Source organism: Colobus angolensis, unplaced genomic scaffold (genome assembly GCF_000951035.1).
Source record: "Colobus angolensis palliatus isolate OR3802 unplaced genomic scaffold, Cang.pa_1.0 Scaffold18, whole genome shotgun sequence".
Taxonomy (NCBI): Eukaryota; Metazoa; Chordata; class Mammalia; order Primates; family Cercopithecidae; genus Colobus; species Colobus angolensis.
Window position 1 is genome coordinate 8,202,625 of NW_012114932.1, and position 69,092 is coordinate 8,271,716.

The window sequence follows — 69,092 nt, forward strand, 5'->3', positions numbered from 1 at the left end:
ATTTTGTATTTTTAGTAGAGACGGGGTTTCTCTATATTGGTCAGGCTAGTCTTGAACTCCTGACCTCAGGTGATCCACCCACCTGGGCCTCCCAAAGTGCTGGGATTACAGGTGTGAGCCACCACGCATGGCCTCCCACTTGTGTTTCTATTGCCATGTCGAGTTGGATCTGGTTAGAGCAAATGAATTATTGGGACTATTTCAAAAATATGTTTTGGATTTTTTGAATTAATTATGAATCATTCCCTTTTCATTAAAGGAAGAATCCCAGACATTTAATGCATTTTTTTAAAGTAGAAAAAAAAGAAAAGCATTTTCTAACTCCCCACAAGTCTTAATTAGAATGGCAAAGAACAGGGAAACAAAACAAGAGGAATGAGAATGAGAAGGAGGAGAAGAGGAAGGAAGAGAAAGAACCTCCATACAAAGTTTAAATAGTAGGAAGATACATTTTAAGTAGGTTAATGTTACCTGTTATGGACCGAATTGTGTCCCTCAATTCATATGATGAAGCCCTAACCCCCAAAGTGATTCCACCTGGAGATAGGGCCTTTAAGGAGGTAATTAGGTTAAATCAGGTTATAAAGGTGGGGCCCTAATCCGATAGGACTGGTGTCCTGATAGAGGAAGAGGAAGAAACCATGGAGCTCTCCCCGTCTTTCTCTCTGTACGAGTGCACAGAGGACAAGACTGTGTGAATACACAGTAAGAAGGCAGCTATCTGCAAGGAAGAGAGGCTGCACTAGAAACCAACCTTGTCCACACCTTAATCTTGGACTTGTAGCCTGCAGAATGTGAAAAAATAAATGTTGGAGCTTCCTAGTCTATGGTTTTTGTCATGGCAGCCGAAGATGACTAATACATGGCCTATTCAAGATCGTTGTCCTAAGGACAGGATAGATTGATGTTTTAGCCTGAGGTCTCATTATTTTGGCTGTCACAAAGCTAGAACTAAAGTAATATGATTCCTCGTGCAGCTGTTGGTCAGTCCATCTCAGCAATTGCTTCCTACTTGATGACACTTGTGAGATGAACAGAGTAAAATTGTTTATTCTTATAACTAGATTCTAACCAAAAGCTGCAGTCTCCAAATATTTCCCAATGCATCTAGGATTTTCAAATGAATTACCTAAGTTGTGAAAAAAGGTGAGACTGAAACTGAAGTTAGTTTGCTATGGTAATGTCACTGCAGAAATCTGGTGGGAATTTTAAATAGTGGTAGTGTTACTTCTTTAGCTAATAAAACATTCTTCCAGTAGATCAGAGCAGTAAAGGTGGGAATGTCTTTTTCTCTAATATAGGCTTCTCAATGTGGTGTTAAGTGCAAAACTTACATTCTCTCTTTTTCCTTTAATGGAGAAAAAAGACGGTAGGAGGTGGAATTCAGAGTGCTAAAATTGAGGCATGAGAGAAGTGGAAGATGTAGATATTACGGTGCTTCTTCTCTAATGAGGAATCACACCCAACATTCAGGATTCATGAAGTGAACTAGTTGAGGAACTTGACATGAGCTTATGTTTGGTGCGTGTGCCTCCTAATGCTTTGTATTTCATCATATTCTGTATCTAATATCCATGGCTCTGAAATGTCTTGACAAATATTTCATTAATGTTATTTTATGGTAGGATTGGGATGCTCGGGGAGTACATAGAACTGGGGGTCTTGAATTTGGTCTCTCTAAATTATGTTTTCTTCTTCCTTGGTTTGCAGTGTGTTTACATAGACATATTGCTGGGGAAAATCACTTAAAGCATGTAAATACATTTGTTAAGTATAACATTTCACTACCCCTAGCTTCTTCCTTGGAAATTTTAAGACTCCAGCATTTATTGTTTCAATGGCATGAGTCTTACTGGGGTCACATGACCAAGTGGAAGGAGCTTTGTGAAAGTCAGGAAGTTTGGGTTTCAATTCCATTTTCACTTCTAATCTTATGTGTCACCTTGGCTGAGCCATGGTGCCCAGATGTGTGATCAGACATTATTTTGGATATTTGTGTGAGGGTGTTTTGAGATGAGATTAACATTTAGATTGGTAGACTTTGAGTAAAAAGCCTACCCTTCCTGATGGGGTTGACCTCATGCTATGAGTTGAAGGCTTGAATAGAACAGAAGACTGACCCTCCTCCCAGTAAGAAGGAATTTTGTCAGCAGACAGCATTTGGGCTTGAGTTATAGCACTGGCTCTTTTCTGGGTCTTCAGCCTGATGTCCTTTGAACTTGAACTACAGCATTGACTCTTCCCTAGGTCTTCAGCCTGCCAGCCCACCCTGAAGATTTTGGACTTGCCAGACTTCATAATCACATGAGCCAATTCCTTAAAATGAATCTCTTTATATGTAAATAGAGAGACAGAGAAACAGCACATTGTCTTGGTGCTGCTTCTCTGCAGAACCAGACTCTATGAAATCCTGGCTCTGGCCCTTCTCCTCTCTGAGGCCCACGTTTGCAATCTGTAAAGGGAGGAAGTAGAACTGCATTGCTTCTAAGGCCCCTTAGAAATTAAAAATTGCAGGATGCAAACACCTGCTAGTTTTGACATGTACGATATTTACAAAGAGTAATGAAAGCAAATTCCAGAGAAGTACTAGATAAAAATGTGGAAACACTTCCTTATTCCCTGACTTTTGCTTAACATTTAGAACAGTTTGGTCAGTCTCTGCTACGGTAAAATACACGTGTCTCGGCATTGTCCCCAAACACAAAATGTGGCTGGGTTCTGCTGCCAAGTCTGTCCTCCCCTGTCACAGTCCTGTCCTCCTTCCCAAACACCACCACCCTGCCAGCATCATCATCCCTGTTATGGGCACCGGCATCTTTCAGGTGAGGCTTGGACCTCCCAATTCCTGGGCCAGGCACCAAGACAAGTGGAATGTCAGCTGACTCAGACCCCAGCTGGCATCCAGAGATGAGCGGCTGGGCACCAGCTATGCCATAACTACTGCTGTTTGCCTAGGGTGTGATAATTTCTTTGACTCTTAATCATTCTTCCTGACATCAAAACTAACACAGATGAGTGCACATTAGCACTAAAAAGAAAATAAAAGTCACCTATTATAGCACCTACAGATAATTACTATTCACATTTTATTGCATCATATTCCTTTTAAATCCAGGTAATAATACAATTTAGTCTTCCTTGTCCTCCCTCTTGAGGGTCATCTTATGCTAATGTACTTTGAGGAAGGAAGGTTTCTTCATTTCTAGTCCAGTTAGGGTCACCAAGTATAAGTGTGCAAGTTTTGCACTGCACAATCTGGAAGGCAATTCTTGCTTTCACTGTTGAGCCGTGAGGTCTGTAGTGACTCTGCCACAAGCTTTTACCTTCAGTGGATTTCCCTGAGGGCTTGCAGTTAATGGAGGGGGCCTTAGATAATAGCCCTGCCCAGAACAGAGAACAAGTTACAGTGGAAGATTAGACATACCTGATCTTAAATATTCCTGGGCCATCTTGAACAAGGGAATATTCACAGGCTGCTTCTTCCTTTGGCCTAAAGTTCTCATCACATTCCTGAAACTTGCTCCTATCCACAAATCACTCCTCCTCAGCCAGAACTCTCAAATCTCTCCTGGGGAGGAAGTTCTAAAATCCTGCTTATTTTGTTGTATGGAACATTTAAATTCTTCTCTTAATCCTATCTTTTCAGACCATGTGCAGGGTGCCTTTCTTTCCATATCCAAAGGAAGTCTCTGAAACATGTTATCTTAAAAGATCAGTTATATCCCTAGGAAGCTTCCCTACCCACTGACAGATGTGTAGATGGATGCTTAAATGAAGAGATGGTGATGCTCTTCATTTTCTTTGTTGGTTTTCGTGTTTCTCTGGTGTTTGCATTTTCACTGATGGCAGAAAGATAACAAACTTGGCCTGAAACACTGTTTGGGACCTATGTTATGCCAAGTGTCAGGTTCCAGCCCAAGCTGAAGACCAAGGAGAGTGGATGGACGAATGGCAGGTAGCTGGAAAAAACCTCGAGGAATTGTAGTTTCCACGTGGCTTTTACTATCTCTTTGGGTGCGAGCAAGCCTGGGCCTGAGTGGTGGGCACAAGCAAGCCATGGGTGCAAGTCTAGGCGTGAGCTGTATGTACAGCATCAGCAAGGTAATTATATCTTTTACAGACAACAGTGGCTTCAAGCCAAGCACAAACTCATGTGGGTGATCACCTAATGAGCCTCATGTGGCATGCTTACATAACGTGCAGAGTTGTGTGCCTGCGCTCCAAACCTGCTGAGTCAAGCTGTGCTGAAAGGCCACCTCTGCCTATTCCTGATTACAGAGCAGGAATATGTACCTTACAGGGTACATAAATATTGAGGTTTAAAGTTCTTACTGCAACTTTCTCTCTTCTTAAAGATTTGCCCCTCTTCTTCTCCACAATATGGCATCTAAATCTTCCTAGGGATTGGGGAAGATCCACAGACTCTGTTCAAAGACGCTTGTTGTCTTTCCTGGCTTGCTGCTGGGGTTAGCTCTGGGGTCCAAGCTGACATCACGCAGGGCTACTTCTCTGGGCTTGATTGGGGGTCCATCTCCTGTGTCAAGGGGTCTATCTCCTGCAGGCTCTGCCCCACAACAGATCCTCTGAGTCCTAGCTGTGGATTGCCCAGAAGCTGGCCTGGGTTTCCCACTCCTCAGCCTCTACTCTGGGGACACTTTTCAGCCACCATCTGCCTCCTCTGCTGGAAGCACACAGGAACAGCTGGAACATTCCTTCCACATCAGCCTGAAGCCAGAACAACCCAAGGTCCTGTCTTCTGCTCTCACTCTGTATGTCACACTGCTATTTCAGCACTGCTGACACTCCCTGGGTGGGCACCAGGGAGACTAGGGCTGCCAGAGTTAGCAAAAACAAACACAGGATTCCCAGTTAAATTAGAATTTCAGAGAAATGATAAATACAATTTTAGTATTATTTAGTACATAGTATTTGGGACATACTTACACTAAAAAAGTATTTGTAGTTTATCCAAAAATAAAAATTAACTATGAATCCTGCATTTTATCTGACAACCCTACATGGCACACGGGCACAACATCTCTTTATTTTATTTTTTTGCTTTCCCTCCTCATTACCTTTGGATAGAATGAGGGTCAGTAGTAGCCCTATAGTCTGATGAGTCCCTGTGGATTTTATCCCCCAATTTGAGACATTGCATTTTAAAGCTAAGCTTATTTATAAATTAGGATTATATTAGGAATACAGATTTTTTATCTACTTCTTTCTCCTTTATCATAGTCATTTTTTTCAAGAACATAATTTTTAATGGCTAATGGACACATGTGGCTTGATTTTGACTGGATTTCTGACATATTGAGTTAGAAGTATTTCTTGAGTAGCTCCTAAGTACCAAAGTATTGTTTTTTTCTTGTCTTTTTTTTTTTTCTCTTTTGAGGCAGAGTCTCCTTCTCTCACCCAGCCTGGAGTGCAGCAGTGTAATCATGGCTCACTGCCATGATTTCCCAGGCTCAAGAGATCCTCCTGCCTCAGCCTCCCAAGCAGCCTGGACTACGGGCACATGCTACCATGTCCAGCTAATATTTTTAAAAACGTCTTTTATAGGGATGGGGTCTCACTGTTTTGACCAGGCTGGGTTTGAACTCCTTGCCCTCAAGCAATCCTCCTAGCTTGGCCTCTCAAAGTGTTGGGATTATAGGTGTGAGCCACCATGTCCAGGTAAAGTACTGTATTGGTGCTGGGGATATAGTGGTGAACAAGTCAGAAATGTGTCTACTTTCATAAATTTACATGCCAGTCAGGAAGACATATACTAGACATACTAAGTTTTAAGTGTTCTCACCACAAAAATGTATGTAAGTAATACATATGTGAATTCACTTGATTTAGTCATTCCATAATGTATACATATATCAAAGCATCATGTTGTACACCATAAATATAAACAATATTTTGTCAGTTAATAAGACAAAGTAGACACACTAAGTAAATACAATTAATTCAACTCATGATGCCTGCTATGGGGATCACGAAAAAGTGAGTGACTGTATGGGGTTGAGTGATCCTGACTGGGCCAATAAGAATCCTTCCCTGGGCTAAGAAAAAGACCCTGGCCATCTCTTTGACAGCAGTGGTTGTAAGATGTAAAATTTAAGACCTGACAGTGACCATGTTCACTGCTACATAGTGAGAGAGAGAGTGTTATCATGCAGGTAGAAGTGGTAACGAGAGACAAGGAGCCTTGGAGGCATTCGAGTCCTTGGGTTCAGATGCTCCTGATTTCTACCTTCATCCTTGCCTTTCCGGTTTGTTTTTTTGGCCCTTCCTGGAATCCTATGAGCCAATAAATTCTAGTTTTGCTTTAAGCTAGTATGGTTTGAGTTCTATCATGAGCAGCCTAGAGTTCTAATACTAAAAGGGAGCTCACTAGAGATAATAATTTACAACAAATAGTCACATATAGGCCCACCGTTGGGTTCTCTGCTACAGGGGTCTCCAACCCCTGAGCTGCGGACGACATCAGTCTGCAGCCTGTTAAGAACCAGATGGCACAGCAGGCGGTGAGCAGCAGGCGAGTGAGCATGACTGCCTGAGCTCCGCCTCCTGTCAGATCAGTGGCCGCATTAGATTCTCATAGGAGCACAAACCCTGTTGTGAACTGCACATGCAAGGGACTAGGTTGTGTGCTCCTTATGAGAATCTAAAGCTTGACGATCTGGGTAGAACAGTTTCATCCTGAAACCACACCCCACCCCATCCATGGAAAAATTGTCTTCCATGAAACTGGTGTCAAAAAGGTTGGGGATCACTGCTCTACTAGATCAGCTCTCTGCCTATCTCCTACTTGGCTAAAGACAGCTTATCTTCATCTCCCTGAATGTTTCTCCCTCTCTGCACATCATTCTTAATCCAAAGGGATTCCCAGATTCGGAGAAATGAGTGTTTCCTTCCCTCCTGTATAAGGTTTACCTCCCTGGTTTCTCTATATTTTGGGCCTCAGACTGACCTCTTCCTAAAGTGCTTGCCCCCATGGATGTTCATTCCATTCAGAGAGGGTCACATGCCCAACCACAGGGATATCCTCTGGTCCCATGGCATTAACAGAACAAGTGCACAACAATCTGACATCAGTTTCCCCAAAGTTGGATTATTCAGTGCAAAATGATGCCATATGGGAGACATTCATGTCAAGCCAACCCAAGCTCAATATCATTTCAGTTTTCTCCTCCTCATGAGTTAAAAAACCATGGTGTGCACAATAATGTGAGCATGGGAGAGAGGGACAGTTGCAATGGGAGGCACAGTTTTCCCACAGAAACATCTTTCCAAAGGATGTTTACCACCTCAGGCTGGACACAGAAGCCTGTATGGGTACAAACACAGCTGCGTAGTGCTAATTGCTCTAAGCTCACAAAGCTTCTGAACACCATTGAACTCCTCAGAAGCCTGAGCCCATTGAGCTTTGAACCTGAGTCCAGAGCCCCAGACAAGTCATTGAGCTTTTGTGAATCCTGAGTCCTAGAGCCTTTCTGAACACCAGGGTTTTTCTCAGTTCTGAAAACACCTGAGACTGGTGGTAGAGGGTGGAAGGATCCATTATAAGCCCCAACGACTGGGCTCTGCAGTCCTGGATGGATTCTTTTCTTCCTGCTCTTCCATCTCCTATGAGTTGAATCCGTTGTTCCTCCACCGGTAGGCTGAGAACCACTCCAGTTTCTGAGGCATTCCCAACTAAGACGACACACAGGGCAATAACCATTGTCACCTAACTATCTCTACTCTTGTCTAACTATCTCTACTCTTGTCCAGTAGGGTTTGAATGAAGGTCACCTTCCTGGTACCTAGTAGCTCAGACAGAACTACTGGGTCCCTTGTGTAAATTACTGCCAGCTTCTCCTTCCCTGTTACTCCTGCTGCAATCCAAAAACATGATCAAGTAAAGAAAAAGGGTTTATGTTGAGCCTGCGAATTTGGAAAGCTGATGACTGCACTTCATGGAGTATGCTATTGTTTACATGAGTGGTTTTTGATTTGGTGGGAAGACAGAAAGAGGTCGAGCCCACATCTGAAGTTAATGCAGTGTGAAAGGGAGGGACATGGGCAATGGATACAGGTGATGTGTTGATCCATAACCTGAAAAGAAATGGAAGGAAATTCAGTTTATCATATATGGAATCAATGTATTATTGGGATTTCCATACTTCTTAAGATCTAGATGCTCTGGCCTCAACTCCCGTTTCATACTTAGGAAAAGTCTGATGTCTACCCAAGATTCCTGTGGCTTCCTAATCACCTTTGTCTTCAAGCTCCTACTGCACAAGTCTCCTTGCTGCCAACTAGACACAGGATTTGGGCTTTAGCAGCAAACCTGGGACACCCAGTTGCACCAATCTCTGCTTCCCACCCCAGCCCTAGGCCTCAGCTTCTGTCCAGGGTCCCATCCTGTGTGTCCGAGGATTTAGGTCTCATCCTGGACCTCTTCCCCTTGACACAGACCTTCATTCTCCATCTAAGCCTGTCCTGGTTTCCTCTTTGAGCTTGGCCCCTGTACTTTGTAATTGCTGGCTGAGAATCTGTGGAATACAGAGAACATGCCACGAAGGATAGCATCAGCTTTCCAAATTCCCAGGCTCAGCATAAACCATCTTTCTTGACATATTCATGTTGTTGGATCGATTTTTAAAAAAACAGTTAAAATAAAGAATCAAAAAGATTTAAAACAAATAGTAAACCCACATGCTTTCGACACAGGGCTAAGACCTCTTCTTCATGGTTTTGCTCTTTGGAGTTTTTCACAGTTTTCTATGAATAAATCACACCTGTGATGCAGTGTGTGTCCATTCCAGCTATTTTGGCCTTTTTCTTTTTCTTTCTTTTGTTTCTTTTTTTGTTAGTGGGAAGATAATTTAAGACTTTCAAAGAAGTTTGGGTTCAGAATGTTTTTGATTTTTATTATTTTTCATCTTTTACAAGCATCTTTCCTTATGCTTATTTGACACCAAGTTTTTGGTTATTTGTATTAACAAGTCTTTCCATAGAGTTCAACTTAGTCTTTTTTTTTTTTGAGGCAGAGTCTTGCTCTGTCGCCGGGGCTGGAGTGCAGTGGCCGGATCTCGGCTCACTGCAAGCTCCGCCTCCCGGGTTTACGGCATTCTCCTGCCTCAGCCTCCAGAGTAGCTGGGACTACAGGCGCCCGCCACCTCGCCCGGCTGGTTTTTTTTGTATTTTTAGTAGAGACGAGGTTTCACCGTGTTAGCCAGGATGGACTCGATCTCCTGACCTCGTGATCTGCCCGTCTCGGCCTCCCAAAGTGCTGGGATTACAGGCTTGAGCCATCAACTTAGTCTTTACAGAAACACTAGTGCTACTATTTTCCCGCTTATAAGTCACGTGGCATACATGCACATGATATACACAGGTTTAGGGAAAAATACACTGACTCTTGCTAGGTGTTTAGCTACTACAGTGTAGCCTCATGGCCTTTGGGCTTCAGTACGCCACGGGCATTGTATAGAATGCTTTATAGAGAACAGTCAGCCAGGAGGGGGATGGTTTAAAGAGCTTTGGCTAGGTCTAACCCTAGCCTGGGTTTCCTATTGCTGTGTTGCTCTCCTGATTTCCAGACGTCTGATGTCAATAACCCTGGAGGCCCCTCCATCTGATTTCCTCCCTTCTTGACTTCTGCTGAATGGCATCCACAGGCCTGGCCATTTCCCAGACTTCCCTTCTCCATTTCCAGCTTCCCCTTCTCTGGGGACTGCTGCTAACCTCAAGGCAGAGCCTTCTCTCTCTGGGCTGAGTGCCTGCAGGGCCAGCTGTAGGAGGGTCCTGGTTAGGGGGTGCCACCCTCTTTCTCTTCATTGCAGTCTACTATGGCTTACACGAGTTGTTTCTGATTTGGTGGGAGGACAGAAAGAAGCAGAGTCAATATGTGAATTGAAAACTGTGTGAAAGGAAGGGATATGGGCAGCAGATACAGGTGATGCATTGATCCATAACCTGCACTAATCAGTGGAAGCAGAAGCCTGGAGACAAATGTGGTTAAGAACCCATGGGAATCCTGAGTAGACTTTGGACTTTTTACAAGTGTGAAATGGGAGTGAGGCCATGGCATCTAGATCTTAAGAAGTATGGAAATTCTAGTATCTTGATTACATATATGATAAACTGAATCGCTTTTTAAAACATACTCTTTTTCCTGGTGTTATCACTTTAACTCAGGCCTAGAGACTTTAATCAGAAAATAATGTGAATTATGTTCTATCTCCTCATTTACCCTAAATTGTTATATCTTTTCTTCCCGGTTAACTAAGAATAACAACCCATCCAGAATTAAACCGCAATCAGTGACAAAGCAGTTAGAATCAAATTGTGTTAATGGGTTTCTTTTTCTTTATGAGTTCTTTAGCTTCCATGAAACTGCCCCCATAAGAAAAGCATTCATGTTTGGAGAAGGAACATGAAGTAGGCATGCCTGCGGTTTGTGACCAGCCTGGGCTCGTGTCTTTGGAAGTGCCCCACAGTCCTGGCTTGAAGAGGAGGCTTCCTGACTTGCCTCTGCCAGATGGCCCAGCTCCCCTAACCTGATTGGACGGGGAGTAGATCCCTGGCTCACGCTGAGCCAGTCAGATTCTTTTTCTCAAAATACTGAACTGTGAAACTCAAAAGTCTCTCAGTAGTGATGATCCCTAGAATGGAAGGTCTTGGAAGTCCAGGGACCTGGACAGCCATGATACTTCCCTCGTGAGAACAAGCGAGATTACCAGCCTAGAGAGAAAGACAATCATGAAGACAGGCAGTAGAGATCAAGGAATAGCACTAGCAATAAAGCAGAGGAGAATCTGTATGGTAGAGAGTGGAGCAGTGTGGAATTTTACAGAAAAAAATATTTTCTTGTCAAAATGAGGGAGGCAATAAAACAAGAGTCAACTAGGTGAGCAATTAGGGTACAAACTAAAAATGCGTCCTTAGGAGGCAAGCATGTGGATAAGGGTAGCATTATTATAAAATATTTAACTATGTAAGGTAAAAATGTCATTTGATTATTTTTGAAATTGGATATCACATTAAAAAAATAACAAAATAAACTTTAAACAAAGCCTTGCATGCAAACTATAGAGTCACTAAGTGAATTCTAGAAAGGAGTATCTAGCACAGAGACCCTCCAGTGCTGCAGAGACCAGACCTCACTCATGCCCATGACCTGTGGTTAAACTCCTTAGCATGGCTTCATGAGCTCCACCACTTGGACCAAGCCTTCCCTTCCAGCCTCACTACCTACTCTCCCTTTCTGGGCACTATACACTCAGCTCATCCTGGCATACTTGCCATTTTTTTTTCTTTTAAAAAACAGAGTCTTACTCTGTTGCTCAGGTTGGAGTGCAGTGGCATGGTCATAGCTCACTGCATCCTTGAACTCCTGGTCTTAAGAGATTCTCCCACCTCAGTCAAACAATGAGAATACATGGACACAAGGAGGGAAATGTCACACACGGGGCCTGTCGTGGGGGTGGGGGTAAGGGAAAGGAAAGCATTAGGGCAAATACCTAATGCATGTGGGGCTTAAAACCTAGATGAAGGGTTGATAGGTACAGCAAATCACCACAGTACATGTATACCTACCTAACAAACCTGCACATTCTGCACATGTATCCTGAAACTTAAAGCCAAAAAACAGAGAGATTCTCCTACTCGGCCTCCTGACTAGCTGGGACTACAGGTGCACACAACCATGCCTGGCTACTTTTTAAAATATTTTGTAGAGAAGGGGTTTCACTGTGTTGTCCAGGCTGGTCTTGAACTCCTGGGCTCAGGTGATCCTCCCGTCTCAACCTCCCAAAGTGTTGGGAGCTACCAGGCCCAGTCATTGCCATTTCTTGAATATGCCACATGCATTTTGTCCTAGAAGATGGTCTTGACACAGATGAAGTTCAAGGCTGTAGTTAAGTGGTAAAAGAAAAATACATTCTGAATTGGCCTGAGCCAGAGGCTAATGGCTGGCTTCTAGGGTGGGCTTCACTGAGAGACAGAAGTGATTAACTGAACAAGGAGATCCAAGTCTCAAGAATGACACCAGGCTAAAAGCACAAGTGTGCCCCATTGAACCTTAAGGTACTTTACATAACAGCACATACATTTCTTTGCTTCATTTTTCTGTGTATAATCTGCATAATACTTGGGTGATATGTTTTTAAAAATACACAAGAATAATTAATTTCTGGCTGTTGGCTTAACGTTTGCTCTGAGCCAAGACTGGAATATCTATGGTTCTCCTGTCTGTTAGTTGTCCTGGGTCATTTTTGTCACTGTCTGATCATTTCCACCAGCTTGGCCTTCGCTTCTACCTAGGATGCTGGTGTTAATTACCTTTTCCCCACATCTGTTTACTCACTCTGAGTTCCTAGATGGTTCTAAATAGCTTCTCTTTCAAAGAGCTCCTCCCACACCTGGCCTGCTGTCAGATGGAGATGGACAAGCTGGGCCGCTCTCTCTTCTTTTATTCGAGAAGGTCTCAACAGCCATTTAAAAGGGAAGCTGCATATCCAATTTCTAATGTGCTTCATAAGAGGTATCCTCTCTGGGTGAATGTAACAACCTGAGTTCTCAGCCTTTCAACAAATCAAATGAGAATCTTAAACAGATCTCCCTGCAATGAGGATTAATAAGCACTGCTTCCCATTTCTAAGTAACCAGTTATTTGTCAAACACTAACATTTGTAATATTTTGTCCAATTAAAGGAATTTTGTTCCAGAAACATATTTTAAAAATCTACAGATTGTAACACTGAGATTGACTTGAAAATGAACACATATTTTCAAAGCAAGAAGAGGCTGAAAGAAAATGATTTACCCTCGAATCCATTGAATCCACAGTGAATCATGTAGTACCTTGTGTCAATTGTCCCATTGTTTTTCCTTTGTTTGTTTGTTCAGTACCTACCAAGTGCCTTCTGGGCATTGGGGATTCCTTTTGAAACTACTGGTGGTAAAAATAATAATAGCAATATAAAAAGGCAATATTTGTTGGGTTCTTATTATGTGCTAGGCACTGGACTAATCATTTTAGATGCATGATAGCAATTTATCCTCACAACTGTATATTAGAGATGAGAAAACTTCATTACCTGCGCACAAGTTATGTAATGTGATTCAAGGTCACACAGTTAGGACATGGAGGAGCTGGTGTATGACTCCAGAACTCTTACATTCTGCCAGTGTACACACATGGATAGGACCAACTCACTGCCTGAAACAGGCCCAAAACCCTTCAACACTGAGCCTGGCCCACCTGGCTGGGTCTCAGCCACAGCCTCAGCAGCATGTCACTTCCTGCAGTGCCTATGAAGTACTTAGGGAAGGGTGTATCTGCAGAACAAAACTCTCCTGCTTGTTCTGAGTTAGAGAGGTCATTAAACTCTGGGTCCTCACCCTGATTATGTAGTTAAAAATATATGTCGATGTCTTAGCCAAGTTGGATAGCTATTCCAGAATACCACAGGCATGGTGGCTTACAAGCAGCATAAAAGTATTTCTCACAGTTCTGGAGGCTGGGAAGTCCAAGATCAAGGCACCAACAGACTTGGTGTATAGTGAGGGATGTTTCCTGGCTCATATATGGCTCATGCCTCATTGTGTCTTCATTTGGTGGCAGGGTGAGGGAGCTCTTTGGGGTCTCTTTTGTAAGGGCCCTAATCCCATGCATGAGGGTTCCACCCTCATGACCTAATCATTTCCCAAAGGCCTCATCTCCAAATACTGTCACCTTGGGAATTAAGGTTCAACATGTGAATTTGATAGGGGAGGAGGCACAAATATTCCGTCTCTTGTAGTTGAATTAACTGAAAAGTAGCATAACTTTATCCTTGTAAAAATTTCCAGATGAATTTTATTTTATTTTTTTGAGGCAGAGTCTTGCTCTGTGGCCCAGGCTGGATGGAGTGCAGTGGCACAATCTTGACTCACTGCAACCTCCGCCTCCCAGATTCAAGTGATTCCTCTGCCTCAGCCTCCTGAGTACTGAGTAGCTGGGATTACAGGTATCTGCCACTATGCCTAGCTAATTTTTGTATTTTTAGTAGAGACAGGGTTTCGCCATTTTGGCCAGGCTGGTCTTAAACGCCTCAAGTGAACCTCAAGTGATCTGCCTGCCTCGGCCTCCAAAAGTGCTGGGATTATAGGAATGAGCCATCACACTCAGCCAAATTTCATTTATTTTCTAAGCCACCTCCCCTTATTCTTATCCTGTGAAATAATACCAGCTCTTATACACTTAGCATCTGAAGACAGACACTACTAATACCCTTAAAAAGCAGAGGGCTGCTAGCCATGGAGATCATTTTTTGTTTCTATTAAAATTCTCACTTTACTCAGTTCATTGAATTTGGAGACAAAGATGAAGTCAACCTATCAAGGTGATGGGTTGTCAAAAAGTACTGAAACCATGGCTGATTTTCCATATATTGAGCCAGATTTAGACATTCTTGTGTCTCCTCCTCAAAGTTAATAAGGCATTTCCACCTATTCATTTCTTCCTTAAAAATCTTTCATACTTAGAAAAAAAGTTAATGAGTCATGAGCAGAGTGCCCATCCCCGAAGAGCGCTTGGGGACTATGCCTTGATAGAGAACGTGCATCGACTTGGTGAGGGAGATACTTTGAGAGGACTGAATCTATTTCCAGTAAATCATGAATGACACACTAGGTGACAATTTGAGGATCATATTAATTTATTTAGAAAAGCAAAGCAAAGTCTGGATCTAAATTTGGAAATGAAACAATTAAACATATAGGATCATAAGGAAAAATGTTGATGAATTATCCAAAGAAAGCTATAAAGGGTGATGGAGAGGTTTCCTCAACTTTCTGTGCCTGGGATTGTTTAAGGGAGCTCACTTTTCACATACAAAGACTCTCACTGTTGCAGGAACATTACTGCAGTCTTAGGCACCACGTCTTTGTTCAGGTCAGAAGGAAGGGCTCCAGTGATGCCTGTCTCTTTATTAGGAGAGCAAAATCCACATTGCCTTCCACTTATGTCTTATTGACCAGAAATCCTATGCCCCCTGAGCTCCAAGAGAAGCTTGGAAATGAGTGTGTAGCTTTTCAGTCACTCTAATGGAGGTAGGAAGGGAGAGGGGGGTTGGGAATGGAGTTTTTGTATGCCATGAAGAGTGCCTGCCACATTTTCCTCCATCATTCTCTATGCCTACTCATGCTAAGCTCAATGCTCAGCACGAGTCTCACCTCCTCCAGGAAGCCAAGCTCTACTTTTGCTGTAGCCTAATGAGCTTTCTTCAAACCTTGAACACAGCTCTTGTTTTCCTGTGTCTAGGTCTTCTCTCCTCAACCAACAGAAATATCCTGAAAGCAGAATCTGCTCATAAGTCTTTGCATATGTCGCAGTGTTCACTATGAAGCTTTGCACATAGTATTAACAGATACTCAGCAAAAATTATATTAGAATGATAGAGTGTGTCTTTTCTCACTGTGAAATACTAAGCAAAATTTCATAAGCATGAAAAATATAAAACAATTCCCCATCAAACCCTAACCCATCCTCTAAAACCCACCTGAAATACCACTTAGTCCATGAAGCCATCCTTAATCCCCCTTGCCAGTCCTGAATTGTCTCCCTTTGAATTTTTATGCTATGTAAACAAAAGATGGTCTAATGCTCTACTTATTTCCATTCCCTTCTTAAAGAATTTATTCTAGAGTGGGCAGTCATATGTAACTTTGCCTCCTTGACCCCTGCTGAGTTGATTACAATGGACACTGGACTCATATTCGGGCCAATCATATCCTTTTTCCTGGGATATATAATTGAAAACAGAGACTGGGTCATTAAGATGGTGCTGGGTTACTGGTACTAATAAGACCATGTAGAGTTGCATTCAGTGTGGGTGCCATGACAGCTCACACTTCTCACAAATATTGATTGATGGAAGGCCTAGTAAGTGCCTATTATTGTATGGGGCAATAGGGGAAAAATCAGCTCAAACACCTGCCCTCATGGATCCTCTATTCTAGTTGCAGGGCTTCATTTTAGCTATATTCAGGCAGAATTACAGAAGAGCAGAAACTAGGAAGCTAAGAGCAAGAAAATCTGCAGCAAAGACAATTGAGCGGTTGACAAGAGACTCTGCAGCCTCTGAAAGACAGACTTGGAGAGTTGGAGATTTGAGCTCATATAGTTCCCATGGGGCCTAACTATGCTTCTACCTCTATTGCTATTGTTGCTGCTATTACTGGCTAATATCTAGTAAGTACTCACTACGTTCCGAGCACTAGGCAAATTTCTTGATGTACATCTAATAGTTTCAATACCCTTATGGTCCAGACACTTACATTATTTCCATTTTATAAGCGACGGCTCTGAGATGGTAGGTGAGTTACTTGAGAACACCAGCCAGTATATGACATAACAGGAACTTGAATTACAGGCCATACTCTTTGCAAATTGGTCTCATCTTGTTACTCTGTATTCCTAAAGTATCCTGGTAATAAACTAGCTTTACTGTGTGTCTGCTCCTTCCAATCAACAGGTAACTTAGATAGCTTGCTATGTTTAACTTAGACTGAAGGCAGGTAGATAGAGTAGTTCTCTATTTTTCTATCATTCTACAAAAAGAATTGTAGCAAAAATAAGCCCCATTTTGAAAATGTTCAAAGTTAGACATTTGTGTCAGTGTTTTGGTTTAAATATTCATTTATTGAGTTGTATGACTAAAATTAGTGGTTTCCCTCTTTGTGGGCACCTGAGCCCTGGCCAGAGGTGCGTTGGGAGGGGGCTGGCAAGAGAGTTTAGACAAGGAGGGTGTAAATACATAGGCATGTCATGAATTGTCTGTAAACCGAGTAAATAATATATCCTGCACACATGTGAACCATGTGTTCTAAACGGAGAAGTAGTTAATATCTATAAAACAAGGATTGCTGTACAACAATTACTGAACCCATACTAGCTTTTTGTCAGATATTTTCTATATCAACAGACACTATAAATGAGGGATATATGAGTCTGTCCTTTTTCTAAAATTAAGAGTAAATCCTCATAATTAGAAGTTGAGAGTCACTACAATAAATTATATTAAAAGGGCATCAAGCCTTTATAATGGGGAAGGCAGATATGCTGCTGTCATTCACTAATCCCATCCGAATAGCAGGCAGCTCTCACTGATAAGGACACTCTTTCTGACAGGTTCCAATACAACCTCACACTCTCATTATAATGCTCAAGCAGCCACCACCAATCGATAAGAGTTAGCCTGTGAGATGCTGCCTTTCTTGTTTAGAAAATGAAGAACTCATGTTCAATGACCATCCCATGATTTTTCCTAAGGTCCAGATAGAGCATTGAGAATCAACCAGTTAGTTTTACCAGACGCGTCTTGCTTATTTGGCTTTGTGTGAGTGTTCTTGAGTCACCAAGTCTGGTGCCTTACTCATTTCAGTTTGTCAAATGGGTAAAACAAAACTTACCTCTGTATATGGTATTAATAAACGAGCATTGTTGAGCTTCTGTAGAGAGCAGTAGTTGTGGAGTAAATGTTATGGCATAACTGAAATTATGTCTTTTAACTCCCTGAGCAACAGAACTCCCTCCCCACCTGCTTAAAAGTTGGAGTTATTATTCACATTCTATTTAAAAATAGCACAGAATCTGCAGCAGGGTGGGCGTGGAAGTTGTCTGGAGCTTTAATCACTAATGACCTCATCTTCAAATGGTCAGTGATAATAAACAAGAAGGAGGGATTTCCAAGGGAGCAGAGCATTAATAAGGTAAGATTTTAAAATTAATTTTTCAAGTTAATTAAAATGTCCAAAAGCACAATAAAACTACAGAAAATCTGGCAAGGGAATGGCAGCAGGACTGATTAATGCAAGTCAACTGTCTTCTGAGGGTAATAGTAATAATGATGAGATTATGGATATGGAAGAACCTGCTAAAAAGAAATGTGATGCGTGTGGAATACAAACTGCATCCCAGTTACTATTTTATGGTGCACAATGGATCTTATTAAGGAGGAATAGCGGCAAGAATTACCACTGAATTGCTCAATAAAAGTATTGTGTAATTAAGAGTGTTGGAGCAGCAGCTGGAGTGATGCCTCCCATTGACGTTCCATATTCTCCATTTATTTTCGGTTTGCTAAGGGGGTGTAGGTTCTAACTAAGACTGTTTGTTTATTTCATCACGGAACAGTAAACATTTGTCAAGCAGGGCACTAAGCTAAGAGACATGAGGCTGTGAGGATGAGTAAGGCACTGCTTTGGCCCTCAGGGGGCTTATGTTCAAATAGGGCAGATGAGATAGGAATGTAATTAACTCTAATACAATGCAGATTGTGTTGAAACCTTCCATAGAGGTCAAAAGACAGAGAAATTACTTTTAACAAAAGAGATTTAGCAGAAGCACCTGGGAATCTATAGCATTTGAGAAGGGCTCTATCTTTGATGTTGGCAAGATTTTTGACAGGTCGAGATGATAATAATTCTCTACTTGTGAGTTCTTAAATTTTTGAAAAAGTCATATGGTATACAAATAATATCATCAAGCCAAATAGGAAACAATAGAAATATATTTGTGGTGAAGAGTGTAGTCAAAGGGGAGGTACGTCTTTCAATAATATGTTAAGAGAACTATGTTGGCACATGAAATGGTAACATTTAATACCATGCAAATATATTTTGTGCAAAGGGGGCTTTGGACATTTTGGAATCAAGCAATTATGGTTGCGCCAGACATGCTTGGCCTTACCCTTGCTTTAGGTAGCTACTCTGGCTGCATAGTGGACTTGAGGGACAAGAAGCAGGTCATAAAAACCATTTTGGGATGCCGCAGCGACAGCACATGATGGAAATGATGGGAGCCTAAATTTACAAGGTGTGCACTGTGGAAACAGAAAGGAGAAAACACTTGTCAGTAACATTGTGGATACAGAACTAACAAAACTTGAACAAAGAAGAGGGAGAGATTAAAGATGACCACCAGCTTTTGAGTTTGGGCCACCAGGAGGATGGCCAGGTGAATGCCAACAATTTGGTGGATGAAAGGGCTTTGGGCTAATAATGAAGATGTGTTGGTACAATAAGGATTGATGCACCAGCACAGGTACTTCTCCTGCTGCATCCACCTGAGGTCAGCCTCCATCTTTTTCAGTGAGAAGCTGAACTCGAGTTAATGCTTCTTAGATTCTATGATGATATTGAGTTTAGGCGCCATCAAAATGTGCTTGTGAGATGCTGGCATGGAAAGAGATGTTCTTCGGGCATGGTCAGAGGATTACTTAAACATCATCCACTTGCGCACTGATGTATTTCAGGGTCACTTAGAATGACAGCTGAGCTTTTCAGTCTCCAAAGTGGAGACAGGGTTGCTGTGAAGCTCAGTTCTGAGGTCCTGGAAGGAGTCTGGACCCCAGATCATGGGATACAACTGACTTTTAGTTTGGTTTTTTGACTTTTCATTTGGTTTTTATAAGGTTATCTTTAGCCCTCCTCTTGATTTTCTTTTAGCTCCAAAGAATTCATTCCAGACTTCCTTTCTCATTGGGTTTCTATTATTTCTGGCTATATTTTCTTCACCCAGCCGCCTTTGCTTCTGGCATTGGCACTGATGAGCACAGAAGGTGTTGAAGCATAGAAGCCAGCTGACCCAGAGTATAATGAAGCACTAAGATGGAGAGGAAGAAGTGCCAAGAAATTCAAGCTGGGGTAGATTATAGTCTAAAGGCTCATTCCATACCAGGCTCGTAAATCTAGTTCATTTTCAACTCCCGTGTTTCCTTAGTCCCTTGTAACAATTTGCCAGTAAGACATAAAGTTTCTAGCTTTGTTACTTCTCAGATCCATCTCTGCCTCTCTAGCTCCAAGGTCACAGTCGTAGTTTTGCTGTCAGCCTTCTTTCATGAGGACTAGTATAATCTCCTCACTGGTGCTCTGAACGCTATCTGGTCCTCTTCCATCTTTTCTGCGCACTGCAGTGCACAGTATCTTCGTTTTCAGGATTCTCCAAAGCCCCTGTGGCTCTCCATTGTTCCTGAAATCAGATTTAAAACCCTGATCCTGGACGTTCAGGCTCTCCCTTGGTCATGGCCCTCCTCAGGCGTCCTTGCCAGCTGCTGCCGCCCACTTGTGTTTCGCTCCTGTTGGGAACACATCCTTGCTGTACGCCATACACCATTTATGGCTGACACCTCTGAAAAGCTGTCGGCACCACGGCTTCCTAAAGTGCCATTTTTCTCTGATTCTCCCACATCTGTCTCAGATTTCTTTTAGAGGTCTTTCTTGTCAGGATCAGGTAAGCTACTTCTTGGCATGAGTGGGTGTGTCTCTGTCACCTTAAATGCAGATGGACGGAATGCGGGTTACCAAACCCTTTCTGTTTTAGCAGGCTGTAACGCCAATCTTATCCTTTCTGGTAAGTTTGCCCGCTGGTACTTTTTCCTTTCTGTATTGAGCATCATCTTATTAGCTCTACTCTTTAGCTGTCTGAAAAAATTACTGCACTCTTAAGTCTTCTGCTAAATATAGACTGTAGAAATATGGCTTACAGAAGATCACCGTACTTTCCAAAGAGTACTTGGATTAAAATAAATGGGTTCTAGTTTCATGTAAGTATGGAAAATCCTGGATTAAGCAGAGCTAAATAGATTTCTTTCTGGAGAACTACTTAGAGATTTTGATGATGTACCTTTTAGATCTCCAAGAAGGGGTGTTTCATGATCCATCAAAATTAGGGGTAACTCTCCTCTCTGGGGCAGGCTCTCCTTTGATTTCTTTTTTCTTATTGCAATGAAATGTAAATTTCAAGACATCCAGAGATAGAAACGAACTGAAAGAGACTGAATTTTTGTTTCCAACATGATGCAGCATTGAATACCACTGGGGTATTATTGCCTCTGGCTGAAGGTGAATAAAGCCTTTGGCTCTTAGAAGTGTTCAGGGCCCCGAACTGGCACAGTTCACTGTCTTTAGGGAACGATGACAGAGAGGTGCCTTCTGCCTGCAGCCACGTCCCTGCCAGCACAAAAGGGCAACCGTTCTAAAAAGGGAAACGTGGTCTCAGTGCTTCTCACTGCTTTCCTTAGGAAAGAAACTGCAGACCACAAGGGTGACAGCAAAACTCAACATTCTTACCTCATTTAGGACTCTTAGGAGTAGGTCCCCTCTCCCTTTATTCTTAAGGCATTTAAAAGAAAACAACTTTTAAACGTCTCACAGGGAAACACACACTTTTCATGCTTTGCTGCTTTGTTGCTGATGCATAAGCTCTGCTCTGGTTAGTCCATGCTGGCTATGTCCCAGCTCCTGCACGTCCCATGCCCACGTCTTCCTCCCAGCTCGGTCCCCAGGAGGCTCGCTGCTGTAGAGGGTGCCACCTGCAGGGTGCACCCTTCTCTTCCATACCCACCTCCCTCCCTCTTTGATCCTGCTCTGGAGCCTGGTCCTGCTCTGACGCTCCCTCCCGTGGGCAGCCCCTCCCCGTGGCTCCAGACCTCAGTGGCCTGAAGCGGGCAGGGGGAGGGGGAAGCTCGCTCCTCCCTCTGCCCTTGACCTAGGGTGGCCAAGGCTTCCCAAGACTGCTAATTTCCAGGTGCCTCAGCCTCTCCTTGGGCATTCCTTTCACTCTGCCTACAGCTCTGCAAATAGTCCCGTCAGTGGCTAAAGCCTCTGAAACCTTCCGAGTTGGGTCCTCTTTCTTGCTGGAGCCTGACTGAGACAGTATATTTTCAGGAAATGTACACAGGTCCCTCACATGAAAACACTGGAGTGCGGTCACAGTGTGTCATTGCCACCTCCTACCCCAAAAGACAGGCAGCGGCAGCTGGGCCACAGCTGGGGAGTCTGCCTTGGGATCAGAGCCGGGGGCCCAGCAGGCTGTTTGCTCAGCCCCATGTGGCCAAGAAGCCCTTTTTGGTGGAGGGCACCTCAGGGCATTAGTATTCCAAGGGACCCATTTTGAAAAGCCCTAGAGGAGAGTATAGCTCAGGAGGGATGGAGCACATGCAGTGGTTTGCTGATAGCAGGTATTTAGGAGGCTGATCTGGGCCATGCTGGAACCACCTGGCCTGGCAGATGGCTGCAGTATATTTTAGAGAAGTCCCTAAGTGTGCCTCAGTACACACCGCTCTTCACCCCTGTTCTCTTCAACAATGTGTAGGCAAATCTTGGCTTGATTTGGCCGGGTGGGGGGTGGGATGCTATTGTAGCTTTTGAAATATATCCCAGGGGAGCCTTTTCCTATGCCAGGAACTCTGACCTGTTGCTTTCTGATATTCCCAGGGAATGGCACTGTCCACTTAGAAATGAGGGGACATCATTGTCCCCTCTGATCACAGGAGGATGAGTCTCAGAGGAAGGCATAGAAATGCCAGAAGTCTCTTTCGTGAAATAGCAAACTTACAGTAATTTTGGTGTTAGTGTGGTAGGCATGCTGGGATGAGAAATGACTTGGCAAAAAAGGGTTGAACATCACTGAATTTGTTTGTCCTTTAGAAACAGAAAAGATAGGAGCGCACTTGACTCTTTCAGTAACCGTGTGGTCAGAGTGTAATGGTCAGAGGCCAAGTGGCCTCTTCAAGATATCTGGGATGCAAGTCCCTGTCTGTATCGTGGATCAGTAGCAGCGCTGGGTGAATACAGTGTCATGGAGCCCTGGGAATGCAGCGGGAGCCCTCATACCTTGTAGCCAGCTGTCTCTCTCCCTGCTTTCTGTAGAGCTGGCTACGTGGTAACTCTCCTGGAGTACCCCATGAGGCCCCCCTCCTGTGACTCACTGTCCATTCAGACTCTGCTCTCAGATCACCTCCCGAACTGGTCACCACCAGCTGGTGCTTAATTGCCTCCCTGGCTTTTGCTTGGCCTTCAATCACTCCTGGTGCTTACATCAATCTGTTCTCTTCTCCAGAGGCACAGAGTGGAGAAACTTGCTTTGTCTTTATTTCTCTGCAAATAAAGGACCCCTCCTTGGGCAAGGATGAATGGGTTACTCAGAGTTGAATAGTAATGTCTTATGGGGCTCTTCCAGGAAACTCCCCCAGATTGCAGGAAAGAAGGCCTCAATATCCTGCAGGACCTGAAGGGCATCCTACCTAACCCCTAACAGGGACAGCTGCCATCCATGCAGTTGTGCAGCATGGGGGCCTTACACCTGATGTTCTCTGAGAGGACCTGCAGGCCCATCCATCACAGACAATGTCTGGTTCAGCATTTTTTTTTTTTTTTTTTTTGAGACAGAGTCTTACTCTGTTGCCAGGCTGGAGTGCCGTGGCACGATCTTGGTTCCCTGCAACCTCCGCCTCCTGGGTTCAAGCAATTCTCCTGCCTCAGCCTCCTGAGTAGCTAGGACTACAGGCATGCGCCACCATGCCCAGCTAAGTTTTGTATTTTTAGTAGAGACGGGGTTTCACCATGTTGGCCAGGATGGTCTCCATCTCTTGACCTCGTGATCTGCCTGCCTTGGCTTCCCAAAGTGTTGGGATTACAGGTGTGAACCACGGCGCACAGCCCAGCTTCTTTATAGGAAGTAGGATTCGAGGCCTCTGTCAGGGATAAAATCAATTTTCATCCCATTTCCAAAAGGGCTTTGGTAACCCCAAAAGTGGAAAATGACCTGCTGTAAACCCGATTCTGTTCTCCAACACAATCCTTTGCCTTCCCGACAAAGACCTGGGCAAGGACGAAACCATGGGGCAGGGCTTCTGTCTTCTACAAATATGCTCAGTTATCTTTCAGAACCCCCCTTAGGATGAACCTGAGCTCAGAAGCTGTCCCAGTCCTCACTCTGGGGTGGTCATTTTGTCCTGCTTTGGGCAGGACTTCCTGGTTTTAGCACTGAAAGTAAGTCCCATGTCCCTTCAGTCCCAGCTAAAATGAGATAACTGATCACTCTCCCTCACACCCTCTTCCCTTTTGGGCCTGTCATCCACACTTCACATTGTATATTCACTGCACCTTTCTGTGAGGCAGTGGGCTCCATGAAGAGAGGGGTCGTATCTTGTTCCTCTTTATCTCCCCTCATGCCTCACTGGTATTAGAAAGTGCCCCATGAAAATTTGTTGAGCAGGAATTGCTACTCAAGGCTTAGATTCTGTGTAAACAGCTCTACTCTTATTTTAAAATTTATTTTTTAAATGTCTGTTTGACAAATAGTTATTGTGTATATTTACAAGGTACAGTGTGATGTTTTGATAGACGTATACACTGTGGAATGATTATATCAAGCTAATTAACATATCCATCACCTCACATACCTTATTTTGTTTGTAGTGAGAACATTTGAAATCTACTCTTTGAGCGATTTTGAAATATACAGTACATTGTTATTAACTATGGTCACTATGCTATACAGTATAGTTATCTAACTAAAACTTTCTACCTTGTGATCAATATCTCTCAATTCCCCATCCCGCCATCCCTCATTCTACTCACTAATTCAATGAGTTCAGTATTTTCAGATTCAACAAATAAATTAGATCATGCAGTATTTTTCTTTCTGTCCCTGGTTTTCAGAATCTGTGGAGAGGATCCCTCAGGGCTCTGCATTTATTACGGGGCCCCTGCTTTATTCCTGAAAAATAAAACTGGGATACCCAAACCTTGCAACGATTATGGGGGCCTCATTATCTGGGACTATTACCTGTAGCAGCTATAACACTCATTATTTAAAAACTATTGATTTTTTAAGAAACCATTTATTGTAGATAACTGGAAAACACAAAAGAAGATATAATGACACACAATTTTATTGCTAAGGAAAAATCACTGCCATTTATTGTATCCCGTTTATAAAATACAAATTAAATAATCATTTTGTAGCCTGTGTTTTCTATCCTCTAATATAAAGTGAGTATTTGCCCTTGTCAGTAGCATTTTTCTACAACATAACTAAAAATGGATTTTAAGAATCTTTGTAAAAACCAAAAGGGGATTCATCAGTTTTTATTTGTATATTTTGCGTATGCTGAGTAATCTAGTCATAAAAATGATTGTATGCTAATTTTAAAAAGGCCATTTCAAAAAGGAAAGAAGAAAAGTCACCCTAAAATCTCACCCCACCTCAGAGATAATCTTTTGATAATCTTGTTAACATTTTAGTATCTATCTTTCCAGACATTTGCCTGTGGATCGATACGCATGGCCATGTAGACTTAAACACATATTACTACCAGGCCAAACATCTCTTTATATACTTATTGGACATTTTAATTTTTTTCACTTCTAAAGTGTTTATGTAATTTGCTTTTTTGTTTCTGGTTGGGTTTCAGTATTTTCATATAGACTTATATGATCATTTTAGAATATTAGGGCTATTAAACATTTTGTTTTAAAATTTTAGCAGTATCTCCCTCAGAATTTAATTTCTTTTAGTCATTTTTTTTTCTCTTCAGAACTTTAAATTTCAGTGGTGTGTGCTATGCCAATGTTACCTATTTAGTTTCCGCCTTTGGTCCAACATAAAAAAAGGTCTTGGCCACCCCTAAAATGTATTTAGAAAATCTATGGCTAAGTATGAATTCCCTTCTTTATGTTTTAATTTTTAATCCATCTGGAATTCATCTAGCTTAAAGAATTGTGCAATAAAGGAAACAAATTTACTTGTTTTCTCCCAGAAGGCCAGATAATTGTTCCAACATCTTTTCCTCTTTAATTAGAAATGCCAGCGTTAGCATATATATGTAGTTTTCCCATTATTGTTATTCTCTTAAATATTCTACAAGTGTAGTTTTGCTTTTTTTCCCTTTACCAGTGAAATTTGAATGGTTTACCCTCTCAGGAGTGGGTCTCATTCCTTGTTTCTTCCAAAACATTAATCTATTTTTGTCTGTTGTTGTCAGCGAATATGGTCTGAATAACACTTATTAGTTGGAATTTATTGAGGTTTTCTCTGTAGTATAATATGGTAAATGTCATAAGAAGTTATTAATACAATCTCTGTATAGCATATACCTCTGTCTTCTCTCTCTCATCTGTAATTTCTATTACTGCTAAGTGTGAGTTGGAACTTTTTTGAAAGATGGATTTGAAGTTGGGAACTTGGTTTGTTGGGGGAGGAGACCCCTTTGACTTTTAGATTAAGTAATTGCTTGATTAACTGCACAGGGATATGGGGTCAAATTTTCAGACAATAATCTTTGCTCTTTTTACAATTATTCTTTCCATTTCAAGCATCCTGAGTTATTTTATTTTATACAGAATTCAGTTGAGTTTCAGTTTTTGATTCAGTGTGAGGGGTTTTGTTTTGTTTTTGCATTGATGCTTTATTCTTCATGTGTGATTGCTATGTTGGTTATGTTTGTTTTTATTTAAGTTGCAATGGTGATAGATTTCATTATTGTTTTCTCAATTATTTATCCACTTCCCCACTTAGCTGTATTTTATAGCCCTGTTGACTTTGGGCTTTGCCATGGGGTTGTTTTGACCAATGCAGTGTAGATGGAAGGAACAGTGGCCAGTTTTGATCAGAGGTTTAAGAAACACCATGAGTTTGGCTTGTCCCTGGAGCTTCTGTCTCCTGGCACAAGAACCCCCTGACAGTGGCTGTCCCTTCAGCTTGGGACGTGGAATGAGAAGACACAAGGAGCCCATCAGAGCTCAGCTGAGCCCAGCAGAAGTGTAGCCCACCTGGAGACCTGCAAGCAAGAGTAAATGTTTTTTGGGGGAAGTTGTTGAGATTTGGGGTTGCTTGCTGCTGCAGTTACCATGTTTCCCTTCCTTTACCCCACTCATTCTTTAAAACTATTTTCGTTCTTCCTTCTCCTTATCCATGCATCATTGAAGACTATCAGCAGGCCAGAATGAAGTAGGCAAGCAAAGCAGGGATCAAGGCCTGTGGACAAGGAGGGAATGGGGCTGTGTTAAGTGATTTGCTGTGTCCTGGAGGACTGAGAAATGCATTGAGGATAATAGGAGTCGGATCTCTTACTATTGGGAATATGAAAATGGAGACAGCTAGAATCGGACTTGCCAAATTTAGCAAATAAAAATACAGGACACCATTTGGGACAGATTTATGCTAAAAAGTTATTTGTTATCTGAAATTCTAATTTAACTGAGCATCCTGTATGTATCTGGTAATCTTGGATAAAATAAACCCTGTAGTGTTGGATTGAAATTGGAGGTACCAGCATGAACTTACAGATTTACACACACACACAGACACATAAATAAAGACACGTGACGTATACGTATGTAGGGACCAAGAAGCTTTTCCCTTGGCCCTCTGAAGTTTTGCTGTAAAATCAACGTGCACAAGGCAGATTAATTGGAGAAAAGGCATACAAATCTATTTAACATGTATGCATGGGAGCCTCCACAATGAAAACCACTAGATACAGGGGAAATTTTCCATTTTTATGCTTAGGTGAAAGTATGGACAGCTTTGTAGAAATATAATTGGAAAAAAAAAAAGCGTGTGAGTGGGGGAATCCAGCAAGATCTGTCTGTCTAGATTATTCCTGCCCTCTCTGTCTGAGCTGCTTTTTTTTTTTTTTTTTTTTTTTTTTTTTTATTCTGGGTATGCGGCAGGGCCCTCTGAAATGGAAGTCTTATGACCTACAGTCAAACAAGGTAGGTCAGATAATTGTTTATGGTCAGCTTTTATACAGAAAGGCAAAGGAAAAGTTAGATTAATATTTTTAGGTTTTATGGCTGGTTTTCGGGAAGGGGTTCTGGTTTCTGTGACCTGCTTTGGAGAAGAGGGATTCTAGTTTCTATGGATAGCCTTGAGGGAGAATGGTTCTGAGAGACAGGAGGGTAGGAGAAGGTCAGAAAAAAGCTTTTGCTTCTGAGGCTGCTTCTGAGGCCTTCATTTTAGGATATTGTTTTCTGAGCCCCTGCATTCCCCAGTCTGAAACTTCCCCCAGAAGTTTCACAGTCCAGATATTGGGTTGGTGGATTGTTTTATAATCCATTGAACCAGCCTCTCAGTCCTGAGGATAAGCTAGTCCAGTGATACAGTTAACAGTTGTGTCTCGTTGCAGGCAGCAGTGTTGCAGGTGATCTTCCACCACAGTCAGGCTTCTCTATGATTTGAGCAGTCATTTATTTAATAAGAAGCATTCCTATGGAAACAAAAGAAAAACAAAGGCTAATGGTTAGAACAAACTATAAACTTAGTTTCTGAGTCCAGAGGAAGCCAGTTGAAAAGATTTTTGGATATTGGGCTTGAAGCATCTTCCAATGAAGTGAGAGCAGACAGTGGCAATCTGACAGTTTTTTTTTTATGGTTTGCAGTTTGCATCAGGTGTTCCAGTGAACTTTCTGAGTAGTCTGTACACCAGCAGGCACAAAGGCTGTTCATACATGAAGCTGCTGTAATGATTTTTCGAAGTTTTTTAAATCAAGTTGTCTAGTTTTAGCTTATAAGGTTAGGAAAAAGCAGTTTTAATTTTAGTGATTTTAAGTAAAAAAAATTGTAAACATTAGTTTGGAGCCAGTAAAAAATTCAGTATTCGGTCCAAATTGTATGGAAATCATAAAAACTGAAAAACAATGGACAAGGCTAAAATCTAGAATCTAATAACAGATCTAATAACAGATATATTAAAGTTTTCTTCTGAAACTTAATTTTCCTCCAGTCCTCTGTCTCTATGAATGACAAATCATAGTACAATTTATTTGAAAAGTAAGTCCTAGTCTTATTTTACTTGACTTGATTGTTTGCATAAAGTGTGGCAAAAATAGTGATTGGCCACATACGGTCTTTTGAAAATTGGGTTTTCTGGAACTTTTTATAAGGAATTTCAGATAAGACTTTCAAAAGCCTCCTGAGGCTAATAAAGCCAAGGGTTTGTCATTCAACTGTTCCTGTAATACTTGTATGAGTTGGGTGAATTCCTCTTTGAGGTCCCAGAATTACTTGAGGTTTCGGATCCTATCATTCTTCACTTACTGCAGGCCGGAAACTTTGTAAAGAAACCATGTAGACAGGTTCCAGCCCATTTTCTCCAAGAGGCTTTTTTATCAGTTCTATAAAGTCAACTTCAATTCCTTTTTTAAAATTTTCTTATTTTTCTGTTTTACTTTAAGTTCTGAGACACACATGCAGAACATGCAGGTTTGTTATGTAGGTATACGTGTGCCATGGTGGTTTGCTGTACCTATCAACCCGTCATCAGGTTTTAAGCCCAGCATGCATTAGCTATTTGTCTTGATGCTCTCTCTCCCCTTGACCCCCACCCCCTGACAGGCCCCGATGTGTGCTGTTCCATTCCCTGTGTCCATGTGTTCTCATTGTTCAACTCCCACTTATGAGTGAGAACATGTGGTGTTTGGTTTTCTGTTCCTGTGTTAGTTTGCTGAGGATGATGCCTTCCAGCTTCATTTATGTCCCTGCAAAGGATGTGATCTCACTCCTTTTTATGGCTGCATAGTATTCCGTGGTGTATATGTGTCACATTTTCTTTATCCAGTCTATCATTGATGGACATTTGGGTTGAATCCATGTCTTTGCTATTGTAAATAGTGCTGCAGTAAACATACATGTGCATGTGTCTTTATAGTAGAATGAGTTATATTCCTTTGGGTATATACCCAGTAATGAAGTTGTTGGTGAGGCTATGGAGAAATAGGAATGCTTTTACACTGTTGGTGGGAATGTAAATTAGTTCAACCATTGTGGAAGACAGTGTGGTGATTCCTCAAGGACCAATTTCTTAAAGCAGTCTGTTTACTTCTGAAAATATGCCATTCCAGTCAAAACTCTGGTAAAATAATCAATGTCTTCAATTGTGTCCTGTTACAAAAGAAAAGAGGTTCTTACTGAACTTATGCAAATAACTATATTGTCATAAATTAAGAATACTCACACATCATTTCTAAATTCTGGAGAAATCAGGTAGAGAGAAAGGCAATTGTTTCAAATTTTATTCACAAAAGTATACTTTACCCAACTCGTTGTAAGCTATAAATAGCTCAAAGAAGAAGAAAAACATTTTCTTGATTCTAGAAAACAAAACCTAAGAATAATCAGCAATGTTTCAAACAAAAAGTCATGAAAAATTATGTTAGTCTTCTATCAGTTAGTCCTATGTAATTAACTGTTTTTTTCTTTCTTAATGTTGAGTGAGCAATTCCCAAAAATATATCAGTTTTTCCATTAGAGTTCTGAAAGTTTTTTTTTTTTTTTTTTTTTTTTTGTCCAATGGTGTAAGCTCCAAAGTGATCAGAAACCTGCATTCAGGAGTATTTGTAAGAGTCTTTTCTATGAATTTCTTTAAAGAAGAAGTAAATTTTGGACTGCTGCTGATTATAAACCACTTTTTGAGAATAATCAAGGTAAAACAATAATTGTCTGTAGATGACAAAAGTGTTTGAATAGCCATGGTTAAAGACATGATTAACAAGGAAATTTGGTTATCTTGTGGCATAAAGCAATTTAACATAATAATCATAATTATTACTGATAACATGTAATAAGACATATTAGAATTTTAGGAATCACATACAATTTTGAAAGATATATTAATATCACCTTTATACAAATGTAACCTAAAGTAAATTAAACTCCATTTTATATTTGACAGTGTTTTCTGTACGACTTCAACCTACCAAATAAACCTAATATGTCTCTCTTGAACTTCCATGGGCCCTAATATCCAAAAACTTAGTTTGAGTTTCAAGAGACTGAATTTAGAATTTGAAATTTTGATTTTGGAAAGTTTGTCAAATATCAAAGGTTTAAAACACTTGCTTGGAATAGAATCACATGTCACTGTAAAATGATAGTTGTTCATTTAGTCAAAGTAATAATTTCAAGATTTCAAAAACCAAAAACCTTTACTTTTTGTTAGAGGAAGACTCTCCTAAACAATCATAAGACCTAAGAAAGACACCGTGAAACAAACTGTATCTGTCTCTCCCTCTCTCCCCACTTTTTTTTGTTTGCAGTTTACTTAAAAGGTAAACAAAAATCTTTTACTACCTCGTTAATACTAAACAAACATCTTGTTTAAAAGGGAAAATCAAATTTTACCTTTGCATTAGTGTATTATTAATGCTAAACTAATTATAACAAAACCTTATAAACAAATTCAGTCAATCTCATTCAGTTTTAACATACAAAGTAAGATTTCCATAAACCTTTTATAACCTTTTACAGTTTTTTTCATTCTTTTTCTTTTTCTTTTTTTTTTTGGAGATGTAGCCTCACTCTGTCACCCAGGCTGGAGTGCAGTGGCGTGATCTCATCTCACTGCAACCTCTGCCTTCCAGGCTCAAGTAACTCTCCTGCCTCAGTCTCCCAAGTAGCTGCGACTACATGTGTGTGCCACCACTCCTTGCTAATTTTGTATTTTTAGTAGACACAGGTTTTCACCATACTGGCCAGGCTGGTCTCAAACTCCTGATCTCAGGTGATCCGTCTGCCTCGGCCTCCCTAAGTACTGGGATTACAGGTGTGAGCCTCTGCACCTGGCCTCATTCTTTTTCTTAACTTTTTATATACCTTTAGTTTTATTTGTCATTTTTCCCTTCAATTTACAACTTATAAAATCCTCTAAATTAGACAAAATTAGATTGTCTAATCTAATTTGAATGTGATTTCCTTTTAGCAAAAAATCACATTTTTTTATGCCTTCTTGTAACTTTTTAAAAACCAAAAACATTCTACTTTTTCTATAGACTTTGTATACAGAATTATTTCTCTTGTATCCAGTAGTTTTAATTGTATACAATGTTTGTATGTAATTATGTAATGTTTACTCTTAGTAACCCTTATTTTCAGTAAAAATCTAGGAGGTAGGCAATTTTAATTATATGTCAGATGTAGAGCTCAGGACAATTCCTGGAGGATCTAATCTCTTCCAGCATGGACAAGAGGCACAGCCAGTCCAAGGAGGATGAGGCCCAGGTGTTGTTCCCAGGCCTCACCATGGTCACTTGTCTAGACCCCAGAATTAGATGCTTCATGATAAAGACAAGCTCATAGTAATATATGTGTAGGGGTTTGGAGGAGCCCAATAGTCAGCTGTTACAGCTTTAACTCACAAAGTAAGCAAGTATCAAAGGTACTACAGGAACAACAGTTTTATGACCTTAAAACATCTAGCAGAAACAGCCCAATCCTGTGTAACAAGTAGACTCATACAAACTGTCTAAGAGTTGTAACAATCTCATTTGCTGTGAGATGATGATAATGATGGTGGTGACATTTTTTGCCAATACAGAGTGAGCCCTCTACGGTCTAGGTAGAAACCTTCCTTCTGTCAACCTAAAGAAACAAATAGGCAAAATTAACATAGAGAGTTTATTTGGGCCAAGGTTAAGGACTACAGCCTGGGACCCTTCCAAGTTGCCTTGGAGAATGCTCCCTTCAGCTTTTGTTATAAGCAAGTTTTTTTTTTTTTTTTTTTTTTTGGAGACAGGGTCTTGCTCTGTTGCCCAGGCTGGAGTACAGTGGCATATCAGTTCACTGGAACCTCTGCCTTCCAGGTAAAGCGATCCTACTGCCTCAGCCTTCCAAGTACCTGGGATTACAGGCATGTGCCACCATGCAGGGCTAATTTTTGTATTTTTAGTAGAGACAGGGTTTCACCGTGTTGGCCAGGTTGATCTTGAATTCCTGACCTCAGTGATCCACCTGCCTTGGCCTCCCAAAGTGCTGGGATTACAGGTGTGAGGCACCCGGCCAGTTATAAGCAAGTTTTTAAAGGCAAAAGAGAACAAGGAGTGGGCTGATGCAGTTTTTTGACATAAATTCTCACTGGTTTTCAGAAATAACAATGGTTAGTGCTAAATTATAGCACAGAATTTAAGGTAGTCTTAGAAGCAGAATTAAATCTATAGAATTATGATGATGACATAGAGCATAGGTTTGCAGAAATCACCCAGAACAATTAGAAAAATTTTGAGGCTGCAGTGGGCTGTGATCATGCTACTGCACTCCAGCCTGCATGACAGAATGAGACCCCATCTCCCCCAACCCCCCCAAAAAGGAAAGGAAAATAGTAATTAATTAAGAACTGTTTAGATACCTGGAGGGTACAAATGCAGGAAGGGTGGTAGGAGAAGCTGCAGCAGGAAACTGGTCTTTTCAATAACTAAATCTTCTTATTCCTCAGCAGTACATTTTTTTTTTTTGTACTAGTGTCTAAGCAAGCAAGAAAAACAATTTGAGGATTTCTTTTTAACTTAAAGTTATACATTGTTTAACTATAGTGTATGAGTTATGGTGCCCAGTTTATGGCATTTTATGGCTACCTGGTGTCAGTTAGTCCAGAGCCCACAGAGCAAGAGGCTTCAAGAGGTCCTTATTTATTTCAAGAAGTAATGAATTATTTTAATTCTTTTCCTAATTGTTCTGGGTGATTTCTGCAAACCTATGCTGTATGCCATCATCATAATTCTATAGATTTAATTCTACTTCTAAGACCGCCTTAAATTCTGGCTATAATTTATATCAAATATTTTTCACTTAACTCTTCTAATTCTCTTTTCATCCCAATATATTTAATTCTACCATCTTTCATTTTATTTCTTTGATTACCTTGGGAATGCAAAGTAGTTGTCAACTAAAAGCTTCTTTGGTTTTCTAGACTTAAGAATTATCTAAACGGTTTTTAATTCATTACTATTTTCCATTCCCTTTTATTGGGAGGTGGGGGAGATGGGGTCTCATTCTGTCATGTAGGCTGGAGTGCAGTAGCATGATCATAGCCCACTGCAGCCTCAAACTTCTTGGCTCAAGTGATCCTCCTGCCTCAGCCTCCTGAGTAGCTGGGACTAAAGGCATGTGCCACCATGCCCAGCTAAACATTCCTTTTTTTTTTTTTTTTTTTTTTTTTGCAGAATTATTGTTTAGGTATCATGTTGTTCATCTTTGAGTAGGGACACTTCTATCTCAGATAGCTATTTGTTCTGAATACTAGTTTCTGTAGCATTTTGCTCTACTCTTTATCAATTTAGCAATTGTTTGGATCCTCCATGTCCGTCTTGATCTGGAGGTCTGGATGATCAGTGTTAATGTTCGGGCTTAGCTGCTGGGATCCCTGAGGAGGGTACAAATGAAGACAGGGTGGTATGAGAAGCTGCAGCAGGAAACTGGTCTTTTCAATAACTAAATCTTTTTTATTCCTCAGCAATAATTTTTTTTGTTTTTTTGTAAGAGTGTCTAAGCAAGAAAGAAAAACAATCTGAACATTTCTTCTTAACTTTCATTTTAAGTTCAGGGATATATGTGCAGGTTTGTTATATAGGTAAACTTGTGTCACGGGGGTTTGTTGTACAGATTATTTCAGCACCCAGGTATTAAGCTTGGTATCCATGAGCTATTTTTCCTGATCCTCTCCCTCCTCCCACCCTCTGCCCTCTGATAAGCCCCAGTGTGTGTTGTTCCCCTCTGTGTGTCCATATGTTCTCATCATTTAGCTCCTACTTAGAAGTGAGAACATGTGGTGTTTGGTTTTCTGTTCCTGTGTTAGTTTGCTAAGGATGATGGCCTGCAGCCCCATCCATGTCGCTGCAAAGGACGTGACCTTGTTATTTTTATGGCTGTGTAGTATTCTATGGTGTGTATGTACCACATTTTCTTTATGCTTTTTAGGTTGATTCTTTGTCTTTGCTATTGTGAATAGTGCTGCAATGAACACATGTGTGCCTGTGTCTTTACGATAGAACTATTTCTGTTCTTTTGGGCGTATGGGTCAAAGGATAGCTCTGTTTTTAGGTTTTTGAGGAATCACCACACTCTTTTCCGTAATGGCTGAACTAACTTACACTCCCACCATCAGTGTAAAAGTGTTCCTTTCTCTCTGCAACCTTACCAGCATCTGTTGTTTCTTGACTTTTTAATAATCATTATTCTGACTGGCGTGAGCTGGTCTCTCACTGTGGTTTTGACTTGCATTTCTCTAATTAGAGATATTGAGCTTTTTTTCTTGTGCAGATTGGCTGCATGTATGTGATCTTTTGAGAAGTCTCTGTTCATGTCCTTTGTCCACTTTTAAATGGGGTTATTATTATTATTTTTATCAATTTGAGTATTTTAAACAGAGGGATCTAATGCTATTATTGGTTATATGAGTGGGAAATGAGCTGAGAAGGCCAACAGGGGATAGTGCAGAAACCCGGAGAGGAGCAGCAATGGGAAATCCCCACACCCCAGGCTGGAGGGGCAGGGAGGAGACAGTGTTATTGGTGCCAGTGTCTGGCATCAGCTGGATGCTTAAGCACTTTTTATGTGGCAGCTGGAACCATGGAGAAAATTGTCTCTATTGAGATGCTGCCTGAGGCACAGAAGAAGGGGAAAAAATAGCTGAATTTCTTCCTTCTCTTGGAAGAAATCCTGGGTTTCTTCCTTCTGCTAGAAGGAAGAAATCTCCCAGAAGTGCCTCCCGTTGACCAAATCCTGATGGATACAGGGGCTGGAAAAATGTAGCCTGGAGTTGTCAGCCCTCTGTATTAAGACCAGAGCAGAGGAAGAAGAGTGAGGAATGGATCTGAGGTCAAGACTGGCAAAGGTTTTTCTTCCCATAGAGATTCCGCAGCTATACAGAGTGTTTTGCAAGGTTATTTCCCAAACCATATTACCCACCCTGCCCCTCCCCCCACATGCACATATACACACATTTAATGTAAGATCTACTTCTTTATATTATGTCTTAAATGCTGTGAACTGTTATCCATTTATTTTGTAATAGACATCTTTTTGGATTTTCAGAGTCCCAAGCACTTTCAGTTTTTTAGTTGATTCCTTTTGATCCCAAGCAGGACGGATTTTCCTTTCTTTGTGGTTTCTATAGCCCATCCTGTGAGCATTCCTGCTCCCGGGAACTCTTAAGTTACCACAGTCTCAGAAGAATTCTGTGTTTGGTGTCCCAGCAGTCTCTGAATTCTAGAACAACCTGTTCAGTGCCCTTGGGGTCAAGGAGGCATGTGCCCCCCAATCTGATAGTCATTTGAGTTAAATACTTCCAGTGTCACCTCTTTTATGGGAAGAACTCTTTTGCCTTGCTTCTAACCCAGGAGTTCTGCTCCCAGTAAAACAGCTCATTCTTCTCCCCAGAATACCCAATTCTGTAGCAGTTATGGGGTTTATACCAGTAATTTCCTCTGCTCATACCCATTCCTAGTATGTCATCTTATATAATTTCTACAATGGTTCTGCAAATATATGTCACATAGGCAACCACTATTTCTTACATCCTACTCAGGGCTGACATCATTAATTGATTAGGTTGATTCATTTAGTTCATTATTTAATTAATTGATTTAGTTGATTAAATAATGATGACTAATTGTGCTCATTTTCTAATGAAAACGACCTTAGAACACTTCTTAAAATTATGCTGGAAGTCACTCCCAGTAGCATGTGAAAAGAACATGTATTTGACATACTGGATTTGGTAGCAAGGTCTAAGCTTCATTTCAAGTTTTTAGCAGACAACAGTTTGTTATGAGGCGATGAACATGAGGAGTCCCTTCAAGTTCATGAGACATTGCCTGATTTTGCTTTGAAAATTTTTCCCTTTATAAGAAATCTTATCAGGTATCGGTGATGCTGATAACAAGAAACAAAGAGAAAGAAGCAAATAAAGAGAAAGTGAGACTGAGTTCCATTATATGCTCTTTTAGATTGGGTTCCTTGGAAACAGACCCTGAGATGAAGAGCTGCATGCAGATTGTTTACTGGGAGATACTCCTGAGAGGCGTCTATACAGAAGGGGGGAAGACAGCATTGGATAGAGGGGGAGGCTGATCTGCGAAGCATTTCCAACTGAAGGCTGAGCTGATTCTCCACAGATCTCTGCAGGGGAATTTCTGGGATGGGGCTGGAGGGTCTTGAGAATTGTCCCAAACTGAAGCAAAGGTTAAGCCTTTATGCCCCTACATCAGCAACATTGGTTTGGGGTGTCCCCTTGTTGAGGGGAGAGCAGTCTTGGACAAGGCAGTGCCGGTTCCCAGTGGGATATTTTATCCCAAACTTTGCAGGGTGTTCTTTTTTTTTTTTCTTTTTCCTGTCACAGATGCTGTGATGGATCTTTGGCCCATGTCGCAGTGCTAGGGTTGTACCTACATAACTTTTTTAATCTAATAATTTGTCTTTTGTTTTGGAAGGGATGATCTAAGTCAGCTTGGTCCCTACAGACTCTTCATTAATATAAGGGATTCCTAAATCTAAACTCTTCATTAATATAAGGGATTCCTAAATCTTCATAAGGCTTTTCTTCTTTGGAGCTCATATGTCTTACTGAGACACTACAAAGCACTTGTCATTTTTTACAAATCAAGTCCAATTAGCATAATGTCATTGATACTGTGGACCAATATGGTGTTTAGTGAAATGTCCAAGTCCCTTTGGACTATCTTATGACAGAGGCTGTGAGGGCAGTTAGCAGAGAGTTAACTCTGTTAATGAAGCCCTGTGGGAAGACCATAATAGTGTATTGTTAACCATCCCATATTGAATGTGAACTGCTTTCTGATTCTTCTTTTGGATGGAAATGGAAACAAAAAGTTAGCCAACAACATAGTTATGGCTATGATGATGAAATTTGTCTCAGTCTGTTTTGTGCTTGACAAAATATCACAGATTAGGTAATTTATAAAGAATTGAAATTTATTTCTTATGGTTCTTGAGGCTCAGAAGTCCAAAGTCAAGGTGCTGTCAGGTTCAGTTGTCTGATAAAGGTTGTTCTCTACTTCCAAGATAGTGCCTTATTGCTGCATCCTCTGGAGGGAAGGAATGCTGTGTCCTCACAAGGCAGACAGGCAAACCGGCCAAACACTGTGTGAAGCCTCTTTTATGAGTACCCTGATCCCATTCATGAAGGAGGAGCCCTCATGGCCTAATTACCACTTAAAGTCTCCACCTCTTAATATTATCACATTGGCAATATCTGAATTTTGGAGGAGACACATTCAAACCATTTGTTCTAGTAAAGATACCACATTGGCATAGCAGCTGCAATTGAGACTTCTCTTTGATTAAGGTTGTGACAGTTTTGGTGCTAAAGCAGGCACATACTGGCCTGTAAGAGCCAACTGTTCAATTTTCAGGAGCCTTGTGAGCTGGTTGTTACACCTACGGTGGGACCATTATACTCTGGAAATTGGCAAATACTATATAGCAATTGTCCCTTGACCCCTGGAGAGCCTGTTGTTAAATGTTTACCAGCATGTCATTGGTGGTAGTCCACTGTCATTTATCATGTATCATGATTCTGCTCCATGTACCTTTTCCCTTTGCTGATTTTGCTTTGTTTTGCTGCAATAAATCACAGCTGTGAGTATGACTGTATTCTGAGTCTTGTGAGTCCTCCTAGTGAAAAATCAATAGAGTTTTTGTAGGGACTAGAGTAGTAAATAAAATGAGGCTATCATGGCCATCACCAGTTTTGCATTCTTCAAAATTTTGATGATGGCACTAAATTTTGCCATTTCCCCTGGGATATGGTATTGTCTTTATTTATTGCCTTGGATAGGGGACAGTGGGAACATTTCAGTGGCTTCCTTTGGCTTTCCACGCTTCAACAGCTTTTGCACCACAGATCAAGAACTTGATGTAAGAGTTCTGCCATTTATCATGTATATCCATTTCAATTACACATTTGGGTACAGGGAAATGATCACTGGATGGATCCATGAACCTACTGGATCCATCAGGAAATTGGAGCTGGGTCATTATTAGCCTTCACCTCACCCTATTATAATGGGAAGCACAATGGAGCTTTGTGTCCCTGGATATGACAGCCCCTTCAGACCCTGGGTCCAATAATTCTTGTAAGTTTTGAGCACAGTACAGGGAAATGATCACTGGCTGGATTAATGGACCCAGTGTAGCCTTAGTGAACTGGACGTGGGTCATGAATGGTCCCCATATTTCTCTATTCAAATGGAGGGGCATAATGGTGCTTTGGGTCCCTGGGAATCGAAGTCAGCTTACACTTAGATCCTTGTAAGTTTTGGGTGTTCCCATTTTTCCACTGGACAGTTATCTGAGGAAATGGCTGTTGATCTCTTTGTGGAAGAAATTGGAGAATTACTGCTAAATACACTTCTGTGGTATTGCACGGTTTTTTTGTCATGGGGATCTGGCTTCTCCTTCAGTCATTCTTGAACTGAGAACTGGCTCAAGTTCAGATGCTTGTTAAACATCATGAATTCTTATTCAGGCAGATGTTTGCAGGCTTTTGATCCTCTGTTCTTGATTTTTTTTAGTTGGATAATTTGTGCAACACCTTTGATTGTTAAGAATGTATTTCTTATCCCTTTTGTAAAAGACTGCCCTTGGGGCCCTTCTCTGGCACATTTCTGGCTGGTTGGGAGCTCCCTAGACTTACCTGGTATATCCTCTTTAGCATACCCACTTCTCTGACCTTTAAATGCCCCTTTCAGACCATTTGCCATATCAGTTTTGGTATTTCTAATTCATTGGGCCAAATAGATGGATGGGCCATGATATTTTTCAAGCTTTTGAGAGCCATCCTTGCAGTGTGTTATACTCTCTCTGGAGTATTTGTCCAGACTTGAGTATCGTGGGAGAATGTTCCCACACTGATTAATTCTCCTTTGTCTAACTTTGTGTCCTACAGCCCCACCTCTCAGGATCCATTCCCATGCACACTTTTGCAACTTCTGCTGGCACATATTAGCCAGAGCTTACAGCTTCTTTGGTATATAGTCTCTGGCCTCTTAGCAAGCCCAGTACATCTCTGGTTAGGGTGTGCTGAAATTTAACCTTGCTGTTTTTCTGTTGCTTAAAGGAGCTGCAGGGGTCAGGGGAGGCAAACATTATTTTTTAAGGCATGGCATCAATCAGGGTCCAATCAGAAGACAAAAATCACACCAGTAATTTGAACAGAGAAAACTTAACCTAAGAAGTATTAAGTAGTACAATATGTTTAACTACAAAAAGGCATAAAAGAGGGGTCTAAGGAAGATAAAAATAGTACACGTGGAAAACAGGTACCACTGCCAGAGCTGAGGGAGAGACCAGGAACTTAGAAAAGATATCTTCTCCATCTTCCTCCGTCCAGGCTGAGGTCCAAACTCCCTTGGAGAGGGTGTGGTTGCCATGGGAACATACAGTGTGTTGGTGAAGAAGAAACTTAGTACAAGGCACAGATGGAGCTGGTCTGCAGAAAACAGCCCACTGGGTGGTGGAGAAAATTGCTGGAGGGTGCAGGGAGGCTGGAATTGGTCCACAAGAGCTGGTAAGGTGAGCATTACTAGGCCTCCTGCATGCTGATCTGCTGGCAGCGAGGACAAAGAAAAATGGCCCTATGGAACCAGTAAGAGAATCTCCTTCCTCTGGCTGTGACCTTGCAGTGTCACCCCAGTGCCCTTTGTTAATAAAGATATTATACCATGGGAAAAGAAAGGAATGATTACAAGCTCTAGCTCTAGGATCACAAAGCAGAGCAAAGGAGGATGGATTGGAGCTGAGAGGAACAAATTGATGACTGGCACAAGCACTGTGAAAATTTGGAAAATGTGGCACCGAAGTCTGCTTGTACCTCTTTGCCATGCCCCCCCATCAAGAGGTAGAGTCTATCTCTCTACCTTGTTGAACTTGCTTTGACTGACAGAGGAGATTGGGAAATGATATTGTGATACTTACAAACCAATGCCTCAAAAAGCCATGCAACTTTTATTGTCTTCTTCATGGAGCCCAGTGGCCATGCTGTGAACTTTGTCATATAGATAGGCCACATGTAGGAAAACTTAGCGGTCCTGCATTACAGCCCGCCAACCCACTGCCAGATGTGTGAGGAGATTTGTGGGGACAGTTCAATCCTAGTCAGATGACTGACTGACTGCAAGCTCAGGAGAGAATCCCACAACAGCACATAAAGCACAGACAAACCATTTCAGTTCATCCTAGCCGCAAATGCTAGCCCACAGAATTGTGAGCAAATAGATGTTTGTTGCTTTAAGCCACTAAGTCCTGGGGATGATTTGTTACATAAAATTTATAAGGCCGGGTAGGGTGGCTCATGCTTGTAATCCCAGCTCTTTGGGAGGGCAAGGTGAGAGGATCACTTGAAGGTAGGAGTTCAAGACCAGCCTGGGTAATATAGACCCCATCTCAACAACAATAACAAAAACAAATAAGAATAAAAATTAGCCAGGTGTGGTGGCACACACCTCCCACAGCTACTCAGGAGGCTGAGGTGGGAGGATACCTTGAGCCCAGGAGTTTGGGTTATAGTAAGCTGTGACTGTGCCACTGCATCCCAGCCTGGTCAACAGAGCAAGATCCTGTCTCCAAAAAAAATAAAAATTAAAAAATAAAATAAAATAAAATAAAATAAAATAAACTGTAACTGATAGTGTAGAAAAGAGTTAACATAGCAGGCCTGGCTATTATTCTTTGAAAGACTTGCTGATAAGGTTAGCCTTTGACTAGTATTTGTAACTTGGATTTTGGGAGGGTTCCTACCATTCCTGGAATGGGTAAGAGTGGCTCACTGTGCCTAAAATGTCTGTGCAAACAACATGGTTTATACTAAAACAATGTGGTTTATTTCTGGGAGTCTGGAATATTGGTACTTGCCACGTAGAGACTGCCTACATGATCAGCCCTCAGTTAAAACTTTGGGTGCTGAGTCTCTAGTGAGATTCTCTGATTGGCAACATTTTCCACATGTTGTCACAACTAATTGCTGACAGAATTCGGTGTGTCCTGTGTGACTCCTCTGGGAGAGAACTCTTGGAAGCTTATGCCTGGTTTCCCTGGGATTTCACTCCATGTCCCTTTTCCCTTTGTTGATTTTGCTTCGTATTCTTTGCTGCGATAAATCATAGCTGTGAGTATGACTCTATTCTGAGACTTGTGAGTCCTTCTAGCGAAGAATCAAATTTGGAGTGGTCTTGGGGACTCTACACACGAATACAGACACTTGCTTCAAAGCAAATTGCAGGGCACTATTTCTACCAAAGTGGGGTGGGCCTCTTCTGCAGACCCAGAGGCCTCAGGGGAATCTGGGAGCTGAAATTCTCAATGGCGTTACTCAGATATCCCCATTCCAAGTCTCAGGGTCCTAGGGTTTTCCTAATAGAGCTTGATCTCAGCATAGGAAAGCTTGTAGGATGAGAATTCGGCTTTCTCGGAAGCTCTGCTACCTGTGAGCCTGATCATTCTCTCCGTGCATCCGCTGGCTACCTGAGATCAGCATTTCCTTAAATGTTGCCCAGAAGTTGCTCTGGCTTTCATAAGTTTACTTGAACTGTTGAATGACCGTCCTAATTGTAATCTCTCTGCAATCAATCAATTGTCCGGAGGAATTCCTTTTATTTTACATATCCCACATTCTTCTCAAGGGCCAGAACTATCTCAAAAGTGATTGCATCCACTTCCACAAGGACAAATGCGAATAGTGGCAGCACTGCAGTATGCCAGGGCCTACCTCTTCTCGACCTTCCACCAGGGTGGCTCTCCATTCTCATGCAGTTGGTGAGAGATCCAGCTCCAAGACCCTCATCACTTATTTCGATTACTACTACAACTTAATTGTACATGTGTAACACATGTAGAGCTTAGTATATGATTCCACATAAAGGAACTCCTTTATTTCTGGAATTGCCTTGAAGGGAGCATTGGAGTTGCTGTTCTCTCTGTTGTCAAGTGAGGGAATTAAGCCTCAGTGGAGTGATAGCTCAAAGTCAGGATTCTACTAAGTTGCAGAGTCAAAGTCAACCTAGATTTTTGACTCCATCATTCTTTCCTACCACATTGTGCTGCTTCTCCAAAGAACTGGTGAGGAAATTGCTAGATTTGCATTTGCTTATTCAAATTCTTATGATCACCTTAGTATTGATGTGGGTGGTAGCAATCTACACCAGATACATTTGACCTAAAAGAATCAAGGGCACAGAAGAGGGTGAGGAGCTTGTCAACCTTTAATGTGCAAAGAAGTCACCTGGGGATCGGAAATGTTAAAATGTAGATTCTGATTCTGGGAGTCTGTATTTCTGACACGCCCCCCAGTTGATGCTGATGCTACTGTTCCTTAGCCTCACAGAGTAGCTAGGTTCTTAATAGCAAGGTTCTTGAAGAATCAAAGTAAGAAAAATTTAGGAATATTGAGTTTTTATTTTCCAACTTTTCAATGTGGTAAAATGCAAAACATTTTTCTACATTAACTCAATCCATAAACACTCCCAAAAAAAACACACTAAAAACACGCTTAAAAAGGGGGCAAAAATAAAGCTGCAGAATTTTTTGGATTTTAACCAGCCATAAGATAAAAATATCAATTTCTAAGAGCTTCATTCAGGCATTTGATTGACGAAGCTCATAAACAGCGAGTTAGTTAGGTACCCATCCTATGCCAGAATTCCCTTCCAGTTTTACAAGGACAAGGTAAAAAGACACAGCCAAATTTTGATCAATTCATGGAGACCACACTAAATCATTCTGGGGGATGACAAAGATTCTCTTGTAGACTAAACGCTAATCAACTAGGCCCTGCATCCAACTAGGCCCTGACCTTTGGACTTTCGTATTCACTGAATTCCATGCATTGTCCAGTTTTAGCAGGAACCCTGTTAAGTCAATGTAGACAGACTGTCCTACCTGTGATATCTGATCACCCTTGATAGCTGATGGGGTTCTTCACCCTCCACCCACCAGCTCCTCAGGTGATATCTGGCCACCCTGGCCTGCTGTCAGCAAGAATCCTGTTAGGTCAGTTTGGGCAGAGTCCCCCTTACCCCTGAGGTTTCCCCCTTTTATTATTTTTTTTTGAGACAGAGTCTGTTGCCCCAGCTGGAGTGCAGTGGCAGTGTGACTTTCTCCACCACAACCTCCGCCTCCCGGGTTTAAACGATTCTCCTGCCTCAGCCTTGTGACTCCTCCTTGGAGGTCTGGAGGCATGTGTTTGTAGTGGCACTGCCATGTAGCCATGCCTGGCTAATTTTTGTATTTTTAGTAGAGATGAGGTTTTGCCATGTTGGCCAGGCTGGTCTCGAACTCCTGACCTCAAGTGATCCGCCTACCCTGGCCTCCCAAAGTGCTGTGATTACAAGTGTGAGCCACCACACCATAATCCTGAGGTTTCTTCTTAGCAATTTCCCATGGACTGTTCCCCAGCTTGCCCCTTGACCTCCTTGCTTGTAAATTCCCACTTTTCCTTGTATTCTGAGTTGAGCCCGATTTCTCTTCCCTACTACAAAACCCCGCCGGAGTAGCCCCTTTGAATAGCATTTGCCTCGCCATTCTTTAACAAGTATCATGAATAACTTCTTCCTTCACAGGGATTGTAGTTGTGTTGGGTGATCCAGGATCCAGCTTCAAATTGTAAGAACTTTCTCAGTAGACCTCAGAGAAGTTTCTGGCTGTCTGTGATAAATTTTGGAACTCTCTCAAAATGACACCCGTTCCCAGACCCTCACCTGCTTTTTGGTTTCTGTATTGTCAAGGTCAGCCACAGTGCAGCTGACCTGCAACTTGTCTCCTCTCTAACCTTGTCTTTCCTTCTTGCCAGTGGCCAGCTTTCAGCTCCTGCTCCCACCATCTCTAGCTTTTCTTCAGGGACTGGAGTAGGGCACAGCCACACAGAGGGTCATTTCAGGGTTAAAAATTGGGGCAAACGTTACAAAAAACTAGAGTGGTGAAGACCTTGGAAACTGGGGTTGGCTTCTTAATCCTGGGACATCTGGTGGCCTTAGCTCAAGCTCCACAAAGCCTCCCTGTGGCTTTTTCTGGAAAAAAAGAAAAATCCAGCAGGCAATTAAACTCAATCCCCTACCCCACTTCTCATGTTCCGTACCAAACCACATTGCCAGCCTGTCATAGAGTTCTTTTCTTGACTGCCTTGTGACCCAAATGACAAAATATTTCCACTCAAAGTTTTGGGCGCTTCACCTCCCTCCTCTTTTTTTTTTTTTTTTCCTATAAATGGAACCCCAAAAGTTTGGGCTAGATATATTTTTTCCCTTTTTAAAAATGGACTTTTTCCTTCCAGAAGCAATGATTCAGGGCCGACAATTCAACTTATTTATTTATTTGTCTACCCATCCATCCCGTTATTTATTTATTTATTTGTTGTATAAGGTAATAGCTTATGGTACTTACCCAGAGCCAGCTGTTTGCACGATGCCGAGAGCAGGTGGTCTGGGAGGCCTCTGATGAATTGCAAAAGACACTCACCAGCTGCCGACACTGTGTGTAATGAGCAAACCTGCAAAAATCTTTATTTTCAATTGGATTGTACCTTTAAGTAAGCAAGGGAGACAGCCAGTATAACTACAGACCATGACCAACAACCCACATAAACAGTGTGCAAACACAAGTGATTAATGTACCACTATTTCAAAACATCTAAAGCTAATGAGTCAGATTTACTAGGGTGCACAAGAGAGGGGAGAGGGATGTGGAGGAGGAGAGAACAACTTAATGGGCCTTAATAGCCTTTAGTTGAAGCCTAAGAATTCTCCTGCCTGTGGTCCACAGTGCCATCTGAGCTGGTAAACAAACACCCTGCTAGCCCACGAAGGCCATTTTCTTTCTGGCCATTCAGGGAGAGGGGTGTTCCAGTTTCAGGAATAGAATGAGGGGAGCAAGCTGGTGTTCACTGCACCCTCCAGTGATCTCTGATGATATGCGGGGATAATGGGTTACAAAGACAGACATTAATAAGGTAAGATAAGAGGGGGGAGGTTTATTAATTTTTCAAGTAAGTTAGGATGCCCCAGGGCATGGTAAAAGTGTAAAGAATCTGGTGAGCGATGAGGGGCTTGCCTGATTAATGCAAGTCAGCTGTCCTCCGAGGGCCATAGCAATAATGATGAGATTATGGAAGAACCTACTGAAGACAAATGAGATGCATGTGGAATAAAAACGAAGTGTCCTAGTTACTCTTTTGGAGTGCATGGTGGATTTTTATTACGGAAGAACAGAGGTACAAACGACAGCCTGAGGAAGTGGGACTCTGCTTGTTCTGCTCAAGTGCTTTCCGCCTGGGCCTTCCAGGAGTTCCGAGCCTGCCCTGGAGAAGGGCTGCAAAGGCAGTGCATCCAGCAGCAAACACCTTCCACGTAGGCAGACCAGAGGGAACAGGGCTTGGTGCCTCCACCGGGCCCCCATGGCCTGTGGCTTTGCCTCCAAGCACTGCCGTGCACCGCCCTCCCCTTCCTGCTGCTGTTTCCTCCAGGATGTGCTGGGAGCTGGGCTGCCTTGTGGTTCAGACGTCCCCTATCTGTTTCTGCTCTGCCACTGCTGACCGATTAATTTGGAGCTGGAGAAAAGAGAACTTGCATTAGTTTTCTTTTCCTTTTCAGAATGCTCAGTAGGTATTATATCCTGTCTCTGTATGGTCCTCATCTTGCTTGTGTACTTCTCTTCCCTGGCTTGCCATTCAGTCTGTATCTTCCCATGGAGGCAGAGGCAGCGTCCCCACTCTACCCCAGCCTTTGACATCCACGTGCAGACAGTGGCAGCAGGGACCCTTGAACTTCAACATGCAGAGTTATTTGAGGAGCTGGCTAAAAAGGCAGCTTTAGGTCTTAGCTTCCAAAGAGTTCGGGCTAGATACCAGGAATCTGCCTTTTTAGTAAGCACTTCACAGGTGGTTCTGATACTAGTGTGCTCAGTTGATAGTTTGGGAAACACTTTGAAAGGGTATGAGATGGACCATGGGTTGCCGGTGATTATTCTGAATGTCGAAGTGCCTAAAATTTCACTGTGGATGATTCGCCTTTTTACATCAACTCACAAGAGTTCATAGATGTCAGTCTGCCACCCCCAACTCCCACCATGCAGTGGTAACCCCTCAAATCATTTTTAGAAATGACTCCCTTAGTGTGAGTCTGTTTATCACACTAGAGCAGACAGCTTAGAGCACGATGGCCAGACTTCTAGGCAAAGAGTCATGGATCAAGTTGGAAAGGAGGAGGCAAGGGAGCAGAGGACAGCCTGGAAGAGCAAGGACAGTTGATGGGGAGGCAGGATATTGGCAATGGGTCCCCTGGGGCCAAAAGCAGAAGTGGGGGAGATGGAGAGGAGGAGGGGGCCAGGGGACAGTGGTGAAGCCAGTGGTTCTCAACTTTTTTTTTTTGGTAGCAAAGCATTTCTTTTCAAATGAAATCTAAGTGGAAATTCCAGTTGATAAAGCCAATTAAATAATGCATTAATATACATTTTATTTCAAATGTATAGCAATTATCTTTCTAATGATAAATTATATAGATGAAGCTGTTGGAATGAACACAAAAATTAGAAATTGGTGGCTACAGATAATAATTCAGCCTTAGATCATCTGGAATCAGCAAATTTGCTCAGATAAATGCTGTAAATGACAAGTTTGTTGGCAGTTGGCTTTGCAATTTTAGGAGATTCCCTTAGTCAAAGTGACCTGGACTCTTTGCATGAGGAGCAACAGGAAATTTATATTTTAAGGTTGGATCACTCATGATATTTGGTAAATATTCAAATTCCTCTCATTGAAAGGTCACTGCAGAAAGCAACCAGGACATTGAAACAAGAGTTTAAATTGTCTCTGACATGGTACAACCTAGCTTACTATTGCACGAATGCAGTTACCCTACAGGAAAAGAAAGCCCCAAGCATAGGCAGGAACCCTTGCTGGCATTGGAACAAGCCCTTCACTCATGTGCCGTAAGATGTGCTTTTAAGCAATTTTACTTGAACTGCCAGGCAGAGGCCAGACTTTATCCAAGTATCAGTGCAACCCTACCACATTCCTAGTCAAGGAGACAGTTCTTAGAAACTATAAGAACCTTTATTCCCAGATCTGTACAAAACGATTTACTAATAGGCACAAGTTCACAATGTGCAAAAGGTTGTATGTTTTAAAAACATACAATCTATATTGAATTTATATTAAAAATGGAATGTACTTCCACGTGTGTTAAATTTATGTACTTATGTATTTCATGCATTGACATTTAAATATAATGTACATTTAATTTACAATAAAAATAAAAATGTGTAGGCTTTTTTTTCAGGTTGGGGGTTAGAGAATAGGAGATAGGTGTCATACATTTGAAATACATATAAATAATGAAATTAAAACAAAATATGTATAGAGCCCTTGGATGCTTTCTGAGGAATCCAGGATTTGGAAAATCAGAGTCTTGGGGCAAGACTGCGCCTGAGACAGACCCCATCACTAAGGATAAGGTGGGCAGCAGAGGCTGGACATTGAGGAATGTCTCAGAGTGTCTTTGGTAACACTAGATTTTTCTTTCATCCAGCTACTTGTGCAAGAAGCTACAATGAGAAAAAAATAGCAAGAAATAGATGAGGGAAGGAGGTGCTGTAGAGATAAAAACAAAGAGAGAAAAGGAGAATGAATTGTGCTGAGATAGAGATGCCTGGATGAAGAAGCTGGCCCTAGCACCCATAAAGCTGGAAAGAAAGTGGGGCCTTGGAAACTTCTGGAAGGATGCGAGGAAAGAAAAAGGCAAGGAAATGAGATGGAGAGGCGGAAGAGAAACCAGGAAGCACTTCGGAAGCATGTAAATTACAAGGAAATGAGGAACAGCCTTTATTGAAACAGTCTGTGAAGTCTGTGCTAGTGCTGAGCGCTTTATTTTACTGTCCTGGCAAGGAGGTAGGTGCTCAAAGGACTTTGTCTTGGAAGCCCACTGTGGCTCCCCTGGGCCTGGCACTTTAAGCCCCGTCCTTTTGCTCTCACTGTTCCTCTCTGCCTGCTCCCTGCGGTCTCTTCTTGGCTCTCTCCCACTTAGCCCACCGAGGCCTGGCCATCCGAGTAGAATAGACTTTCATTTTCCTTAGGTCTGCACTGTGCGTACTAACTCGCTTCCTGCACAGGTATGGCCCCTCTTCGGTGCCCAGCACCTCATCGCTATGGTAACGGAAGACACGCTGATCATCCGGATTTTGCCTCAGAGACTTGGGCTGTACAGGCTGCTTTCCTGGGGTAGCTTGTCCTTTTGCAGTTAACCGAGATGCCTGGGGAGAAGAGCTTCCCCCAACAGGATGGCAGGCGATGCTTCCAGATGCGGTCACTTGGCACGTCTGAGCCGAATGTCTCCATAAAAATATGATGTAATTAACAGAGCTGCAGCAGCTGGAACAATTCAGCACCTCACATTGATTTTCCATGTCTCCTATTTACTTTCAGTTTTTAAACTGTCTGCAGTGACAGGAAATCAAAGAATTATAATGGTGTATGTGAGGGCCTGATGCTGGGTCGGCATTTCCTTGTGAAATCCTGAGATTAATCAGTTTCCTATCACTCAATCATCCCTTTTCACTTCTAAAGGAAAACTGTCCTCCAAAATGCTACGAAATAGCAGTCTATTTTTGGATATTAAAAAAATCAATTGTATTATTTTAAAATTTGAGAGGAGTGTTTAAAAAAAAAGTTGGCCTGAAGCAATATTCACTTGTCTGTTTTCTCCTTCAAGTTTAATAGGAGTTGGCAAAAAGCATTTGGGTGCAGTGAGACACAAGTACTATATTCGCCCTTCCTAAGTTTTGTGGGCTTGGAGAAGTTTCTTGGTGGAAACAAAGAGAGGAACTGCGTTCCAAGTTTTTTCAATCACTGAAACGAAGGAAAATAAGTTTCCCCATATGTAGTTATACATGAACCTTCATCTGAAGCTGGGTTGGTTGGCTTTCTCATAGTTGGTCACTGTATTTCCAGCTCTGTCAGGTGAAACTCAGAATCTTGGGTTAATTTCACTTTGGGATCCTTAAAATGCTGGAGAAAATAGGCAGAAAGCTGCGGCTGCAGTGGGGAAACAGGCCTCCGTCTGAAGTCAGCTTGCTCTAGATTGTGTTTGAAGACTTGCATCAGATTTAAGTGGTCTTGCTTTTTTTTCCAGACTCCCTTGCCTTGGCAGATTCTGTGTCTTGGCCACGCTGTAAGAACTCACTTTTCTTTGTCTTTTTATTGATTCAAGCAATATAACCATTTCAGAAATAATTAGGAAAATAAAGAAGAAAATTGCTCATACTTCTACCGCTCAAACACAATAGCTATGATTGTTTTGGAGCAATTACTTTGGGTCATCTTCAAATGCTGAGTTTTGATATGATTCTAAGCATAATGTACAAACAACTTTACATGTTGCTTTTGCACTTAATCTATGTCAGAAGCGTTTCCCCATGTTATGATTAGCTTCAGTAAATATCTTTTTAATTGCTGCCCAAACAGCTGGAACAATTCAATCCCTCTTATTGACTTTATGTGTCCTATGGAAGTAGAGACACTGTGTTAACTATTTCTGTATTTTGGGACAATAGATCAAATCCATTTTTCACTGTAATTAATCCCATGATAAGTATCTTTATAAATAAGCCTTTTCTCTACATAAGATAATTTCTTTAGGATAAATTCCTAGAAATTACAGGGTCAAAGTGGATAAATATTTTATGACTCTTGATATTTCTTGTTGATCTTTAAAGCTATTACGTGACTTTGTATTATCACCTAAAATGTTTGAGGAATCATGCTTTACGAGGGTATTTTATTGACTAAATATGCAGTACTGAGAGAGCTAGCTTTATGTGTGCAGTTTGATGATGCTGACAGATATCATGGAGATAAACATTTTTTAATTTAAAGATGTTCTGTTTGTGTTTAACATACAGAAGTCAATGTTAAACATGATGCCTATTTTGTTTAACGTACAGAAGTGACTTTATTAAAGCCATTTCTTCTAAATGTGCAATAAACTATGATTCTTTGCCTGGTTCTAATGTTCTATGTCATCAAACCTCATAAAACTAATTAGCATCATACCCCCTCAGTTTGCCTGTGAATTTTGAAGATGATATGAATTTCTCTTCCACATGAAACAGAATTTGGTGGGCATCCCTTTGCTGGGAATAACTCCTTGAAAAATAGAAAAAATACTGAGCAGAAAGAAAGTACATTTTCTGGGAAAAGAATAAGAACCCAGAGAGATGGAGTGAGAATTGTACCACAGAGTCCCAGCAGCAGATGTTCTGGGTGTAGAAACTCCCACCAGAACAGCTGCAGAAATGTAGAATCACATCTGGGTGTGTGACGCGGCTGCATCATTACCTACAGACAGCAAAACAGCCAGATGCTTCCAATTCATTTTAAGGACCAGGCTCCAGGTCTGAACCTGTGAATGTCTCCACTTCCCGACCAACGACTTATCAATTGCCGAGACAGCTCATGAAAACGTCGCCTCGCCGGCACTTTAAGGACAAATCTGCATTGCAGCAGGTAGAGGCAGAGTGCAGCTGCTGCACACCCGGCCCTGCAGCTCCAGCTCTGCTCTCAGGGTGGAGGTTAAAGCCATCAAAGCCCTTCCACATGACGGTTGCTGCATGGCTTGTCACCGGTGCGTGAGGCTTCTGAGGGCGTATTCTGTTTAATCTCTGCTCTAGTTCTTCAAATTCTCATCTCTCTCTCCCTCTTTTTCTCTTTCCTCTTTTACTGTCTCCTCTCTCACTCTGTGTGTGTGTGTGAGAGAGAATCTCACCCTCTCTCACTCTTTCTTTCTCCCCAGTCTCCCAAATGTAAGCTTCTCCCTAGGACAGTTGAACACATAACTCGGTGATCATTATGGTAGCAAATGGTTCTTAAGAGTCGGATAAACACTGTGATTTCTGAGTGCACAGCTATTCTGTCATTTCTCTTGCCTTACATGGATATAGAAGTCGGTAAAAGTGGCCCCTGGTGATGGGGCTCCACCCAGCAGACAGGCAGATCACAGACTTCAGCAGCCTCCTGTCTCTCTGAGCGAGTACCAAGAGTGCAGGGCAGCTTACAGGCCCTGGGGGAAGGACATTCAGTATATAACTCTTAGGCCCAGGAGAAAAGAGTTGTTCAGCCTAACCGTCATGGAGAAACCCCGTATCAACTAAAAATACAGAATTAGCCAGGCGTGGTGGTGCGTTCCTGTAATCCCAGCTATTGGGAGGCTGAGGCAGGAGAATCGCTTGAAACCAGGAGGCAGAGGTTGCGGTGAGCCGAGATCGCGCCATTGCACTCCAGCCTGGGCAACAAGAGCGCAACTCTGTCTTAAAAAAAAAAAAAACAAAAAAAACAAACAAAAAAACAGTTGTTCAATGTGAAAGCCTCACAAGAGAAAAGATACTCAAATGTGTAAATCTCAACCCCTACCCTACTGATAGTCAAGAGATAGGTTTCTCTCAGGAGTAGCCTGTGTACCCCTCTCCCTCCCCATGAAGTGAGCAGAAGCTGACCAGACACACTTGGTGAAGAAAAGCTATCTTCAACCATCGCATGCTTAACTTCCTGCAGGACCCTCACATTTCTTATTAGAAGTATTTTTATTATGCCAAACAATGAAAACCATTCATACAGAGCTTGCAAATGGGGAGGCCAAGGAAGTTGTCTCATCAGCCCAACTGAGGCTTGGATCCATCTCTTCGATTGTCATTCAGAGTCCTATGCAGAACTCTCTCTTGAAGGAAGAATTGTAAAATGTAATGGAATCATAGAAGATGTTAAGACCCACCAAAGAGTTATTTTTGAGGAGAGAGGATAATTTTACAGGGGAAGAAATGGAAGCTGAAAGAGGTGAAACTTGCCCAAAGTTTCAAAGTGGAGTCTGGCCCCAGATCCCTGGTAGTTGAGCACTAAGCTCCATTGTGTGTTCTTTGTCCTGCTGCCTCTTTGTTGGCCAATACCACACCAGGGTCAAGTAGGATACGGTTAACTCTAGAACGCCGGGCTTCTGGTAGTGAAGGTTATTAAACTTGAGTGACATGTTGTGTTGAGTAAAAATCATCCTAGAGTTGAAGAGATGGACATGTTATTCATGTCCATCTATGAGAGGTGTCTCCGGTTGAAACACTTCGTATTCAGTAAAATAATAATAATATTAAAGGAGTTTTTGTTGAGGTGTGGACCAATTGCTGTGGGAGGGACTGTGAAGCACAAGATGTATATCCTGCCTTTAAGGTACTTCTAATCTGGTGAGGTTAGCAGAGATAGAGGAATCATTAAGTAATATTCAAGATGGTGGAAGCAGGGCTATGAAGGTTTGTCTGTGCTGTGGTGTCCTAAAGGGGATGAATGTCCTGAAGCTTGGTGGGCAAGGAAACCCTTCAACCAGCGAGGTTTGGGGAAAGTGTTCTAGGATGGGGGTCAGGGTCTGAATTTGGAAAGGTGCAAAGGGCTCCAAATATAGAGTAAAGGAGAAACAGTCCAGAGACTTGGAATTTGAGAAAAAGGGTGAAAATGAGAAATGATAAAGCATGCTCAGAGAGTGGCCTTGTTGTGTAGTGTGTGAAGCAGAAAAGGCTGAAAAGAAGACTCAGAATTAGATTGCAGTAATCTTGATGACCCTAATCCAAGAAGGTGGAAATGACAACACTACCTGTCAGCTGGGGCACCGCTTTGATAATAAGTGGGCTTCTGTAAACTCAGTGGGTGGTGTGTGGGCCGAAAGGACTACAGCTTGAGTTTAAGGCCAACTTGCAGACTCTGTGTGTTTTGTGTTTTCGCCACCTCGCACTCCTTTTGGCAACTATATAGAAGATTGTCTTATATCCTGACTCTGTCTTCTGCTAAGTCTCTGTAGCCACCTTCCAACTCAAATGGAACAACCAGAAGGGACACGCCAAAGGATGCCACATGATAACCTCTGCCACCAAACACCTGTTCCAGAAGGAGCTAGTAGAGGATTATGACTAGTTCTTCACCACGAATTCATTAAAATTGGAAGAAAATACACACGAAAGGAAATCTGGTTAGACCTGACTCGAGGTACAGGTTGAACATTCAGTAGAGTGGCTTTTGTGGCACGAAGAGGAAGAAGCCCTTTGGACACAACCTGAAGTGTTGTGAAATGGTACCCAACCCTGTGGGGGAACCCGATGGAGTGGCAGTGGCTGAGGACTTCTGTCCACGAGGCAGCTGCTGCTCCTCCAGCAGTGTAATTTAGACATAGCTAAGTGTTCTGAGCTGGAATAGGCCATACTCCATATTTAGCGCAACTCCTCATCTCAGTAAATGTCTTGACACTTAGGTAAGATTAGGGAAGTGATCTGCCTGAGATCTCTCACTTTTGTTACGGAATGGCTGTGAGACCCCATTCCAAGCCCAGCTGTCTGCTTTGTTATCACTTCTGCTACCATTTGAGGACTTAAGAACTTCCTCTTACCAAGGCAAGAGGCTCATGCCTGTAATCCCAACACTTTGGGATGCAGAGTGGGAGGATCCCTTGAAGCCAAGAGTTTAAGACCAGCCTGGGCAACTAAGAGAGACCCTGTCTCTACAAAACAACAGCGACAGCAACAGAGAAAACCAAAATGTTATCTGGGCACGGTGGTGCATACCTGTAGTCCAAGCTACTCAGGAGGCTGAGACAGGAGGGTCTCTTGAGCCCAGGAGTTCAGGAGTTCAAGGCTATGGTGAGCTGTGATCATGCCACTGCACTCCAGCCTGGGCAACAGAGTGAGACCCTGTCTCTAAAAAAGAAAAAAAGAACTTCACTTGGGGGCCTCTCATTTTATTATTTCTCCTAGAGCATATTTTCTTAAGACTAAGGCAGCAATGTCTTTCTTATGGGCAATGTATCCTCATTGCTGAAGGTCTTAAGAATTATATAGTTTCATACAGGCAGGAAGTTACAGAAAACAAATATAATTTGAAGGAGTTAAGGTGCAGTTGAAGAAGCAAAATTTAGATCCTGGATCCCTATGTCCACCCACAGGGCTGGTGCGTCCACTTGCATAACTCCAGGGAGCATGGGTCATGTGGAGTTTGATGGGGAGAGCGTCCCCTGTGGTTGGGCAATGCAAGGCTGGCTCATGACCATTGCGGATTCATCTCTGCCAGACTCTCCTAGGAGTCAGTACATTTTCCTTAGTTCCAATGTTATTTTTCTCTCAGTTCAAGCCAGAATCTTCCCTACATAATCTAAAAAGCAATTTCTTTCTGCTTGATTCCCCAATGCCCATCTTCTGTTTCTTTCTGCCTGATTCCCCAATGCTCGTCTTGCATTTCTGGCAAAACAGCACCTGGGCCTGGCTCGGCCTGGGTCTTCATGGTTTTTGGCATCAACAGCAGGCTTCCTGCTTATTCCTTCAAACCTTATCTCCTGTCCGTTCTGCTGTCTGTCTGTCTCATTCTCTCTCTCTTATCTATTTATTTATATTCATTATATGTATTATTTGTATAGTTATTTATATAGCTATTAAAGTCATCTATGTGGACATAATTTTAGCAATTTGGCCAGGTATGGGGGGCTCATGCTTTTAATTCCAGGATTTGGGAGGCCAAGGCGGGAAATTGCTTGGGCCCAGGAGTTTGAGACTGAAGCGAGCTACGGTGATGCTGCTGCACTTAAGCCTGGGTGGCAGAGCAAGATCTTGTCTCTTAAAACAAACAAATGAACAATCCCCTCCCTCACAAATTCCGTGACTCAATTTATCACTTAAAGGTTTAAAATCAAACCTAGCAGCACTCTTGTTCCACTTTTCTCCACCCCCATTTTCTCTCCATTCATTGCCAGCTACTTCTAGCTATTTTAGTTTTTTTCTCATGTACCTGCACATTTATAAATAATTTGCTAATGTTGCGAATGCTTGATTTATCTGTTTTAGATATTATCTATTTACTCTGTATTATGCTCGTGAAGCTTTTCTCTAATCATTCCCTTCCCCTCTCTCTTTCCTCTCAACATATTTATAGCACATTTTCATATTTATAGCCCATATTCAGGGTTTACATTATTGTGGCAATATAAATATTATTTACTACTGAGCCAAACAAGTACTATATTTACATCTAGTCTATTATACAATGTTTTCTCCAGAAGGTAATAACTGTCTCTTTTTTTTCCATTTGCTTAGTGTTCTGTGAACCTATCACTAATTTTCCTTGCATCTTCTGACAGCTGTGTAAATGCTTCTCATACAGTTTTCCCCAAGTTCGAGATATTAAATAATACAGAATTCTCCCACCTGGCCCCTACTCCCAGCTTGGAGGCTTTCCTCCTAGAGTTCTCCAGACTCCCAGAGTCTGCACTGGTTGCTCTTCAGGCTCATTGAACAGTTGTTTTGGGATTCCTCTCCTGTGTTATTCTGGGGTTTGTTTTCCACTCTCTCCTTTCCTGGATTCCAATTTTGTTTTATTTGTCTTTGTTGATTTGTATTGCTATACAGGAACACCCGAGGCTGGGTAATTTATAAAGAAAAGAGGTTTATTTGGATCGCAGTTCTGCAGGCTGTACAAGAAGCGTGGTGCCAGCATCTGCTTCTGGTGAGGACCTCAAGAAGCTTCTAGTCATGGTGGAAGAGGAAGCAGAGCAGCCATCACCTGGCGAGGGGAGGAAAGAGCGATGGGGAGTAGGTGCCAGGCTCTTTTCAACAACCAATTTTCATGAGAACTAAGAGTGAGAACTCACTCATTCCTGCGAGAATGGCACCAAGTCAATCATGAGGGACCCACCTCCACAACCCATACCTCCCACCACACCCTACCTCTACCACTGGGGATCAGCTTTCAACATGACATAGGAAGGGTCAAATATCCACATCATAGCACCTTGTTAGCTGATAAAATGTTTTGGGGAAACACTGACCCCAGTTAGTCTTGAGAAAGGGTGCATAAGAAGTGTATTTCCTTAGTCTGTGTTTATCTGAAAGTTCATTTTTCTACCCTCACACTTGATTAAAAGTGTGTCTTGGTATAGATGTAGACTGAACATGTTTTTTTTTTTTTCTCAGAATATCAATTGTTATATTGTTGTCTGGCCTCAGTGTTGCTAGTAAGAGGGCATGATGGCATTTTTATTCCTTGTCCTTTGTGACAGGTTTTCTTCTCTGCCAATTTACAATCTGTCCTATTTCTGATATTCTGAAATTTCATAATATTTGCTTAGGTAGTTTTTTTGGTTGTTGTTTTAAACACATGATGCTGGGCCTTCTCTGGAAACTCATGTTTTTCAGTTCTGGGAGATTCAACCACTTATTAGATTATTTCCGCCCCATAATTCTCTCCACTTTCCCTTCTTGGAATTTCCGATGTTGGATACATTTCTTTTTCTTCACTCTCATCTTTTTCTTTGGCCTTTCAAGGAGAGTTATTCAACCTTATCTTCCAACTGCTCTACAGAATATTTTTTATCTTGGCTAATTCCTTTTTTTCATTCTGATTATACTTTTTCATTGCACCTTATTCTTGTTTCATGAATGCAACACTTTCTCAAAACTTTCTGATGATGATAATGACTATAGGGTTGTTTGTTTTTGTTGTTTATTTTTCTGCTCCCTCTATTGTCTCTATGTCTTCTCAGCCCTCAGAAAAACGTTTATTTTTTAGTTCTCGTTTTTCATAGTTGAGGTCTTCTTCAAATGTCTGGTGATCCTTAGATGTTTATTTATAATTAAGAAGTGGTACACTAAAAAGCTAAGAGGAGACTATGTGCATGGGGTGGCTTGCCCCTCAGCAAGTGTTATCAGGATATGAGTGGGCTTACTTGATAAAGAACGTTTCAGGTGGAGTCTCTGTGAATCTTGTCCCTAGGGCCAGTCAGTCTTTCTAGAGAACTATTCTTCATTTTCGTTCCTGGAAGGTATACATCTGGGCACTTGTGTTCTGGAAGCAGAGACAGAAAGGGCACTTGGAAGACGGACTTCCACCTAGTGCCTTGTTTTCAGCCTCACACCCTGTTGTTACCAGAATGTGAAGATTCTCTGGTTGAAGTTCTCTAAAGAAGACATGTTTACCTGCCTGGAAAGGATGGAGCAGGGGATGGGTTGGGAGAGGCCAGAGGGAAAGAGCTAGTGTTTGGTAAGCTGGGGTGGAGTGAGGGAAGAAACAGATACGTACTGTGTACAAATACAGACTTTTAGTCAGTACGTCTGCTCCAAGCCCCGGTCTCCCGCCAGCTTCCACGGAATCTGTGGTGTGCAGATGTCTAGTCTGTCAAGGGTTCTGTGGGTGAACTTGTGTGTTCTTTCATTACAGCCTCTTCTCCTTTGCTGAGGTAATTGCCATTTCCCCATCCCTTTCCCCCCTCCAAAAATCTGACATTTCTTACCCGCGGTTCTTACCTCTCTAGTTCTTGCTGACTTGTGGGTTTACATCTTTCTAATCCTTTTATTGTCATTTCAGTCAGGATTCAGGTGGGAGAAGAGAGAACCATGTATACAATATTTACCATATCTGACCTAAGGTCTCTTATTTTTTTTTACATGGCTTTCTGAAATCACACATAGAGGCCCAGGCATAGAGAACATCAGGGGCTGTAGTTCATAGCCAGTTTGCAGTAAACAAGAATTCCTTTAAGTCTTGGAGGCTGCCTCAAAGGGAGAAGCCTCACCCAGCTGTGGGGTCTCCTGGCCTCCCCTGCACTGGCTCGACAGTGCCAGAGGCCCCTCAGGGCATTGTCTCCCCTTGAGCAACTGCTGAAGTATCAGGCACAGGGGTGTGGGAGAGACAGACCTCTGGGATAGCTTTTGTGCAATGTAATTGAGGTCCGAAGCAGCATTTTTTCCTATTTAACCACAATGCTCAGACTCACTCCAAACTACCCCATTACATTTATTAAAGGGAAAAATAAGTGAAGAAACAAACCTGGGGTTATGTTTCATGGAAAGCTTGTCAAACAAGAAAGGCTTTTCCTTCTTATCTACCTGTACAACTTGTGAGTGGACTGTTAGCAATTAATATTTTCCAAGTTTTCACAAGTGTCCTGTAGAGAACTGGAGAGGAGCGATGCTTATTAAAAGAATGTGATAAATATAAACAATAGCAAAAGGCTTTGCAGTTAAGAAAGTGCCAAGCAGAAAATATTGTAAGACCAAAACAATCATAATAACCCCCTCCTCCCAACAAGCAAAACAAAAGACATCACAGATAAAACTCCTTCTCTCTCTCCCTCTTTTTAACCAGGGAAGAAAATCTTGCTTGTGAGCAGCTGAATTTTGAAAATCCTTAAGAGATTTATTAGATATTGATTTGTAACTGCAATTTATTTTTTTCTTTTATCACTGCAATGTTCATTCAATGTCATTGTTATATAATGTGTCAATGGTGGATTAGAAACAGGCCTTCCAATGCTTTTTAGGCTGAGCTTGGCAAGAATTTAGATGCTCTTTGAAATATGAAAGTTTCTGTTGCAGCTGAATTGTGTCCTATACCTTCACCCCAGCCCAATCTGACCAGTGTCCTTATAAGAGGAGGAAACTTGTTCACGGAGACACCAGAACAAGCATAAATAGAAGAAAGTCCCTGTAAGGATACAGGAAGAAAGCAGAGATCTGCAAACCAAGGAGAGAGGCCTCAGGAGAAACCAATTTGCCTATGCCTTGATCTTGAAGTTCTGGCCTCCACAACTGTGAGAAAATAAATTTCTGTTGTTTAAGCACCACACAGCTGGTGATATTTTGTTGTGGCAGCCCTAGCAAATTAATATAGTTCATTTTCCACCATATTGGATTTGAAATTTGGATATAACAAAGAAGATCATAAAAATAGTAAGAATAAGATGCTTCTAAAAACCAACTTTTGCTAACAGTTGAAAAATCAGGTATTAGATCATGGTTAAGAAATTTGACACATATGGAATGACATTGGCCCCATCATCGCCTGTGAGCTGAAGGTCTAAGGTGTTGAGTTGAGCTGAGCTGAGGCGGGGCTTGCAGCGTCGGGACGTGGAGCCTTAGACTCTCTGTCCTGAGGGCTTGTCCTCAGTCTGTTGTCTCTCAGTCTGGCAGGGGGAAGACCCTGAAATAGAAGGTCTCAAAGGGAAAGGGAAGAGTAGATTGAAGGTGTTTCCTGGTGGCAAGTGTTCCTGATGGGAAGTGAATCAGGGGTCCATTCTGCCCTCTCAAACACCAATCAGCACGGACAGCAGCAGCCTGGGTTGTGGAATGCTGCAATGGACAGCTGGAGAAATGGCCTCTTACTCACACAGAAGATGCTTAATGGGCAGAGTGCCCTGGAGTCACCTGGGCCATCTTATTTCTCTCTTTCAGGCTGGGGAAGAAAGGAAAAAGTATGCATTCATTTAACTAGGTACTCAAAGTGCTTGTATCTGGGCTAGTAACTCAGCTGAGGAAACAGCTGAGCACTGGCCTGTTTGTAGTCCCATGCCTGGAGGTTGCAGGTAGTCACAATTCGCCAGAAGCCAGTGAGAAAAGCCGGGCCATCATGTTTAGCCTGTATTCACCATAAGGAATTGCGTCACCCCCTCTGCGAGTGCAATGCTCGTGCTGACCAAGGTCCTAGATCCAAACAGTGAACCACTAAAATGAGTAAAAATAAGGAGAGTTACAAAGACAGAAACAGAGAGGAAAGGAGGGAAGGGGAGAGGGATAGAGAGGGAAAGATGGAGATTTAGAGGGAAACAGCGAGGGACATGGGGAAAGCAGACAGAGAATAAACACAGAGAACCAGACAGCCTGGGGGAAAGCAAGTCCCCACGCCAGGGCTGAGAGGCTGGGAGATCCTCACCCACGCACTTCAGATCTGCACTCATCCCCACCTCTTAGACTATGTAACCCATTGGAGCATCAAGGCTTAAGGAAGCTGTGGAGCCTTGTAAATGTGATACGGTTTCTAATGGATACCCTGTGAATTCCCTGAAGTGGAACAAAAAGGATGTGGGAACCAAGTTAATATTTTTAGGTTTTATTTAAACAGGGCGTTACGCCTGGGATTCAGTCACGTGAGCTGGACATCTCATCCAGGTGGGAGAGTCAAATCAAGAACCGAATCCTGGGGGCGGCCAGCAAGACTGGGGGCAAGGCATGTTCATTCTTCCTGAATGAGTCTTTATTGCAAGAGCGCTGCTTTCTCTCTGGTGCTTGTTAAATACTGTATTTATGCTGTGTATTTGTATACAGTGGGATTAAGGGACCAAACTGAATTACTGATGATGGTTGCTTGAAGGGGTGTTTGACTAGGAGATTTACACAGCGTTCTTAATAATCTTTTTTATTTATTTATGGAATGTTATCATTCCAAACATACAGTTCTGCCATCCCTTAGGAAAGATGCTTTCTATTTGAGGGCCACCAGCTCTGCATGTTGATTTGAAAAGAGATAAAAGAGCATCTGGCCACCACAGCACAGGCTGCACTTCCCTCCCTCTTCATTATGCAGAGAGCTGATGCAATTTTTGCTTCTTTCCTATTTATACAAATAAAGACCACGATTTGGGAAATATGTCATGCTGGCATTAAACACCACCAATCTTGCTGGGTTGAAATATACACGTTCCATTAACAACAATTATATTGTATAATTAAGGTTTTGATCCCCAAAGTCTGACTTGGAAGCTTCCTCAAATACCGATGGGTTTATCGAAGATGTTAAAATAAATATGCCCCTCCTGTTACCCACCTCCACTTCCCCATTCCTCGCCCCCCTTCCAAAAGCACCACCAATACTTGAGTCAATGACTTGGTCTGCAGTAAAAGTGGGGTTCAAGTGCCCTCTAGTGACTGTGTGGAAATGAAAATAGAAAAGCTTTGAAAGGGTGTACAAATGCCTGCAAGCAGAATCATCGAACATTCCTGTACATTTGATACGGCTCCTGTGTACGAGTCCACATGATCAACACTGGGTGCAGGCAGGTGATCTGGACAACTCAGGATGAGGCTGTCCATACAATCCTGCTGTAATGGTACTCTCCATCATTCTTTTGTGGGCCTCTCAGTTCAAGTTTAGGTAGAAATTTTCCAAGGCGTATGCAGTCTTGGCACACTCATGGGTAAGCAGTCACAGGGAAAGGGCTAATGAGGTTCAAGCCCTTGCACCTGGGAGTGTCTCTTGACCCTTACTCCCCCACTGCCAACCCCACCACAGTCTTGGCACGTTTTACTCTTCTGGCAGCTGGAGAGAGCTCTGACCTGTGTCTCGTCAGTGAATGCTGGTGGTGGTGACAATAATGAATTTCTAATGGCAATTAACACAGTGACAGGGTTTATAAATTATAGATTATGACAACACTCCCTGCGATCTGGTTTTTTCCTTTGAAGACCACCTGGCTATCCATAACGGTCTCACCAGCCAAATCCTGTATTTGTGGGCCAAGACAGAAGAAGAACAACAATGAAAAAAAGCTGGAAATCTTAGAACAGACTCACATCTTAACTAGGAGAGTAAGTGTTGGCCCAAGTGCCCCAGGACTGAAGCGAATCAGAGAATGTTAGAATGAGGCACACCTGATTCAGCTGCTAAATAGTCTGGTTGGCTAAGACTCAGAATTGAGGCATTTTTCTTTTCTAGTTCTCTTTGGTGAGGATCTGTGAGCATCCAAATGATGTGAAGAGCAATATGGTTAATCTGCACTACTTCGTGAGTACATGTATTCTGAAGAAAGTTGTGGTTGGGAAAGGTGGGGATGGTCACTGCTCCACCATTCCCAGACAGGACTGGCAGTGTGTGGGTGCGTTGACGTGTTTCCTTGCTGAAAGTGAAAATTGGGTAGATTTCCTTCCAGAATTGAATGATGGTGGAAGCATGATTTCTGGTTAGGCCTACACACATAGCACATGATTCTGTATTTAGTTACTCTTTAGAATCCCTAGGAGAAAACTGGCTCAGGATAGAAAAGAGAAGTACGTTGAAAATTTTGGTAGACTTCCTAGAAATGTGGAAGCACGCGCAATTTGTGGAGCTGAAATGTTAAGGGGATTGAACAGATAATAAACTCATATTAATACTAAGGTGAATAGGGCAAGATGGATTATTTTGGGAGACTCCTGTGGCAGAAACTATTGACTACTTATCCCAAATCAACCAGTCCCTTCTTCCTTCTTAGTAGCATACTGCATTTGTTTAGAAACTGGGTTTACAGGAGCTTCAGAGACCCCTCCCTAGCCCTAGAGGCAAATATTGATTACAGCAAGACAATTGTGGGATGTGTATGGGAAGCCTCTAGGAAATGTTTCTCTTGAAATCCATAAAGGGAAGCCTGGGAGGAATACTTCCTCTTTGCTGGATGTGGCGTCTGCATGTACCATCTGGAATTGCTATAGCCAACTTACAAATACAGATGAAAGCTTTATCAACCTGCTGAGCACAGCAGAATGGAAAGATGCAAAGCACCCTGATCTTGGGAACTGGCCACCTTCAGACTTCTTGCTACATCAGGTAACACGGTTCTCTCATTGTTTAAGTCACTTTCAGTTGGGGTTTCTGTTACTTGGAACCGAAAGCATCTTAACTAATACAACCACTATTTGAAACAGTGTATAACAAGAATGTTTTCTTTGAAAAATCAACACCATCAGAAGACAGGTGCTGATAAAGCAATTAAATACAATGAGAAGGTCTTTAAGATCCCAGTTAGTTCTGACATGCCATGCTCTAATCCGTGGATCTTTGTCATGGAAGAAAATAGAAGAACAAAAAAGTTCATGGAAATTTTTGGGCTAAACTATTGAGCCTGCCTTGGGCAGTGTGAGTAAAATGTTCTCTATGTGTGATTCACATACTTGTGAAATTTAGACTTGTATTTCTGACTTTCCAAAGCAGAGAGTGAAACAGATTGAGATCTCTGCTTCAGCAAACCAATAATTATAATTGACTAGAAGAACTGTAAATTGTTTTCAATTGATGACTTAGTAATCACCTTATATTTAAGAATATTCACCCAAATGTCATCTTGAGCCAAGGTATGAGAATATGCCATGTGCCATAGAGTTCACAATGTGTTTTTTGACTAATAATCATAAATAAGTAGGTATTTTTTCTGAAAGACTTAGGCTATGATTTGTAAGAGTGTACTTTATATTTGTTAGGCAATGCCTGTCATTAATTGATATAATGTTTACAAGTAAATCCTCTTTAATATACTTCAACATTGACAGCCTTCGTAAGGAAGAACAAATAATGTAGTCTACGTATATATACAAATAGGGTTTACTTTTGTAATAAAATAAAATTTAGGGAAGATTAATTAGATGCATATTTATTTATAGGTATATTGGTTGCAAGAAACAAGCAGTTCACAGAAAGCACAATAGTTGTAGGGAGACCTTATTCTCAGATTTTCCAAGTCTATTTCAGTTTCAAATATTATTTACTGTTGTGAGAACAATGGGTATTGATTTTTTGGTTTGGGAAATATGATCTGTCAGAGGACACATTTTGCGTTAACTCTACCCTGCAGCAAGCCCTTACATTGTGTGTGGAGGGAAGGAAGGGAGCAAAAGGTAGATGTAGGGGAAACTTCCTGGAAGCCCCTGGATCCATAACCCAGAGAGAGCTGTCCCCCTGGGCTTTTCCAGCACCCAGCAGGGGCCATCTGCTCCCTGGGGGCACTGGCAATGACGCTCTTTTCCTGTTTCTTGTCTGCAAGGCTAATCTTCACCTTCTACTTCTGGGAAAAGGTTGAAGGTTGCAAGTAAGCTCATCTTCCTCACTGATTTCTGCCCACCTGAAACTTGGCCTCCACCAGTCATATATTGTTCTGTGAGTGTGATCAGTGCACAGGAGGAAATGATTTTGCCGGGAGCTCTTGAAGCAGATAACTTGAAGTATAGCCCAAAGGATAGTGTTGGGATAGGTCCTCACTTCCATCTTGACTAGAAGGTTGAGGGGAAGGGGAGGCATTTCACATTGAGAAGATGACATTTAACTGTAGGGAGGAATATCCAGAGAAGGAATGATTTTACAGGCAGACAGAGGTAGGTTTGAATACAGGTCTGATCCTTGTTGTGTGACCTTGTACTTGAACATTGTTGAAATTTCATGATGCCCATGCAGGGTTGTGGTCATGTCATCAGGATTGACAAGATAGCATATGAGGAACTCAGCATAGCAGCTGGTTCACTGTCAATATCCAGTAACTCCTGGAAAAGAAATCAAGGCAATGAGTTAAGTAACATGCTCTATAAGTGACATCTAAAAGTGACATGAAAATACGCCTTAAAAATGTCATCAGGATAAGGAAAAGCTGTGTTCTGACAAAACGTAACCTGAAACCTATTGGATAATAGAATGAATTACAGGAGCTCAGCAAATCTAAGGATCTAATTGTCATACTAAGAGATTAAGCTTTTACTTCTGTGATGTGCTCTGAATTAGGAAGTTTCTTTGATTATGTTCTTAAGAAGATAGCTTTTTGAAGGCCCCGTTTAAGATTTAGTAGCAACATTATTGAAGAGTTAGTGTCCTGTTCCCTTTTGGTGTTTTGGGTTGAACTACAAATCCTACACTGGGAGTCTCTCAAATAAAAAGTATTTTTAGGTGTTGAATTGAAGGCCTTTTCAGGCAAGGATGCCAAGTTTCTTACAGCAACAATGCAGAATTCAGGCCAGTCCTCTACCCTTTCTGCAATTTTCTCTTTGGTCTAAGGTAGCTCTGTGAAGTTATGTTTTTCTGTATGATTATTTCCATGGCACTGATGAAGTTATACTTTTTCTTTTAGTCGTTTTTGTTCTTTTCTGTGAGACTGAATCATTTCAGGAAAACAGGGTTCTTTAAGTGAATAACTAAAGTTGTCTTTTGGGTTGTCTTTGTTGATTCTTAAGGAACCCTCAAGAATGGAGAGTTGAATGGTAGGGTTAGTACTTAAATAGAATAGCTGAAGCAGAGATGACAAACATTGTGTGCTGATAGCTTACCAGATCAGTGATGGAAATGTAGGGCATAACTCTGCACTGAAGGCTGAAATCGCCTCTGAGACACCAGCAAGACCCAGCATGGAGCCAAAGGAGGACTGATGGAGAGTGGCGCCACCATTGTGAATGCTGGCATTGGAGCCCATCACAACCTATATCCAAATGGCTGGACTGAAATGTGAACTTTCTAGTACTCCAGCTGTTCCTGAGATTCTTAGAACAGGGACACATCCTAGTTGGCCATCTGGAGGCATATCTTGGGTCTAACTTATGAGCAAGTGATTTAAAAAAAAAGTGAGGAGCATCAGAATTTGGCCACTAACCCAGACTAATGACTCACAGGGTTGTCTATTTGGAAGTCATGCCTGCTACTCCCTGATCTTATTCATTTCTTAAGTGACATTTGATTTTTGAATTTGGGCCACTTATTTTCAAATTTCTGAGGGTGGTAGATAGTATTGGGGGAAAAAACACCTCAAATGTACTTTTAAATATAGATGAACAGTGAGCATGAGGTGGAAGAAATCAATCAGCACAATTATATTTTGCAACAATTATAACAAGTCCCTACAGATAATAACCATAGTGAAATGATGCATAGTGCTTGTCCTCCTGTGACCTTCAACAACACCTCCAGCAGCTCAGTGGTCAGTCATAGGCTGCAGCTTCTCCAGATTAAAAATGCACCATCCTGAGGGGCCAGAGTCACCTCTATAGTAGTCACCCTGTTCTTAAGGTTCTTAGCATATTTTATCTGGGGTTAAGAACCAACTAGTATCTTTTACTTGATAGTGGGGTGAGGTGGGGTTGACACATGCAAGTGAGCTCAGGGACAACCAGCAACATAGAGAGATATAGGGCAAAGAGCTTTTCTAGACCAGAGCTTCACCTGCTGCACAAGCTGTTACCATTTTCTGTTGTGCATGGAGGCAACTGTTCCTCTGGTGAGAAACGCTTGAAATCACGTCATTCTAATGCCACCCTTTAAGAGCTTTGAACCCATTCGAATGATTGCAACATACTTGAAACTTTCGTCTCTACGTATGTTCCTAATTATCTATTCCAAATAACATGCCAAGTATTTCTTGGTATTGCTTAATGTGACTGAAGAAAATATTAATGTTGTTAAGGACTTAGAGCAAATGTAATCTCACTTTGTTTTCTTATAATGGGGGTAAGGTTAAATGACAATCTGAGGTTACTATTAATTTGCTCTTTCAGTGAATACATATGAAGCCCCTTTTGTGTTCCAAGCATTGTTCTGGGGGCTACAGATAAAAATAGAAGAGCAATAGATAGGGCATGGTCTGCCTTTAAGGAGCTCACAGTTTGGAAGGGAAGTAGACCTAGCATCAAATAGTAACAATCGATTGTGGCATGTGGACAAAGGAGACAGACACAAGGTGGTGACAGAGGGCTGAGTGGAGGCCCTGAATTCCAGCTCAGTACTGTTGCTGCTAGAAAGGGACTTATGAGTTCCCAGAACAAAGAACACTTTGTTGTTGTTCAGTCTTCATGATTTAAAGAGCTTCATCAATGCAGAGTTATTTATGTTATTCTCATATACTGTTAGTTACAAGCATTTATGAACAATCATTAATCTGCCTACTAAGGTTAAGAAATAACTTTATATCCATACATGCTTTTTAGTTCCCAGTGGACTGGCTTTCACATGCATTTTCTCATCAAAATTCAAAAACCTATGAAATCGAAGGAAGAGGCTTAATGAACATTATCCCCATTTTTCAGATAAGAAAGCTGAGGTGAAGAAAAGTGAAGAGACTAGCTCTAAGTCATAAAGCTAATTAATTGGCAGATTGAGCCATGTGAATTGAAGTCTTTCTAACTGCTTGGACCGTGAGTGCTTGTGGATAATCCAATGCTGAGAAGACTCATTCCTTGAATGAGTGTCATTCAATGTAGGTTTCACATGTGGGTTTAATAGGAGTACTGGGTTGGTCATTCCCTCCTTTTGGAGACTCTGGTTCTTTGAATCCTGCACTATGTCACTCTACATGTTTCTTGTATACTTTTCATTATTCTCTCTCTGTCTCCTCTACCTGCCAGGTAAGTGTTGGTGCTCCATGGGGCTGATCCTGCCTGTGTCTTTCTATCTCTCACATACTCTGGACAATCAAGCACATTTTCAGGGCATCAGTACCGTGTCCCAGATTGGATTTTCTAATTCTGACCTCTCCTCAAGCATCAGAAAAATATACCAGCTGCCTGCAGGACGTCTCCCGTGGATCCCCGGAAGTCCTCTACCTTCCTGCCACGTGATTCTTCCCTCCACTCAATACTGGAACTCTCACTATTATTCTTAATTCACTTGATGTCAGCATCAGCCACCCAGACACCTAGACTCAAAAGCCACGTGTTTTGTCTCCCTCACATGTCACATCTAACTGGATCATCACGTCTTCATTTGGTCCTCCAAATATATTTTTTGAAATCTGTTTCCTCTTTCTCATTCCTGTTGCCACTGTCCTATGTATTTTAATGGGTCCTCCAGTATGTCTGTGGGTTTCTTGAGAGCATATTGAGGTAAAGGGCAAGTGATATATTCATTCGAGCATTCATTTACTAATTAACTTCACAAAAAATTGAGACAGATTTCATAGCTACTGAGAAAAACTGGGTTGATCCTTTTGAGAAAATTGAACTTGACCTGGAAACCTTATAGTCTTTTCTCATCCTATCTAGGTTAATTAACCCTGTATTACATAGCTCTCAGGCCTTCACAGTTTCACACTGGATATCTAGCTATTGTCTAGCCAGAGAGCAAAGATTAAATGACAGTTCTTATCAATCATTCCCAAAGTAACCTCTCTCAAAACCATAAGATTCTGCCAAGTAAATGCCTGAGGCTTTGATTAAAAAGATGTTTTGGCCACAAGTCACATCTCTGATTTTATCAGAATTTTTCAAAAGTAACTGTAAAAATTCCAAACTCTGGGAGAGTCTCAGCAAATTAGCATATCTGTGGTAATTCTGGTAGCATTTTTCTTTTTTTTTTACTTCTTTGTGAACTTATGTGAAATGCTTACAATTCATAAAATTACATCTTATTTAATGAGGTGTTTAGGAATATATTCAGTATCACATTTATTGAATAGTTTTTAGTGAAATAAATAGAGATAAACAGAATTGGAACCAGCTTAGAAATGAGCAGAGAAATTCCTGCAGAAGAATAGATTTCCTTTAGCAACTCCTTTGATGCCTTTAAAATGTGATTCATTTCTCAAAATGCTTAAGTATAGACATGTTTCAGGAACATATACTGAGTGCCAAGTTAAGTATACCTATTATGTATTATAGTGATGAGTAATTTGTTCATGCTAAACAATGGTCTGATTGTGAAGATTTATACTCTCATCTTGGTAGGCTTAGACCTTTGATATTTGGTTTATCCAAAGTTTATCAGGTCCCAGGAAAAATGAGTGTGGTGGATTAAAAATGACTACAAATGTCTTAACCTTCATCCCATTGAAAGATGACAGCTAATTCTTTTCCTCTTGAGTCCAGACTGGCCCTGGCACCTGTTTTGGCCTGTAGAATGTGGTAGAAGTCTCTGCCAGTCTTCTGAGGCTCGGGCCTCGAGAGAGCTGCAGCTTCCAATTTCACTGCTTGGGACATGCCCTCTTGGAAGCCAGCATCCATGCAAGAC

The 69,092-nt window shown here is 41.8% G+C and overlaps 1 long non-coding RNA gene across 1 annotated transcript; it reads left to right on the forward strand.

The window, feature by feature from the left end:
* The first annotated feature begins 17,657 nt into the window (after positions 1 to 17,657).
* On the forward strand, positions 17,658 to 50,591 carry LOC105509790. The gene is made up of 3 exons (XR_001001480.1): positions 17,658 to 17,739; positions 48,121 to 48,479; positions 48,701 to 50,591. It is a non-coding gene; the product is annotated as an uncharacterized LOC105509790 (long non-coding RNA).
* The last annotated feature ends 18,501 nt before the right edge of the window (positions 50,592 to 69,092 follow it).